Source organism: Astatotilapia calliptera, chromosome 3 (genome assembly GCF_900246225.1).
Source record: "Astatotilapia calliptera chromosome 3, fAstCal1.2, whole genome shotgun sequence".
Taxonomy (NCBI): Eukaryota; Metazoa; Chordata; class Actinopteri; order Cichliformes; family Cichlidae; genus Astatotilapia; species Astatotilapia calliptera.
The window spans coordinates 32,564,019-32,636,107 of NC_039304.1; the positions used below are offsets into that span (position 1 = coordinate 32,564,019).

At 39.5% G+C, this 72,089-nt stretch overlaps 3 protein-coding genes and 1 long non-coding RNA gene across 6 annotated transcripts in view; all 4 read left to right on the forward strand.

The window, feature by feature from the left end:
- Positions 1–5,412: 5,412 nt before the first annotated feature.
- Positions 5,413–18,270, forward strand: LOC113019262 (integrin alpha-M-like). Its single transcript, XM_026162844.1, has 27 exons — positions 5,413–5,463; positions 5,889–6,003; positions 7,477–7,604; positions 7,733–7,878; positions 8,179–8,329; positions 9,451–9,601; positions 9,818–9,891; positions 10,030–10,150; positions 10,289–10,428; positions 10,555–10,701; positions 10,794–11,006; positions 11,101–11,234; positions 12,580–12,722; positions 12,831–12,982; positions 13,106–13,231; positions 14,350–14,423; positions 16,041–16,182; positions 16,262–16,360; positions 16,449–16,528; positions 16,613–16,699; positions 16,786–16,855; positions 16,950–17,045; positions 17,154–17,234; positions 17,358–17,468; positions 17,617–17,730; positions 17,810–17,920; positions 18,106–18,270. The coding sequence occupies exons 1-27, from the start codon at positions 5,413–5,415 to the stop codon at positions 18,133–18,135; spliced, it is 3,087 nt and encodes a 1,028-aa protein (XP_026018629.1). The 3' UTR covers positions 18,136–18,270.
- Positions 18,271–25,778: 7,508 nt separating this feature from the next.
- Positions 25,779–55,888, forward strand: LOC113019261 (integrin alpha-M-like). Of its 2 annotated transcripts, XM_026162843.1 has the most exons (30): positions 25,779–25,937; positions 27,593–27,695; positions 27,882–27,985; positions 28,452–28,522; positions 29,653–29,767; positions 31,729–31,856; positions 31,983–32,128; positions 32,378–32,528; positions 33,551–33,701; positions 33,933–34,006; positions 34,145–34,265; positions 34,404–34,543; positions 34,670–34,816; positions 34,909–35,121; positions 35,216–35,349; positions 45,743–45,885; positions 45,994–46,145; positions 46,269–46,394; positions 47,554–47,627; positions 53,656–53,797; positions 53,877–53,975; positions 54,063–54,142; positions 54,227–54,313; positions 54,400–54,469; positions 54,563–54,658; positions 54,768–54,848; positions 54,972–55,082; positions 55,231–55,344; positions 55,424–55,534; positions 55,720–55,888. In XM_026162843.1, exons 1-30 carry the CDS (start codon positions 25,901–25,903, stop codon positions 55,816–55,818), a joined length of 3,420 nt encoding a protein of 1,139 aa, XP_026018628.1. In that variant the 5' UTR covers positions 25,779–25,900; the 3' UTR covers positions 55,819–55,888. The 2 variants fall into 2 exon arrangements, with proteins under 2 accessions (XP_026018628.1, XP_026018627.1); XM_026162842.1 differs by lacking the exons at positions 25,779–25,937; positions 28,452–28,522 and having other exon boundaries at positions 27,633–27,695.
- LOC113019302 (uncharacterized) lies at positions 37,485–38,636 on the forward strand. 2 transcript variants are annotated; one of them, XR_003271998.1, is made up of 3 exons: positions 37,485–38,214; positions 38,289–38,433; positions 38,516–38,636. It is a non-coding gene; the product is annotated as an uncharacterized LOC113019302 (long non-coding RNA). The 2 variants fall into 2 exon arrangements; XR_003271997.1 differs by having other exon boundaries at positions 37,495–38,433.
- Positions 55,889–69,606: 13,718 nt separating the features above from the next.
- Positions 69,607–72,089, forward strand: part of LOC113019263 (integrin alpha-M-like) — a 20,069-nt gene continuing 17,586 nt past the window's right edge. Inside the window, exon 1 of the mRNA XM_026162845.1 lies at positions 69,607–69,689. Within this exon, the coding sequence (XP_026018630.1) occupies positions 69,653–69,689 (37 nt within the window). The 5' untranslated portion in view covers positions 69,607–69,652. The remainder of the gene's footprint in view (positions 69,690–72,089) is intronic.

Here is a 72,089-nt window from a genome sequence, read left to right on the forward strand (position 1 = left end):
TCCATGGATCTGTCAGTGTTTTGATCTGTTCACCATCAACATTGCATGCAGCAGCAACCACAGCCTCCCAGACACTGTTCAGAGAGGTGTACTGTTTTCCCTCCTTGTAAATCTCACATTTGATGGACCACAGTTTCTCAATGGGGTTCAGATCAGGTGAACAAGGAGGCCATGTCATTAGTTTTTCTTCTTTTATACCCTTTCTTGCCAGCCACGCTGTGGAGTACTTGGATGCGTGTGATGGAGCATTGTCCTGCATGAAAATCATGTTTTTCTTGAAGGATGCAGACTTCTTCCTGTACCACTGCTTGAAGAAGGTGTCTTCCAGAAACTGGCAGTAGGACTGGGAGTTGAGCTTGACTCCATCCTCAACCCAAAAAGGCCCCACAAGCTCATCTTTGATGATACCAGCCCAAACCAGTACTCCACCTCCACCTTGCTGGCGTCTGAGTTGGACTGGAGCTCTCTGCCCTTTACCAATCCAGCCACGGGCCCATCCATCTGGCCCATCAAGACTCACTCTCATTTCATCAGTCCATAAAACCTTAGAAAAATCAGTCTTGAGATATTTCTTGGCCCAGTCTTGACGTTTCAGCTTGTGTGTCTTGTTCAGTGGTGGTCGTCTTTCAGCCTTTCTTACCTTGGCCATGTCTCTGAGTATTGCACACCTTGTGCTTTTGGGCACTCCAGTGATGTTGCAGCTCTGAAATATGGCCAAACTGGTGGCAAGTGGCATCTTGGCAGCTGCACGCTTGACTTTTCTCAGTTCATGGGCAGTTATTTTGCGCCTTGGTTTTTCCACACGATTCTTGCGACCCTGTTGACTATTTTGAATGAAACGCTTGATTGTTCGATGATCACGCTTCAGAAGCTTTGCAATTTTGAGATTGCTGCATCCCTCTGCAAGATATCTCACTATTTTTGACTTTTCTGAGCCTGTCAAGTCCTTCTTTTGACCCATTTTGCCAAAGGAAAGGAAGTTGCCTAGTAATTATGCACACCTGATATAGGGTGTTGATGTCATTAGACCACACCCCTTCTCATTACAGAGGTGCACATCACCTAATATGCTTAACTGGTAGTAGGCTTTTGAGCCTATACAGTTTGGAGTAAGACAACATGCATGAAGAGGATGATGTGGACAAAATACTCATTTGCCTAATAATTCTGCACTCCCTGTATTAGACTTATTAGTTACTATATACAGTAATGGATTTCTATACATTTAATCAGATGACCACTTTTGTTGTAAGATTCAGACAATTATTTATTCAAAGTTTTTAAATGACAAAACACAAACAAAAATATTTCTTTGTGTCCCCCTTTCCCTGTTAATGCCCAACCTGGCCCCTGACAAAACTTTGCTAGACCCGCCCCTGCACAGTTACCAGCCGTCAGCTATGTAGAAAAGGATCCTGGTGTTATTTGTCTCTCAGAAACAGTTCTTAACTTCCCTTTAACTCATTTATATCACCTAAAAGGTGAACCTGTTTCTACATCACCTGTTCAGCACCGATGATTCAGTAAGGACATCTCCTGGTTTCATCTTCATGTTTCCCTCTCACCAGATAACCAAACCGACATAATGACCAGCAGCTTTTACAGCTGTGGCTCCAGCAAACACCAGCTGATACTAGAAAGTATTATTAAATAAACTCTTAAGGACAGCTGATCACACTTAAACGTGCTGCTGTTGTTTAGCCGCTGGTTTCCTCTTTCTGGGGCAAAGTGAACGATAAACAAACAAGAAAGACGGGACTTTCGGCAGAAAAGCCGATCAGCTGATCATTAATCAGTTTCACGTTTGAAATAATAAAATAATAACAGGAGAGGGCGGGGGAGTGAATGAGAGAAGTAGATGCAACTGCGCAGCAAAGACAGAATAACTCCAGCTTTGTGTCTATTTTTTAATTCTAGCTGAGGTACGGGACAAATCGCTTCCTTTTCAGCTCAATATGGAACTCCGATGGCCAGTCCAGCTGTGGCTCAATATATCAGTTGTTAAGCTTAACGTGGAAATACTAGGAAAACATTCAGGGATGAACTTACACACTTGCTTTACTTCTCTGGGATAGTTTTCGCCAAGATGAAATGGACAGGTCTGGCAGACTTCAGCTGCTCTATCACGTGACACATACCGCTCCAATGCGCCGAGCTGGGTTACGCCAAGTAGCGCGTTTTGTGAGGTGATTTTGTGATACTTCGGATCGGATTACATTTTGTATTTCTCTCTGATATCCGATCCAGTAATTTAGGTCAGTATCGGACCGATACCGATACGTAATATCGGATCGGTCCATCTGTAGTAATAATAAATGTGTGCAAATATGGGACGGCTATGTGCCGTGCAGATGCAGAGAGGTCTATTAACACATAGTGAGTGAGAAAGGTGACTGGAAAGGAAAAACTGAGTGCATCATGGGAATCCCCAGCAGCCTACGTCTATCGCAGCATAACTAAGGGAGGATACAGGGTCACCTGGTCCAGCCCTAATATGCTTTAGCAAAGAGGAAACTTTTAAGCCTAATCTTAAAAGTAGAGATAGTATCTGTCTCCTGAATCCAAACTGGAAGCTGGTTCCACAGAAGAGGGGCCTGAAAACTGAAGGCTCTCCCTCCCATTCTATTTTTAAATACTCTAGGAACAACAAGTAGGCCTGCAGAGCGAGAGCGAAGTGCTCTAATAGGGTGATATGGTACTACAAGGTCATTAAGATAAGATGGGGCCTGATTATTTAAGACCTTGTATGTGAGGAGCAGGATTTTGAATCCAATTTTGGATTTAACAGGAAGCCAATGAAGGGAAGCCAAAACAGGAGAAATATGCTCTCTCTTTCTAGTCCCTGTCAGGACTCTTGCTGCAGCATTTTGGATTAACTGAAGGCTTTTTAGGGACTTCCTGATAATAATGAATTACAGTAGTCCAGCCTAGAAGTAATAAATGCATGAACTAGTTTTGAGAGATGAGTCCACTGTCAGAGGCTATAAGAAGATCATCTGTAACCTTCACTAAAGCTGTTTCTGTGCTGTGATGAGCTCTGAAACCTGACTGAAACTCTTCAAATAAGCCATTCCTCTGCAGATGATCTGTTAGCTGTTTGACAACTACTCTTTCAAGGATGTTTGATATGAAAGGAAGGTTAGAAAGGAAATACATACAACACAGCAACATTCTTAATAAGAAAAACTGTAGTATCCAAAACTAACATGGACTATAAATCATTTAGTGAAATAATATCCAGAAATACTTTAGTGATGGTCATTACTGTATTTACATTTTAGCCTCTGCTAACACAAATTAAATGTGTGATTAGCTCAGTTAGCTTCTAGCTGTAAATAGCATTGTTTTTTTTGTTGTTGAAATTCACTGATTGAAAAAGTCTTTCATAAATAGTTTTACTGAAACAAACTAAACGCTTGATTATAAACCATTAGAAAATGGTAAAACTGGATTTAAGATACAGAGATAATAAATTTATCATATCTGCCTTACTACCTTGTGCAGGGCTACAAAAAACAGGACATTTTACACCACTGTGACGTCATACTTCATCCATCCAACGTATTTATGACCCTGCACTCACCTTTGCTACAGGTGGTTATTTTTTAAATTCTTTATTTTTATTTTTTAATGCTTGTTTTAGTTTATTTTATTTTTTAATTGAACACTAGTATATATTCAGATAAAAATACACCTGAAATATATAAATGCACATATGAAAAAAAGCAAACAAGTGGAGAAGTACATTTTTTCTTTAACTGATGTTGAAAATATCAAAACATGTGACAATAAGGAAAAGCAGAACTTGAGGGCGTACCACTGTTACGAAATGTATTTCAAAATAGGTTTCGCAAAACTTTGAAATCATGACACTGTCATTGTTGAATGCTGTGACATGAAGCAGGAAACAAAAAAGTGTTAGCACTATGTGACGTTTTGACTACTCTTAGCATGTCCATAAAAGGAAGGCTTTATTTGTGTGGCAAAAATAAACAACCGGACAGCTGTAGGATCGCAACAATACACGATTTTTACTGGACAGTAATCAGCATGGATCATAGAATGGGTGTGGCATGTATTGATGAATCTGACAGACAGTTTAAGAGGAAAGAGGAATATGCACACCAGTAAAATTTACTACACAATTCAATTTTTAGTACTGCAAAATAAGCAAATGTGTACAGTATATTAATAGTTTTTCATACTGTAGCATAGCAACAGCATCTTTTCTTGAAAGTTTTAAGTGTCAGTATTTTGCTTTTGACAGATGGAGTAAGATATAAGAATCAAAGACACAAAACTAATTCCATAGTAAAATCTTAAGTATGTTTTTCAAGTGAATGATTACCTGCCAGTATGTTCAAATCTAGTATCTGACTTTGATGCTCTCTAGTGGTAACTGTGGAAAGCTGTGACTGGATTCAAGAGGTGGAATCAAACTAACACATACACTGTATGGAGTTCCTCATATGTGATTAGAATTAGAGATAATATAACCAGGTTATCATCCTTTACAGTGGCTTTAAATAAAACTACAGATGTTCTTCCTTCTTCTTTATTCTCAGTGTTAAATGCTGCACTTTGTTTCACTATTGATCCCGTGGCATGGAAGGCCCTGAATAACTCTGCTGCTGGTTTTGGGTACCAGGTGGTTCAAAGACAATCAAAGTAAGTCACATCATACATTGTTATGTCGATCTATAACTGCAGGTTTAACAATCATTTCTGTTAAGGCCCACAGTAATAAACAGACAAGGATATAATACTTCTTAACAGGAAACATATGGGGTTTATTTAACCACAGTTTGCACTCTAGACTTCATCATTGTCTGAATTTATTTCCTCAGTTTGCTCGTCAGTGCTCCCCTTGAACAGTATTCACAAAATGGAAGAGGAAAAGTATATAGCTGCACCACATCTTCCCCAAACTGCCAAAATATCCAAATTGATGGTAGGTAACCAAATGTGATGAAACTCTGACAGAAACCATGTTGACATCAAAGAAATTCCCCACAGACGCTAGCACAGAAACTTGTTTAACTCAAATCACAATAAGTAAATATCTTAGTAAGTAACACTGAAACTTGATGAAGTAAAATAAGCAAAGAAGTCAATGTTATTAATAATGTTATTGTTACAATGTTTCTTTTGTAATTATTTAAAACTTTAAAATGAAGCAATAGTGAAACTGAATCCTATTTGCATTGATATTAAAGCTGCCTGTTATACATCCTGGTTCACAGTGGAGAGAAGTTTCGATGTCTAACACTTGTCATATCAAATGGGGAAATGTTTCAGTCATGGTTCTTTGCAGTCATCGATTTAAGTCTTGTTTTTTTCCTTTCAATTGCCTTTTATTAGTATTTAAATTTTCAATACACTTTCAATACAGCACCAGATTTTGCAGTCAACATGTCTCTTGGTCTGACAATGAAAAGTGATCCCGCAACACAAAACACTGTGGTGAGTTACTGAACTGCAGACACTATGAGAACTTTGTTAAAAGCACTGAGGATCAACATCCTCTATCCTTATATGTCTTGTTATTGTTGCATGAAGGTCATCCCATGAAAAACCAGTGTGCCTCCCACCTGTCCTTCACAGAATCAGGGTTTACAATAACTTCAGCATATTCAATGAAGTAGAAGTCAATGCAAAATTGTTATTTAAAAACATGTATGCGCTAAAAGTTTTTACACACCCCAGATACTTTGGTGGCCTCTAACATGGATTTTTTTAATAGCATTAAGGGACACATTTGAATGGCTTTAAATAGACTGAAGTTATTTTTTAAAATCTACATTTTTTTTTTCAGTTTTGGTTGATTTTATAAGGATTGAACCGATGTTTATGGGACTTTATGGGAACTTGACTTTGTCTCCTCTCAGGTGTGTGGTCCAACAATTCCAAGGGACTGCAAAAGTATCACCATGTACAACGGTGTGTGTTTTCACATGGACCGATCTAATACATTTGGACCACCTGTACCTTCTTCTCCAGACGGTAACAATAAATGGAGTTTGTGAAAATGTGTCCTTAATAATTAGAGTCCCGGTGCCTCCTTAATAAAAATCTCTTGCATTTTTACTTGAACATAGTCTTACAATCATTTATATTTGTGCTTGTATAATCTCAAATCAACTGAAACTGTCTCAAGACTTCTCTTATATATTCCAGCAATTAAGGGTTAATCAGAAACAGTAAATAGAAAATTATGTTTGTGTGAGATGTGATTACTCATAGATGAATATAAGTATAAGTTGTATGATTTGTTGATTATTTTTTTGTTTGTTTACAGTTTTCCCGTCTAAGCCTTATTTCAGATTGTCTGTTTGGATTCATTGTATTATAGTTTTATCCAAAGAGCTTTTCTAGACTAATTTGACCTGAATCCATCAACACTGAAACAAATGATGGTAAAATTTGAGCTAGCCAAGATTAAATCTACAGCATAAAAATGTATTTAATTCTAATGATCAGAATTTTTTTGAGATGGTCTCTTCAATTATTCAGAATGAAATAACCATATCTGCATGTAAAATGAAAGTGTTATTTGAAAAACAAATACAAAAACACCCCATTTGATTTCAAATTCATTACAAAAACGAAACTAAGCCTGGTTTTTTGGGTTATGCAATGCATGACAAAATGCAAGAAGACTAGTACAGACACACAAGACCTTTGGGGGAAAAAATTAAAAGGAGACCGAGAAGTTTACTTCCCTCTAAAGCTACTTACGACTTCTTTAAAGCTCTGTATGCAAATAAGTAATGTATTATGGTTTTCCTGGAGAAAATAATTTGTGTTGCTGTGTGTTACATCACGATGTATTCCTGTTACATAAGAACAACGTAAACATGAGGCTACTGTCGCTCACCGTAACACAATTTCCAACCGTAACAAGAACATACAGTACAGAGGGTCTTTCTTTTAGTGTTGTAAGTTTGAACACAATGCTCTATACACTCAGCTTTAACATCATTCTGGGTTGATTCAAAGCGTTGTGTTAGCATGCTGTCTGTACAGATGTTTGCAAACATCTGATGTTGTGTTAGCAGTTTAATGCAGCTGTTTATGTCCTGGATGGGGTTTGCATGTTACCATCATGCTCGTGTCCCTTCATGGTCAAAAAAATAAAATAAAATAAAATAAAAGTATTGTCCAAATCTCCACCATTTTCCTCTTCCCTGCACAAACCATTGTTTCTATGACTGTAATACAGGAAGAAAATTAAAGTAATTAGAACTGAATGCAAAAATCAAGGCTACAAATAACTAAATTAGCTTAATAACAAAATTAGGCTTCTGTAAGCAGTTTTAAGACTTCTTTAAACTAATTTAATCTCTTAATCTTAATTTCTTTTTTTCTTTCTTCTTTTAAAGGACTAATTGTCTAAATATGTGGGTATTCATAGTCGATTTGCTAAAATGTTAAAATTCACCTAAAATAATCAATTTCAATTCATCTCTTTGATAGTGTGCCCGACACAAGTAGACATTGCTTTTCTGTTGGATGGTTCAGGCAGCGTATCTGTCCCTGATTTTCAAACAATGATGAAGTTTGTGGAAGATCTAATCCAGGCATTTCTGTCAGTTGATGCACAGGTAAGACACTGTACTACCTGTCAGTTATATCGTATTACAGACACAAATAGTTTCACCTGCTTTTCATTTATCTCCATGAAAAAAAAGGCTATTTTATATTTTTTTATATTGTTTCTCCCTTTCTTCAGTTTTCTGTTTCCCAGTTTTCCTCGTTACCTCGGGTTCATTTTTATTTCAAGAAATTTTCCTCATCTGGATCACTAAAGACTGAAATCGATGGAATCACACAGCTGGAGGGATCAACTTACACAGCTAAGGCCATCAGACATGTTGTGTAAGGGTTGCAATGATATTACTGAAGCATTAAAGTTAAATGATCTTGACAGACTTCCTGATAATTTTCTTTTTGAGACTGACCACACTAAAAACTGTATTGACTGATGCAAGAGTTTTAAAAGAAGAACTTGCATTAACTAGATTTGCAAAATACTAAAATGTCCATGAGCGATAATACAAAACAAATGGATGCATGCAAAATAATAATCATTCATGCAATTTACTCTATGATCAAAATGTGCACTGTAAAAACATGTTTTATGTTGAAATTAGATTTGTTTATTTTTTAATTTGACAGAAACAATGTTTTCACACCACAAAGAGGTTCCAGACCAGATGTGAAGAAAGTCTTGATAGTAATTACTGATGGAGAATCTAATGACCGGTATGACCTGGAAAATGCAACACAGCTAGCAGGGAATCAAAACATTGTTCGATTTGTGATTGGGGTAAGTACCTCCATTATTTAAACCTGCATAATGTTGAAATTTATACTAATAATGTGTTTTGGTTATTTATTAGACTACAGTCACATGATCCTACAGTATATGGAGCAAAGTAATGAGCCACCTTCACAGAAACCATGGAAACCCGGGCCATATCATCACACTGTTTTCACACTATTGTTAATGTTAATTTCTCCTCTATTGGAGAAATTAACATTAATAATAGTTAATGTTAACAATAGCCAGGATTAAACTCAAAATCCTGCTCCTCACAAACAAGGTCTTAAATAATCAGGCTCCATCTTATCTTAATGACCTTATAGTACCATATCACCCCATTGGAGAACTTTGCTCTTGCACTGCAGGCTTACTTGTTGTTCCTATATTATTTAAAAGTAGAATAGGAGGGAGAGCCTTCAGTTTTCAGGCCCCTCTTCTGTGGAATCAGCTTCCAGTTTGGATTCGAGAGACAGACACTATCCCTACTTTCAAGATTAGACTTAAAACTTTCCTTTTTGCTAAAGCATATAGTTAGGGCTGAATCAGGTGACCCCGAATCCTCCCTTAGTTATGCTGCAATAGACGTAGGCTGCTGGGGATTCCCATGATGCATTGATTATTTCTTTTTCAGTCACCTTTCTCACTCACTATGTGTTAATAGACCTCTCTGCATCTGCTGGCAGATAGCCGTCCCTCTTTGAACCTGGTTCTGCTAGAGGTTTCTTCCTGTTAAAAGGGAGTTTTTCCTTCCCAAAGTGCTTGCTCATCGGGGGCCATATGTGTGTTGGTTTTTTCTCTGTATGTATTATTGTAGGGTCTTCCTTACAATATAAAGCGCCTTGAGGCGATGGCTGTTATGATTTGGCGCTGTATAAATAAAATTAAACTGAATTGAACTGGACGAGGAGCTGCATTTACACTCCCAGCATTTACAGCTGATCATTGAATATGCAGGAGTGGTATCTAATTACAGTACCATGCTCAAATTTCAATAAATAAAAAAGCTAAATTAATAATGGAAACATAGACTGTATTAATCTTTGTATTAAACTGCATTAAAGTTTTAATAAAATCAGATAAATAATTTTGCATTAAATGTAAACACATGTTTTAAACAACCCTAGGTGGGGAATGCATTTATTCTGACTGAAGCAAAAAAAGAACTACGCACCATTGCATCGTCTCCCTCAGGCAATCACGTGTTTCAAGTGCAGAACTTCAACGCACTTGAAATAATCCGGCAGAGTTTGCAGGACAAAATCTTTTCCATTGAAGGTAAATTATATATTTAACATTTAGCAAGCTTTGATAAAATTTCTGTAAATGTTACATTGCATTATTGTATCATTGCTTGAGGCTAAAGGTCGAAGCATTAGTGAAATGAAAAATAACTATTGAGGCACCTTTATAATAAACAGATATCATTACACTAAATTACTAGTGTAATGCGCTGTGTTGTGTCTATCAATAAACCTTTTTATATTTTTACAGGATCTCAAACCGGTGGAGTCTCACTGAAAATGGAAATGTCTCAGGAGGGATTCAGTGCAGTTATTGCGCCCGAGGTAATTAAAACTACCTGAAACTCACCAGACAGTCTAGTCATAGAAAGAGAGATTCAAACACTTTTTATAAAAACAAGAGTCCAGATTTTAAAGGTAAAATAAATTGTATATAAAATGTATTTCCTGTCTGCACTGTAGGGAATTCAGATGTCTATTGTTGGTGCAAACCAGTGGAAGGGAGGCTACGTGCAATACACAACAGGAGGCCAGAAGGTGAAAACATATGAGGATGTGTCTTTTGAGCCTGACAGCTATCTTGGTAAGAATATTACAGCTTTAACAATCTAACTCATACACATGTAATCATGTATATACACAGCTCTGCTGTAATTCTTTCACACAAATACGTATATCAGATTTTATATCTATCTTCTCTTTTTGCCTACCTAAATTCTAGGTTACTCCATGGCAACTGCTAAAACCCAAAGTGGTTCCCTGACAATTGTTGGTGCTCCAAGATATAAACACAGAGGAGCTGTGGTCGCTGTTAACAGAGAAAGCTTTGAAAACCAAAAGATTGAGCCGTTGGCATCACAGGTATGTATTTACAGCAAGACCAAACTGAATGGGATTATTAACTGGTAGTAAATACTTTCTTAAATACAAATTGTTGTCATTTGGCTTTATGCGACTATTTTCATCAATAATGTGTTTCTTACACAGTATCAGACTGGTGAATATTTCGGGGCAGAGGTGTGTACCATGGACATAAATAATGATGATATCACTGATCTAATCTTCATATCAGCCCCAATGTACACGGAGCCTGATAGAGAGGGAAGAGTTTATGTTTGCAGACTAACTGGTTTGGTAAATCAAAGTTTTATCCACTTCAATTAAATGAATTAGTTTATTTGTCAACTTCCCTAATGATCATATAATATTCACTCTCCTGCTTTTAGTTTGTAGAGTGTAATTTTGATGATCCATTAGTACTAAGAGGACATGCAGCTGTCAAAGGAAGGTTCGGCTCTTCTCTTGCTGTGCTGCCTGATCTAAACTCAGATGGATTCAGGGATTTGGCAGTTGGAGCACCATTGGAGAATAATGGTGAAGGCAGCATCTACATATTCCACAGTGAAGGAGGAGGAAGAATCAGTCCTACTTACTCACAGGTACACAACATCGAGGAATTCAAAAAGATGACCAAACTTATTTATCAATATACAATCTGCAGCTTAATTAATTAAAATGTTTTCATGTACACAGAGAATAACTGGCTCTGAGGTCCAGTCAGGACTGAAGTTCTTTGGCCTGTCAATCAGTCAGTCATCTTTTGACCAGAGTGGTGATGAACTGCCTGACTTAGCGGTGGGTTCAAAGGGTAGAGTTGTTTTACTGAGGTAAGTCACAGTCCAGATAGTCCAGTCAAGCATTATAGTTATCTGTGGTAATTCCACCATTGTTGTTAGTTTGCAATCTTAACAAATGCACTACCTGTCAAATCTTATGTAAATTTGAAAGGTCACCATAATAAGAACTGCATATAGGTTACATATCAATAAATTCATCATAAATGATTGAGTCATTCATTATAAGGGATTTATGATTTTTCAAGAAATACAGATTGAGGGTAAAACCGTTGTCTAGAAGCATTAGAAACAAACAAAAGATAAATTGGAAGCTAGGACTAAGAAACTTGGAATTAACGACTAGGAGTGAACATGGAACAAAAGAAAAGAAAAGAGCAGACACAGCAGACGGAGATGACATGACAAAGATCGAAGGGAGACTGAGGACTTAAATACATGCGATTATGAGAGGATGCGCAACAGATGGAAGAACAGCTGAAACTACTTACACACTACCAGCACATGAGATGTATACAGGACAAGAGACTGTCAAAATAAAAGAGGAAGTAACAACACTGAGAAACAAACTAAGATGCATGAACTTGACATTAGGATTGGGAGTAACCTGACAAGAGGACACAACAGACCAGGGTAACAGGAGGGAACATAAAATACAGGGACAAGAGATAAACTAACATGGTAAGAGGTACCTAAAGGCTAGACGACAAAACAAAGACCACAAAATACAAATATTACACAAAGCAGAAACAAAACTAAAAGAGCCAAAACCAGGAACGTAAAACTGAACTGTAGAATGCTAAATAAGATAGAATCAAAATGTCCAAATACATAAACACAGGATCATGGCAAAAAGTTTATGGAGTCAAAGGGATTAGACATTTTTTTCAAATTATTTTACCACATGATGAAAAATGCTCTGCTGATTTAAAAAAAGCAGTAAATGTGTGAAACGGTAACTTTGTTCATACAGAAATGGAAATGCATGCAATATAAAAAATGTTTTCATACAATACCATGTGTTTCAGCACTGCTGACATTATCAAATAGGTATCATTTAATCCACCCATTAATACTGTGAAGTTACACCACTGGCACACAAGAGTGATGGTGATGGGAAATAGGTCTATGTTGATGTACATCTACATACATATTCCATTAAAAAGCATTCCTGATTTATAATTCATTATTCCATAAATCATCATCTATCATTTAAAAGGTTTCAGGACTATTAGGTGTTAAATGTCTCAAAATGTTTGAGCTGTAGTTGTTCAAATGAAATGTTAGGGCAAAGGAAAGATTAGATTGAAGTCTTGTTACTAATTCAGGTCAGAACAAAAAGTCAAATCTTGTTCACATGTGTTTTCCTACTTTCTAGATCAAGACCCATAGTAATGGTTGAAGCTGAGGTGTCATTCAGCCCAATCCAAATCCCTACTCAGAATGTAGACTGCTCAAAACCACTGCAGAACACAGCTGAAATTTGCTTTACCATGAGCACAGTGTCTACAGTCAACACAGGTTCATCATTCTTGGTTTTTCTGAACTACAAAGCCACTGCCCAGCAATTTAATGTTTTCTAAATGTATGTAAATTGCAGCATTGAAATCAAACACTGATTTATTCCAGCTCAAGCAAGGATTAATTACACTTTAACACTGGATGCCACTCGCAAACCTCCAAGCAACCGGGCATATGTTGGTGGGAAACGAGAGCAGTCAGGATTACTTACTGTGGACTTAATAAGAAAAAAATGCTCAACTGTGAAGTTCCTTGTTGAGGTAAAACCAAATAACAACATCAGAGAAAGTTCACCTTGGTGTAACAATATATTTTGATTTCCATTTTGTTTTTAAGAGTCATCCAACACTGAATCTAAACTCAGCACTCATCTCTTCTTGCAGGCCTGTCCAGAAGATGCTCTCAATTCACTTTCCAATGAGCTCAAATTCAAGTTTGATGGTTTGCCCTCAAACACAAATCTCAGACCAAGCCTTGCCCAGCAGGCTCAAACAGCAACCATTCATCCTGTAAGTAACCTTTATAGGTACTTTATTAATCAGATATCTGAGGGCAGTCTTGCGCTGAGGCCATACATTCTGGAGAGATTTCTAGTTGAAATTAGTACTAGAATATTATTAGGAACTTTATTCCCAGTACCAACAGCAGGCACAGCTACATATTTGGGGTCATTACTCTAAAAACGTTGTGTATTAGAAATTAATCGTTAGTAATCCAATATGCTACAAAATTACTAAAGGAGTTTATTACACTGATCATTACATTATTTTCTTGTTACTCCATGAAATGACCCAAAATGCATTGTCTCATAATTATAAGTTAATAATATAAATCTTAGGCTACAGTCTGACATGCCAATGCAATCCCTATCCCAATGAGAAAACACATATGATCTTTCCTTTAGTGTTTACATATAAACACAAGAGATTTTGAAATGGTTGTAACAGTGATTCTCCTTCAGAAACATTAATGAATAGAAATGGAGGCTTCAAGCTCGACTGCTAATCACTGCCTTTCTTACCTGACTGGGCTCTGGCAGCTGGGCTGGGGTCTGCATATGCTCAGCTTTAACGTTCCTCTGTTGGCTAATTTTTTTGCTAGCATGCTGTCTGCAAAGATGCTTCCAATTATCCAATTAGTGTTAGCTGTGCAAACAGCTGCTGTTTCTGTCCTGGATGCAGTTTGCGTTTTACCATTGCAGTCTTCTCCTCTTGTGCAATAAAAAATAAAAGTAATGTCCATATTTCTACTGTAGATCACTCAACTATTTCCCTCCTCCTGCACACAACCTGGAATGGGCTAATTTTAGCCCAAGTGCACACAAGAAAACACTATTTTATTAGATATTTTTTCCATTTTTATCCAACCAACCAGCAGATAACTAAAGGAAACTTTGCAACACTAGTAACAATATAATTGTAACTGAAGTGTAATTACTGAATTCAGTACCGTAACACATTACATTACTGCATTGCTGAAAAATAGAAGGCTACTTTTTACTTTATCTTACACCCGGCATTGGGTAGAACACACAAATTGTTTGCTGGATTCATCTGTAAAACGTTTACATTTATTCTGTGAATAATGTGTAATATAAATGTTTTTGACATCACACTCTCTTCCACAGTTAGGGTTTGAGATCAACTGTGGAACTGACAACAAATGTGTTGATAACCTGAAAGTGGATTTCAACTTCACCAGGTGAGGCAGAATTACAAAACTTTGTTTAGCTTTGCTTGTGTTTTTAGTCACTTGTTAGGTTTCATAACATGTACACTTAAACTTATCATGAAGTTTGAAGCACATAGATATTTTGGGACAGTTTGATATTTAGTCTCCATCATTTTATCCTAATAAAAGAGACAAACAATGACAACACACACACACACACTGGTGGTAGTATGTGATTGAGAGATCACCACCACATATTAAGATTAAAGAAACAAACCCAACAATGGCAGAGAATATTTATTTCAAAATTATACCAATCCCCAAGAAGGCATTGAGGTTCTCTAAACCTTAGACAGGGTCATGAATACTGGACCCAGAAGCAGACTCAACACAAATTTAGCACTGAACTATATAAATTTTATTTCTTTTGTGAGAAAACAATAGTAAACTCTGAAAGTGAAAGTTAAACTCAGGCCTGAGGAAACAGGAGCAAAAATGGAGGTGAGTGTGGAGAAAATGCATTATTGAGACCGTGGGAAAACTGAAACAGAAGAGGAAACAATTACTTAACTGTGGGGAAGCAGAGGAGAGAGAGCAAAGCAGGATAATGGTGCTGCGTGTTCACTGTCCGAGCCAGACCGCGGAGCTTGAAGGGTAAACGTTTGTGAGAGAATCTAGAGGGATGAAGTTACAAAGACTGTTATCCAGTGTGCAGGGCAGGCAGGTAGGACCACTGAGAATGGCTGAACGGAGCAGCAGACCATGCTGCCTGAAGTAGTCCTCTTATGACTGCCTGTTGATGAAATTCAGGTGCGACGCTGGTGGCCCTGCCAGAGGGCGTAACCGAAGAGCCATCCAGAAACATCCAGCACAATGCTCCCACAAACCATGACAGACAGAAACATAGCTCAAATCATTGAGATGTTGGTTTATTGACAGTAATTAAAGAAACATGAAATCAGTGAAAGGCAACGAGCAAGGCTGGGTATACTTGTATGACCGTGGTTTTGTTTTCCCAGCTAGATTAGAGGGTTGCTTTCCTACACCATTGGGTTTGAAAACATGTCTTGATTGTCAGTGTACCCAGCTTCCATGAAGTCCCTGTATGAGGTAGTTGAAGATGCCTCTCCTAGGGACTAACCAACTAATGCTGAAGGGTATGCTCCAACTATGCTGGATGCTGTACTGGTCTGTTGTAGCAAAAAAACCTATTTCCCACCCATCACCAGGAAACAGTTGAGGTGGGTCAGCATCTGACTAGGACACCTAGAGACATCCATTCTGATTACTAGATTACTCAAGATCTCTTATTGGCCTGGGAATGCTTTGATTTCCCACTGGATGAGCTAAAGGAGCTGGCTGAGAGAAAGAACCCAGGGCATTTCTAGACAGAGGCCTCCATGATCCAAACCTGGATAAGTGTCCGAAAATCAATGGATGGTAACAGCTTTTTTCATAATGCATCATCAGTTATTTTTTGTGTTTTATGATCACCAGGAAATGACAGCAAATTAAAATGATATAGCGAGCTTCCACACAGCCACTATTAATATGTTAGAATTCAACACAAAGCTATACTATATTTAGCCTCCTACAAGTTCAGCATCACAGTGCAGTCTTGTTTTCTTCTTCCTTTATTCTTGTTAGATCCTCAGAGGTTAAAGTGGGCATCGATGAGCTTTTGAATGTCACAGTCACAGTGGAGAACAGAGGAGAAAACTCCTACAACAGTCGTGTTATTCTCACGTACCCAGCTGGACTCTCCTACAGGAAGTTCACCATTCAGCAGGTAATGTGTCAGGATCAAGTTCATCATTGATTTGCTGCTCACCCAGTGCATCTGGCAGTCATTTTATTTTCTAATAAAGGGAAGAATTGAGTGCAACTCTTTGGACAGTGAAGATGGTTTATCCCGAGGAAAGACAGACTGTACTATTGACAAGCCAATTTTCAAGAGCAAAACTAAGGTTTGTTATTGTGGTATGATTTTGTCTGTTAACTTCTACACAGTTTAACAAAATGAGCAATCACTCTCTCTTCTTCAATTCAATCAAGGCTTTCTTCATTGTCTCATATGGTATCGAAACAAACACTCAACTAGAGAGGAAGATCTTTATCACTGCTAATGCCACCAGGTACTGTTCATTTAGTAGAGGTCCTTCTCATTTAAGCAATAACCCCACAGACACAGTACAAATCATTTCACTTCTGTCTTTCAGTGGAAATCAGGAGAACGCTACAACGAGTGAAATCTACAAAAATAAATGGATTGATGTGAAATACAGCATTTTCATGACATTTGAAAAGTATGTGTTGTTCTGTTTGTTATAAGATGAATTACACATTTTGTTTTACACAGTATGTATTTAATGTTTAACATGTATCTGTTTAGCTCCTTCAGTTACAGCAATTTCACTTTTGGGATGAATAATTTGCAGATACCAGTCCAACAATTAATCAAGGTAAAATGTAATAAAATATAATAAATATGACTGTGTGAATTAGACTTAACCATAATAGTGTTTGACTGCTTTTTCTTTACTCCCCATGTTTTAGGTTACAAATGATATCAGAGCGTTTAATTTCACTGTGGTGATCAAGGTTCCAGTGAAGCTTGGTGAAAAAGAGATTTGGGTATTGAGCAGCCTACAGGTAATATATGTGTGAGAAGATCTAAAAATGGGTCAGATTTAGCTGTGTGATGGGTGAATGAGGTAAAATAGGACCAATCACCCTGACATTATTTTAAATGTATTTCAGATTGTAGACTGTCAGACAGAAAATGATGAAGACCCAAGTGTCAAAGATTTTGTTCCAAAGATACAAAAGGATAAAGTGGTGGTAAGTATCCGTCTGTACTTTTGCTACCTACCTGTTAAAACTGAACCATGGTACTGATTCAAAACACAACATTGTACTGAATACAAGATTTGTTTCATTCAGTCTTCTTTAAATCACCCACAGGACTGCTCTGTAGCCATGTGCAGAGTGTTCAAGTGCAACACCTTCATGGGAAGACTGCAGAGTAGGACATACGAAATCTCTGCCAATCTCAGTTCAGGATGGATAGAGCAGGTAATTAAAGAATAGTTTTTTAAAATTGTTTCATTAATACTTTTCCTGAGTATGTATGAGTACTTTGGTTAAATCTTCAGATATAACCATTTTACAGTTAAATCAAATAATACCTAATTTAGGCTTAACTCATTTCATTTTTTCTAAGATTGGACTTCAATCTGCTAAATTCCTCTTGACCAGTACAGCCACTGTGGATTATGACCAAAGCCAGTACATCTACTTTTCAACAGTGTCTAACAACAATCCTCCTGTTCGCAAGGTGATTTAGCATTACTTTCTCTTGTTTGAGTTACACAAGAGCTTGAATATCATCCACATTCTGTTACCTTATCTCTCAGATTATAGTCGAGGTAGAAGTGTATCCTCAGACAAATTTCACCAAAGAGATTATAGGAGGATCCCTGGGAGGGTTGGCTTTTCTGGCTTTACTCACTGCTGGCCTGTATAAGGTGAAAGACTCTTCTTACACTTTTTCAACTCATCACACAGCTGTGAAAGGGTTTTAGAGAGTATGTCTAATTTTTTAAACAAAGTTCAAGAGTTTATATTTACTCATGTAGTTATTTGCTTTAATTTTGAATGTAAGTCTAATGAATAATCTCTGTACTTTCATTTTTTCCCCTTGCACTCCTAGGCTGGTTTTTTCAAGAGGAAATATCCATAGATGATGAATGAAAATGCAGAGACCGATCTGGAACCGGGAACTGATGGAAATGAATCCCAAACAGAATAACAAAGCTCATATTTGTTGTTGTACATTTACTGTAAAGTTAAAACAAACATTAAACAAGTAAGGAAATTTGTGTTTGGTTGATTATCCCTTTGTTGTAACAGTTCTTCTTGGTAAAAAATCTTATAGTGGGGGAAAGCATTTTTATAGCTGGAACGGTCTGCTGGTGTCTGCTCCAAGCAGGCCACATTTGAGTGATCTGGATAGAGCTTTGGTGCTTTAGTGCAACCTCAAAGTTTTCCACATAACTAAACTACAGCAATATTTTGAGTGAGCCCCAGTACCATCTTCAAATTGAAGGCCAAGTTCCATACACTCTAAAAAGTAATTCAGAGGCTTAGTAAATATCACTATACAGTAAATATAAGTTAGATGAGCCTGATAAAATCTATGAATATCAAAAAATAACACTATGGCTTGTGTCACTCAAGAATGCGAGTTTGATTGACCTCGACCTTTTGACCTTACCGGAAGTACTCCGGAAGTGTCTAATCGATTCCAGATGTGTGACTAATCGCATCCAGCGGGGAAAAAAATTGATGTTTTGTCCAGAGAGGGAGGGGTCGGTGGAGGGAGGATGGTTGAGGGATAATTCTGATCAGAGGAGGGTCATTCCAGGGGCATGGAAAGTTCAGGGGGGGGGTAACACAGGAGATTTCTGATGAGTCAGTGGAGATCATGTTCTATAGGGAGACAGAATGATCGCAGCAGTTAGTTTTTCACAGAAAAGAGCTGAACTCATAGTTTGAACTCTATTTAAATGTTTCACTAATAGCATCAATATTATGACAAAGATCTTGATAACCATTTTCTTGGTAAAGACTGAGAGCTATTTCTTTTTACAATAGCGGCTTTAGATGTATTTTTACTTTCTTATTACAGACGCAATAAAATAAAAACCTTTAAGATTATCTGACCTGTAATGGATTGCATTTATATAGCGCCTGGTGGAGGCAAGCTACACCAGTGCTGGTAATGAAAAGAAGGACTTTCTATTGCTTGTAACCTAGCAAAGAATTTCATAAAGGCCGCAACTCCTTGTACGTGGAAAAAAACCCTTAGTGGAAAAAAAGCACTGCGCACATATTCAGAACTCGGTCCTACTTAAACAATTAAAACACCCTGATGAGGTATTTTGGTTTTGTGCAGCCACTCCTCAGACCAAAGCAAAGAGTTTTTTTTCTTTTGAGCTACTTTTACAACAGGTTTTCTCGTAGCAGAAAAAGCTCAATAGACAGAAAAACACAGAAACCCTAAAAGAAAACGGCCTTTTTTGCACACATCAAGGAGTCAACAACCCCTCTAATTAATATTAGTATTTCTGAACCTGCCCTTGTGTGGGCGTGGTGTTTTTCTCCGCCTCCTCCTCTCTTGCTCCACCCTCTGTCTCTCTCTTGCTCTCTCTCTCCCCAGGACACAGCTGCTGCTCATTGGCCTCATTTACCGCCTGGGCCCAGTCAGCAATCACCTCTCTGAGGTTATATAAGCTGGGGATGGGCTGGATGTGGGAGAGTGGCGTTCTCTGGTGTCTCCGCTTTGAGTGTTAGGTGTGTGATTGTCCTACCTATGGTGTATAGTTGTAGGAGCAGTGGGGAGAGTAGCTGCTTCACGTGAGTAGTGTGGGCTTGTCGGCCTCGTAAGCAGTAAAGCTAGCTGCTGCTAGCGGCAGGGTGAGCTTGTGGGCCCCTGGAAGTGCCTCCTCTTGGTGTGGAGTTGTTTGTTTGGTTGTTGTGTTCTGTGTTGCTGCAACCTTTTTCCTTTTTCCAAGTGTTATTGATAAAACGGCGTTGCTGGCTCTTTATGTTAAGTTTATTATCTATAATAAAGACTTTTTTATTTACTAAAAAAATCCTGTCTGTTCTCCTTTCTTTCTCTTCTGGACCCATTCGTTGCTGGTCCCCTCACTCGCATGCCTAGACCCCTTCGGGGGGGGACATAACATCGATATTCTCTCTCTCTCTCTCTCTCTCTCTCTCTCTCTCTCTCTCTCTCTCTCTCTCTCTCTCTCTTTTAAAAAATAATAAGTTCTCTGGGGTTTTGCTTATACGCTTATGGTACCCGACGGAGGAAGTTCAAGCATCCTGAGCTCTCGGAGGTAATTGACCGGGATGAACCGATCTTATTGACCCGCGGTGTGGGTAAAACAAGGCCATTTTCTGTCTATTGAGCATTGTCTGCTAATGAGAACCTGTTGTAAAATTACTTCTAAAAGTAAGGGTGGCTGTGGCCTCAATGTAGCTTGCCATCGCCAGTGTGTGAATGGGTGGATGACTGGTTGTGTAAAGCGCTTTGGGGTCCTTAGGGACTAGTAAAGCGCTATACAAATACAGGCCATTTACCATTTTAAAAAAAAATGAAGAAAAACTCTACCTCACAAAACCAAAATACCTCATCCGAGAGTGAAATAGGTTTAATTGTTTAAGTAGGACCGAGTTCTGAATATGGGCACGGGGCTTTTTTTCACTAAGAGTTATTTATTACACATACAAGGAGATGAGTGGGCGGCCTGTAGGTTACAAGCAATAGAAAGTCCTTCTTTTCATTACCAGCACTGGTGTAGCTTGCCTCCACCAGGCGCTATAGAAATGCAATCCGTTACTAGTCAGATAATCAGATAAAAGGTTTTTATTTTATTGTGCCTGTAATAAGGTTAACAGAAGAAAGCAAAATAAATCCGCTATTGAAAAAAGAAATAGCTCTTTACCAAGAAAATGGTCATCAAGATCGTTGTCATATTATTGATACTGAAACATTTAAACAGAATTCAAACCATGAATTCAACTCTTGTCTGCGATCATTCTGTCTCTCTATACGGCAGTGACTCATCAGAAAACTTCCCTCGTTAGCGAGTGAAAAACCGGTTGAAGATGTTATGTCTTGAGCTCTTCATGAGGAATATGTGTCTAAACTAGCGGGGCTTGTGGAAACACAGACCCAACAACTAGTCTCCCTTGTATCCTAATATTGCAATATAAAGGCTCGAATGCCTTTATAGGCATTCTGTTCCAAGCCAGTTCCTACTTTTGACTAAATAGAAAACAATCTAGGTGCTACAAATTTGCCACCTTTATCTTCCAATAGTAATAGAAACAAAACAACATGAACACCAAGCAGTAACCAACATCAACAAGGTATTTTTCATTATTTCATATCAGACCATTCCCTGTAAACCCTGGAGATGATTATGTGGGAACATCCCAGTATCATCATTGTCTGAAATACTCATACCAGCCCGTCTGACATCACCAACCATGCCACATTCAGTCGTCTTTCTTCCTTGTTGTGATGCACGGTTTGAACTTCTGCTGGCTGTCTTGACCATGTCTACATGCCTAAATGCTTTGAGTTGCTAGTGATGTCAAAGGCTGATTGGATATTTGGATTACTGTAATGAACAGTGGAACAGGCGTACCTAATGAAGTGGTTGTTAAATGCATGTAGTGTGACTTTACTGCACTATACAATAGCTGATTATAGGTTTTCAGATTGTATATATTTTCTAATATATATAGTTTCATGCAGTAGCGGTTTTTGATACGGGCGACATGGGCAGTTGCCCGGGGCGGCATCATGGTGGGAGGCGGCATCACGGGCATCGGCAAAAAAAAAAAAAAAAAAAAAAAAAAAATTGCTCATACTCATGCTGCCCCGACATCAGCCAGCACATATTGGGGATGGCATAAGCACCGTTCGGTTTTCTATCGCCCATTTGCTGGGAGTAAGGGCGCCCTCCATTTGCAAGGTACGCCTCCTGCTTGTGGCACAGGGAGGAGAGGGCGGGGCTGCGGCGGGATTCTCTGGCTGGCTGGAGCGGCATCTAATATCCAACTCGCAAAATAAAAACAAAACAACGATTGTTTTTCTTTGAAATTCTATACACGAAAAGTGAGCGCGAGAGCCCTCGGTGCGCCTGCTTGCTGCTGTGCTGAAGTCAAAGTAAACTTTATTGTCATCTCTGCTATATACAGTCCAGTATATAGAGAGACGAGATGACAAAGCTGCAGTTACAGCAGTGCAAGTAAACAAACAATAAATATAAGAAGAGCAAGAAAATAAATATACGCTTTAGGACTCAGGGTAAAGGGATCAATAACAATTTAAAATGTATAATTTACAGTTTGATGATTTAAAGTCTCACACACAACCCGTCGAAAGGGAGGGGGGGGCGCTGCTTCCAAATAGAGCACATTTCATTCATAATGATGTAAATCCAAGACCATTATGTATTCATGATTTGAATCCCGGGTTGTGCGAAATCCCAGAAATACACCTTAGACAAAGTAAATATGTGAACTAAGGTGTAGGTCTATTAGGTTAAGTAGTGGCGATCCTCGATATGGGGGATTTGTCTTCATACTGGAGTGCAAAATTAAAACCAATGGAAGATGGACAAGAAAAGTTCAAAGTCATCAGGTGCTAAGTTTAGAAAAAATAGAAAAGAAGAGGAGAAACGAGCAAAAGATACAGGTAAGCAGATGTGTCATTGGATAATGGCAGGTCATCCTGAAACATTCAGAATCAGAATACTTTATTAATCCCTAAGGAAATAATGTGGATTACAGTTGCTCCAAAAAGAAATGGTAAAAATACTAACAGTAAAAGACTAAACTCCAAACAATATATTATGTTACAGATTTTAATATCAATTAGTTCCGACAACAGTTTTATGTTAATGTACAATCCTTAATATGTTTTATGTATGTATATGTGTGTGTGGGGGGTAGGGGAGCGCCAGAAGAGGGGCCCGGGAGGGGCCAAACAGGCTAGGACCGCCACTGGTTTCACGATGAAACTATATGATGAATGATGAATTTTGCTTTTCTCCATTTCATCAGTTTTGTAAAGTTTAAAAAAACTTCAAAGTAAAAATTTGTACTATACGTTAGGCCTAGATGTCAGGTCAGAAGTGAAACGTTTTTATTCATTCATCACAGAGCTTAAAGGATTTACTGAGTATTCATGTTCTGAGAAATGTCAATGATTGTTGTAGTGTGACTCTTTGTTATGAAAAATGCCTTAACTGTTTTGAGAACTGCATGAAGAGTGGTTAGAACTGACTCCAATCGATTGAGAAAAACTGCAAACACAAGGAGTGAAGCCAAGGAATGCAAGAATTCATGAAACATTAGAAATGTAAAAGGAAAGAAGAAGTAGACAGCACAGGGGAAATATAAGAAAATTAGATACATTAAATTTTGTATGCTATAGGGTAGATGTACTAAACGGGCAAATTATTGTGATGCTTCAATCATAGTTAGAGGGAGTTAGAGGGCTCTAACTACCCTATGATTTATATAATAAAACAGAACCAGTTCACTTCAGTAAAAACCAAAGTTCTGCCAAGACAGGTTTAAGATGTCGATGAAGAAATGAAATAACAAATCTGTTTACTAAGTGTTAATATTGATTTGCACATTACCACCACAGTACTGTTTTATAAAAACAGATAGATAATATGTGGCAGGAAACAGGCCGGCAACCTCATTGATTAAAAGTTTTGCTCTTAAATTTACAGTTTCGTAAAAGTAAATTTGCCAATATTTTCAGTTGAATAACAAACTTATTATTGTTCAAATGCCCTCTAAAGTCTGGAGTGGGTTTTCAGATGGAGATATTATATAGCAGCTGGGTTTAAGGAAAAATGAGCACAGCTTTAAATATCCACACCATCTGTGTCAGTAACAAAATAAATGTCAAAAATGAGATTGTGCTGCTTTTTACTTAAATGTAACATTTCAACCTAAAATCAAAACATTTTATGCACATGTATTTTAAAAAAAATGTTTGCTAGAATATCAAACTAGCTGTACTCAAAGAAAGGTGTGGTTCAGCAATTGCAATCTTACATTGAGAAACAATATGCTAAAAATATTTGACCTGGCCATCACATGTCTTAGCACCCAGGTTAGACTGATGCATCTTACAAGACTAGAAAAAAGAAGGAAGAAAGGTCTAGATGTGTAAGAGGGTAGTGGCCTCTTCAACCTCTGTGCTCTTTCTCAACTTGTATTACAAAACACAGATCAAGTCTTGTATTATATATCTTTATTCTTAAAGCATCAGAGCCTGGAATATCATCCTAAAGAATGAAATTACAATTTTCCAAATTCTTGAGTATTAAGAAAATTTTGAAATCTAGGCAGTATTAAATTAATCACCTTTTAAAACATGCAGCATATTATCTACTACTAGAGGTGGGAAATAATGAAGTACAGACAATTCATTTCTGTACTTGAGTATTTATTTTTCTGACAACTTTTTGACTTTCACTCCCAGTGTTTTTCTACTCCTTACGTCAAAAGGGGCTCGTTACTTTAGGTTTGATGCATTTGAGGAGAGTTATTATTTCATGTCACTGTGGACCTTGACACATCAAACCAATTTGACCCTAAACAGAAAAAAATGAAAAGTCAGCTGGGCATACACTGTTCGGTTTTTTCAGTCGCGTTGGTCAGCTCCTGCTCAAACTGTACGATTGAATTGCAGGGATTAGAAGTTTGTTGGTCATGATGCAGGGTCTCACACTATACAGCCCAATGCTCTGATGCGACCTGAGTGCTCACACTGCGTCTATAACATGAAGTGATAATATGAAGCTTATAACACAAAATCTGTCTCTCGCTCTCCTTCTCTGTCTTTCACTCACACAGACACACACACCACCATCAACTTTGAAAAACATTGACCAGGCAGCTGCAATTGAGCAGCAATGTCCATCTCTTTTCACGGTTGGTGCAGCCGTGATAATTTTGTGAGGCCACATCGAAAAGGCTCGGATGAGCTTGCTAATGTTCTACAAGTTGTGCCTCCATCACTTGTGTCCAGATCACACGCTGCACTGCCGTGCTACTCCATCTGTTTCACTTCTATTCTGTGTTTGTGCGTGCGCAGTCTGAGAGGTTGCATTGATACCCTCATGAGGGGCAACAGGACTTCAAACAGGCTTGATTTTCTTGTGACCATACGGTTGATGATCGGGAGCTGGTCGTGAGGTGTTAATCGCTTCTCGTTACCCCATGCTACAAGATGCACAACACATGATTAAGGCAAGACTCGGGCCGATAGTGTAGAATATAAAGACAGCATAAACGGTTTTAGTGTAGAGGATGAAAATCAACCAGGACATCTTGTTGAATTCTTGTTGAATTCAGGTCACAGCCTGATCACAGCTTGGACACTGAGAAAATCTACTGACCCTCTCAACTGAAATTATTGTGAAATATAATTCCTTTATTAGAATTAAAGTTTAGACTTAAATAAAATTTATGTTCTATCACATAAATGCAGTATAAGGTTCGGTTAGCAATATTTCAATAAAAAGTGGTGGTAGAAATGTTCTTCAAGGAGCTACTTTTACTTTTCTACTTTGTGTGCATTTCAGAGCCAGTACTTTTTCACTTTTATTTAAGTCTGGACTATTTTTAACACTAGTATCTGTACTTTTATTTAAGCAAGAAACGTCGGTATTTTGCCACCTTTGTCTACTACTGACAGTGCTGTCATCATTGTGACTCCTCCTGCCAAAGAATTGCTTTAAATGGTTGCCTTACATTTGTTATCACACCCTATGATTTCTGCATTTTGGTTTCAACAACTGTTGTGATACTTTCAGCAGAACACTCAACTGCTCAGTGTGTTCTCAACAAAAAACAAACCCCCCCAAACAAACGCTTGAATTATTTTTCATGGGACTAACACAATGGACTGGATAATTCATGCTACACTGTTCTCATCAGGTAAGACAAGTTTTGTGCCTCCTGATTTTTCATTCTGTAATAATAAATGGGTGAAAATATTGAAAACATTACAGGCCTTTGAACAAACGAAAAGTAAATTAAAGCTATAAGTGTTCCAACTAAATACACACAAGACAGCAACATTTTTAATGAAAAAACTGTAGTATTAAAAACCAGCAAGGACTATAAACCATGTAGTGAAATAATATCATCCAGAAATACTTTAGTGATGGTCGTTACTGTATTTGCGTTTTAGCCTCTGCTAATACAAATTAAATGTGCGATTAGCTCAGTTAGCTTCTAGCTGTAAATAGCATATTTTTTTTGTTGTTGAAATTCACTGATTGAAAAAGTCTTTCATAAATAGTTTTACTGAAACAAACTAAACGCTTGATTATAAACCATTAGAAAATGGTAAAACTGGATTTAAGATACATAGATAATAAATTTATCATATCTGCCTTACTACCTTGTGCAGGGCTACAAAAAACAGAACATTTTACACCACTGTGACGTCATACTTCATCCATCCAACGTATTCATGACCCTGCACTCACCTTTGCTACAGGTGGTTATTTTTTAAATTCTTTATTTTTATTTTTTAATGTTTGTTTTATTTTATTTTTTAATTGAACACTAGTATATATTCAGATTTAAATACACCTGAAAAATATAAATGCACATATGAAAAAAAGCAAACAAGTGAAGAAGTACATTTTTTCTTTAACTGATGTTAAAAATATCAAAACTTGTGACAATAAGGAAAAGCAGAAATTAAGGGCGTACCACTGTTACGAAATGTATTTCAAAATAGGTTTCGCAAAACTTTGAAATCATGACACTGTCATTGTTGAATACTGTGACATGAAGCAGGAAACAAAAAAGCGTTAGCACTATGTGACGTTTTGACTACTCTTAGCATGTCCATAAAAGGAAGGCTTTATTTGTGTGGCAAAAATAAACAACCGGAGGGCTGTAGGATCGCAACAATACACGATTTTTACTGGACAGTAGTCATAGAAGAAATCATTTTAGGTTCTCTGTAGTATTTTTAGTATCCAAAGCAATCACATGCTAATGATTTTAATTTCTTTCTTTGGGCATTTACATTCGCAGTATCAACTTCCACAGAGACTTTTTTGTTACTTGTGAATGGGTGTGGCACGTATTGATGAATCTGACAAACAGTTCAGGAGGAAAGAGGAATATGCACACCAGTGACATTCTCTACACAGTTCATTTTTTAGTACTGTAAAATAAGCAAATGTATACAGTATATTAATAGTTTTTCATACTATAGTATAGCAACGACATCTTTAACGTCTTTAAGTTAAGTGTCAGTATTTTGCTTTTGACAGATGGAGTAAGATATAAGAATCAAAGACACAAAACTAATTCCATAATAAAATCTTAAGTATGTTTTTCAAGTGAATAATTACCTGCCAGTGTTCAAATCTAGTATCTGACTTTGATGCTCTCTAGTGGTAACTGTGGAAAGCTGTGACTGGATTCAAGAGGTGGAATCAAACTAACACATACACTGTATGGAGTTCCTCATATGTGATTCGAATTAGAGATAATATAACCATGTTATCATGCTTTACAGTGGCTTTAAATAAAATTACAGATGTTCTTCCTTCTTCTTGAATTCTCAGTGTTAAATGCTGCACTTTGTTTCAATATTGATCCCGTGGCATGGAAGGCCCTGAATAACTCTGCTGCTGGTTTTGGATACCAGGTGGTTCAAAGACAATCAGAGTAAGTCACAACATACATTGTTATGTTGGATGTCGATCTATAACTGCAGTTTTAACAATCATTTCTGTTAAGGCCCACAGTAATAAACAGACAAGGATATAATACTTCTTAACAGGAAACATATGGGGTTTATTTAACCACAGTTTGCACTCTAGACTTCATCATTGTCTGAATTTATTTCCTCAGTTTGCTCGTCAGTGCTCCCCTTGAACAGTATTCACAAAATGGAAGAGGAAAAGTATATAGCTGCACCACATCTTCCCCAAACTGCCAAAATATCCAAATTGAAGGTAGGTAACCAAATGTGATGAAACTCTGACAGTAACCATGTTGACATCAAAGAAATTTCCCACAGACGCTAGCACAGAAACTTGTTTAACTCAAATCACAATAAGTAAATATCTTTGTTTATAACATCGAGACTTTAAAACTAATATTATCTTGCCAAATTATGAAGTAAAATAAGCAAAGAAGTCAATGTTATTAATAATGTTATTGTTAAAATGTTTCTTTTGTAATTATTTAAAACTTTAAAATGAAGCAATAGTGAAACTGAATCCTATTTGCATTGATATTAAAGCTGCCTGTTATACATCCTGGTTTACAGTGAAGAGAAGTTTCGATGTCTAACACTTGTCATATCAAATGGGGAAGTGTTTCAGTCATGGTTCTTTGCAGTCATCGATTTAAGTCTTGTTTTTTTCCTTTCAATTGCCTTTTATTAGTATTTAAATTTTCAATACACTTTCAATACAGCACCAGATTTTGCAGTCAACATGTCTCTTGGTCTGACAATGAAAAGCGATCCCGCGACACAAAACACTGTGGTGAGTTACTGAACTGCAGACACTATGAGAACTTTGTTAAAAACACTGAGGAGCAACATCCTCTATCCTTATATGTCTTGTTATTTTTGCATGAAGGTCATCCCATGAAAAACCAGTGTGCCTCCCACCTGTCCTTCACAGAATCAGGGTTTACAATAACTTCAGCATATTCAATGAAGTAGAAGTCAATGCAAAACTTTGTCTCCTTAATTTGAATATGTGTTTCTTTTTATTTCAAGTTTTACATATTTAAGCTGCATTAAAAACTAAATGTGTTTATAGGCCTGAAAACTTAAAAAGGTTTGAGGAAAAATGTTATTTAAAAACATATATGCACAAAATTTTTTTTACAAACCCCAGATACTGTCATGATCCTGGGTCCTTTTGACCGAGCGTTTTGTGTTTTTCTCTTTACGATTTTGGTTCTGCTCTTCCTCTGATTAGTGTTTACCCTGTTCCCCCCGTGTGTTCCTGTATCTAGTCCGCGTTTCTTAGTTTGTGTCCTTTCATGTGTAAGTTCCTGTTTTATTGTGATGGTCTGCATCTTATGTGAGTGTTTTCAGTTGCCTCCCTAGTCTCGTCATGTTAATCACTCCCAGCTGTGTTTCCCACCTGTGTGTAATCTCCCTGTGTTCTCTGAGTGTATTTAAGTTGTATTTTCTGTCTTAGTAATTGCTGGTTCGTCTGTGTTGCTTCCCCTCGGTCTCCCTGCGTCTCTCCGTATGTATTTCCCCGGACCTCCCTGCATCTTCGTTTCTGGTTTGTTTTGTTAGTTTTACCCAGTTTAGGTTTTCCTGTTTCACCTTCACCCACGCCTTTGCTGTTTGTATTTTCTTTTGTTAAATAAATACTCATCTGCACCAGAGCTGCCGCATTTTGGGTCCTTTCTCCAATTCCACACGTCTGCCAGCGCGGTCGTGACAGTTACTTTGGTGGCCTCTAACATGGATTTTTTAATAGCATTAAGGGACACATTTGAATGGCTTTAAATAGACTGAAGTTATTTTTTAAAATCTACATATTCTGCTGGATCGTGCAAGATGTTTTTTTTTTTCAGTTTTGGTTGATTTTATAAGGATTGAACCGATGTTTATGGGACTTTATGGGAACTTGACTTTGTCTCCTCTCAGGTGTGTGGTCCAACAATTCCAAGGGACTGCAAAAGTATCACCATGTACAACGGTGTGTGTTTTCACATGGACCGATCTAATACATTTGGACCACCTGTACCTTCTTCTCCAGACGGTAACAATAAATGGAGTTTGTGAAAATGTGCCCTTAATAATTAGAGTCCCGGTGCCTCCTTAATAAAAATCTCTTGCATTTTTACTTGAACATAGTCTTACAATCATTTATATTTGTGCTTGTATAATCTCAAATCAACTGAAACTGTCTCAAGACTTCTCTTATATATTCCAGCAATTAAGGGTTAATCAGAAACAGTAAATAGAAAATTATGTTTGTGTGAGATGTGATTACTCATAGATGAATATAAGTATAAGTTGTATGATTTGTTGATTATTTTTTTGTTTGTTTACAGTTTTCCCCTCTAAGCCTTATTTCAGATTGTCTGTTTGGATTCATTGTATTATAGTTTTATCCAAAGAGCTTTTCTGGACTAATTTGACCTGAATCCATCAACACTGAAACAAATGCTGGTAAAAATTTGAGCTAGCCAAGATTAAATCTACAGCATAAAATGTATTTAATTCTAAACTTATATGCTTTTCATACAAGTTTCACACAAGACAGATACAAACTTTATAAGGTTTATATATATCTTTTCCATATGGGTTATTCAGAATGAAATAACCATATCTGCATGTAAAATGAAAGTGTTATTTGAAAAACAAATACAAAAACACCCTTTGATTTCAAATTCATTACAAAAATGAAACTAAGCCTGGTTGTTTGGGTTATGCAATGCATGACAAAATGCAAGAAGACTAGTACAGACACACAAGATCTTTGGGGGAAAAAATTAAAAGGAGACAGAGAAGTTTACTTCCCTCTAAAGCTACTTACGACTTCTTTAAAGCTCTGTATACAAATAAGTAATGTATTATGGTTTTCCTGGAGAAAATCATTTGTGTTGCTGTGTGTTACATCACGATGTATTCCTGTTACATAAGAACAACGTAAACATGAGGCTACTGTCGCTCACAGTAACACAAATTCCAACCGTAACAAGAACATACAGTACAGAGGGTCTTTCTTTTAGTGTTATAAGTTTGAACACAATGCTTTTTCTATGACTGTATGTCACGGGGTCCCCTTCCAGACCTCTCCCGGACAAACACAGGCGTAGTCGGTAAGGTATTAGTGTGGATACTTTATTTGAAACGGCCTCCCCAGTGCATAAAAAGATGGTTGCAAAGACATAAAACTGAGATCTGCGCTACACAGCCTGTATGTTACAACACACTCCCCTTCATATCCGGCTCGCCGTCTCTTATATCCCGTAACCCCTCCCCCTTGGCGTCACCACCAATTCTTTATTCTAACTTTAATCCCCGTCTCCCTCCCCCAGAATTTCTTTTTCATTATACACTCACAAAACATATACATTGATACAGGCTCTCAACTATTTCCCGGAAGTCTACCCGACTTCATATACACATTAACGGCCCACGTAATGAGGCCATTCTCATGACGGTCCAGACACACGTGAACTCATTATTTAAACCCCACACCCCCATACCATCGGCTTGCGTCACCCTGCACGATTGGCGATCCCCCCGCACGTCTCCCCGACCGACGCCCTTAACAAGTAAGTGGGAACCAAAATCTAGCCACCCCCGATGTGGCTCACAACTTGCTCCTCACCCCTTTTATTCCTCTACTCGGTCGTCAGAAAGATACGCCGCCCCGGGTGCCAAATCGAACTAATGGTGGCGATCTAATGGTGGCGGTGCCATACTCAGCGGACTCTGCCTTGAGACGGGTCACTCCGTCACACTGTAATACAGGAAGAAAATACAAGTAATTAGAACTGAATGCAAAAATCAAGGCTACAAATAACTAAATTAGGCTTCTGTAAGCAGTTTTAAGACTCATTTAAACTAATTTAATATCTTAATCTTAATTTCTTCTTTTCTTTCTTCTTATAAAAGACTAATTGTCTAAATATGTGGGTATTCATAGTCGATTTGCTAAAATGTTAAAATTCACCTAAAATAATCAATTTCAATTCATTTATTTGATAGTGTGCCCGACACAAGTAGACATTGCTTTTCTGTTGGATGGTTCAGGCAGCGTATCTGTCTCTGATTTTCAAACAATGACGACGTTTGTGGAAGATCTAATCCAGGCATTTCTGTCAATTGATGCACAGGTAAGACACTGTACTACCTTTCAGTTATATCGTATTACAGACACAAATAGTTTCACCCGCTTTTCATTTATCTCCATAAAAAAAGGCTATTCTATATTTTTTAATATTGTTTCTCCCTTTCTTCAGTTTTCTGTTTCCCAGTTTTCCTCGTCACCTCGGGTTCATTTTTATTTCAAGAAATTTTCCTCATCTGGATCACTAAAGACTGAAATCGATGGAATCACACAGCTGGGGGGATCTACTCATACAGCTCGAGCCATCAGACATGTGGTGTAAGGGTTGCAATGATATTACTGAAGCACTACAGTTAAATCATCTGGACAGACTTCCTGTGCAGATAATTTCTGTATTGACTGATGCAAGAATTGCGAAAATACTAAAATGTCCATGAGCGATAATACAAAACAGATGGATGCATGCCAAAATAACAACCATTCATGCAATTTACTCTATGATCAAAATGTGCACTGTAAAAACATGTTTTATGTTGAAATTAGATTTGTTTATTTTTAATTTGACAGAAACAATGTTTTCACACCACAAAGAGGTTCCAGACCAGATGTGAAGAAAGTCTTGATAGTAATTACTGATGGACAATCTAATGACCGGTATGACCTGGGAAATGCAGCACAGCAAGCAGGGAATCAAAACATTGTTCGATTTGCTATTGGGGTAAGTACCTCCATTATTTAAACCTGCATAATGTTTAAAATTTATACTAATAATGTGTTTTGGTTATTTATTAGACTACAGTCACATGTTCCTACAGTATATGGAGCAAAGTAATGAGCCACCTACACAGAAACCATGGAAATCTGGGCCGTATCATCACACTGTTTTTACACTATTGTTAATGTTAATTTCTCCTCTATTGGGTTTCTTCACTGGCTTCCTGTTGAATTCAAAATCCTGCTCCTCACAAACAAGGTCTTAAATAATCAGGCTCCATCTTATCTTAATGACCTTATAGTACCATATCACCCCATTGGAGAACTTTGCTCTCGCACTGCAGGCCTACTTGTTGTTCCTATATTATTTAAAAGTAGAATAGGAGGGAGAGCCTTCAGTTTTTAGGCCCTTCTTTTGTGGAACCAGCTTCCAGTTTGGATTCGAGAGACAGACACTATCCCTACTTTCAAGATTAGGCTTAAAACTTTCCTTTTTGCTAAAGCATAAAGTTAGGGCTGGATCAGGTGACCCTGAATCCTCCCTTAGTTATGCTGCAATAGACGTAGGCTGCTGGGGATTCCCATGATGCATTGATTATTTCTTTTTCAGTCACCTTTCTCACTCACTATGTGTTAATAGACCTCTCTGCATCTGCATGGCAGATAACCGTCCCTCTTTGAACCTGGTTCTGCTGGAGGTTTCTTCCTGTTAAAAGGGAGTTTTTCCTTCCCAAAGTGCTTGCTCATCAGGGGTCATATGATTGTTGGTTTTTTTCTCTGTATGTATTATTGTAGGGTCTTCCTTACTATATAAAGCGCCTTGAGGCAATGGCTGTTATGAGTTATGAGTGGTATCTAATTTCAATAAATTTCAATAAATAAAAAAGCTAAATTAATAATGGATATTGTATTAATGTCTGTATTAAACAGACCGTATTAATCTTTGTATTAAACTGTATTAAAGTTTTAATAAAATCAGTAAATAATTTTGCATTAAATGTAAACACATGTTTTAAACAACCCTAGGTGGGGAATGCATTTATTCAGCCTGAAGCAAAAAAAGAACTACGCACCATTGCATCATCTCCCTCAGGCAATCACGTGTTTCAAGTGCAGAACTTCAATGCACTTGAAATAATCCGGCAGAGTTTGCAGGACAAAATTTTTTCCATTGAAGGTAAATTATATATTTAACATTTAGCAAGCTTTGATAAAATTTCTGTAAATGTTACATTGCATTATTGTATCATTGCTTGAGGCTAAAGGTCGCTTTCACGAAGTATTGGTGAAATGAAAAATAACTACTGAGGCACCTTTATAATAAACAGATATCATTACACTAAATTACTAGTGTAATGCGTTGCGTTGTGTCTATAAATAAACCTTTTTATATTTTATATTATTACAGGATCTCAAACCGGTGGAGTCTCTCTGAAAATGGAAATGTCTCAAGAGGGATTCAGTGCAGTTATTGTGCCCGAGGTAAATAAAACTACCTGAAACTCACCAGACAGTCTAGTCATAGAAAGAGAGATTCAAACACTTTTTATAAAAACAAGAGTCCAGATTTTAAAGGTAAAATAAATTGTATATAAAATTTATTTCCTGTCTGCACTGTAGGGAATTCAGATGTCTATTGTTGGTGCAAACCAGTGGAAGGGAGGCTACGTGCAATACACAACTGGAGGGGAGAAGCTGAAAACATATGAGGATGTGTCTTTGGAGCCTAACAGTTATCTTGGTAAGAATATTACAGCTTTAACAATCTAACTCATACACATGTAATCATGTATATACACAGTTCTGCTGTAATTCTTTCACACAAATACGTATATCAGATTTTATATCTATCTTCTCTTTTTGCCTACCTAAATTCTAGGTTACTCCATGGCAACTGCTAAAACCCAAAGTGGTTCCCTGACAATTGTTGGTGCTCCAAGATATAAACACAGAGGAGCTGTGGTCGCTGTTAACAGAGAAAGCTTTCAAAACCAAACAATTGAGCCGTTGGCATCACAGGTATGTACTTACAGCAAGACAAAACTGACTGGGATTATTAACTGGTAGTAAATACTTTCTTAAATACAAATTGTTGTCATTTGGCTTTATGCGATTATTTTCATCAATAATGTGTTTCTTACACAGTATCAGACTGGTGAATATTTCGGGGCAGAGGTGTGTGTCATGGACATAAATGACGATGATATCACTGATCTAATCTTCATATCAGCCCCAATGTACACGGAGCCTGATAGAGAGGGAAGAGTTTATGTTTGCAGACTAACTGGTTTGGTAAATCAAAGTTTTATCCACTTCAATTAAATGAATTAGTTTATTTGTCAACTTCCCTAATGATCATATAATATTCACTCTCCTGCTTTTAGTTTGTGGAGTGTAATTTTGATGATCCATTAGTACTAAGAGGACGTGCAGCTGTCAAAGGAAGGTTCGGCTCTTCTCTTGCTGTGCTGCCTGATCTAAACTCAGATGGATTCAGGGATTTGGCAGTTGGAGCACCTTTGGAATATAATGGTGAAGGCAGCATCTACATATTCCACAGTGAAGGAGGAGGAAGAATCAGTCCTACTTACTCACAGGTACACAACATCGAGGAATTCAAAAAGATGACTAAACGTATTTATCAATATACAATCTGCAGCTTAATTAATTAAAATGTTTTCATATACACAGAAAATAACTGGCTCTGAGGTCCAGTCAGGACTGAAGTTCTTTGGCCTGTCAATCAGTCAGTCGTCTTTTGACCAGAGTGGTGATGAACTGCCTGACTTAGCGGTGGGTTCAAAGGGTAGAGTTGTTTTACTGAGGTAAGTCACAGTCCAGATAGTCCAGTCATGCATTATAGTTATCTGTGGTAATTCCACCATTGTTGTTAATTTGCAATCTTAACAAATGCACTACCTGTCAAAAAGAACTGCATATAGGTTACATATCAATAAATTCATCATAAATGATTGAGTCATTCATTATAAGGGATTTATGATTTTTTAAGAAATACAGATTGAGGGTAAAACTGTTGTCTAGAAGCATTAGAAACAAACAAAAGATAAACTGGAAGCTAGGACTAAGAAACTTGGAATTAACGACTAGGAGTGAACATGGAACAAAAGAAAAGAAAAGAGCAGACACAGCAGACGGAGATGACATGACAAAGATCGAAGGGAGACTGAGGACTTAAATACATGCGATTATGAGAGGATGCGCAACAGATGGAAGAACAGCTGAAACTACTTACACACTACCAGCACATGAGATGTATACAGGACAAGAGACTGTCAAAATAAAAGAGGAAGTAACAACACTGAGAAACAGACTAAGATGCATGAACTTGACATTAGGATTGGGAGTAACCTGACAAGGGGACACAACAGACCAGGGTAACAGGAGGGAACATAAAACACAGGGACAAGAGATAAACAAACATGGTAAGAGGTACCTAAAGGCTAGACGACAAAACAAAGACCACAAAATACAAATATTACACAAAGCAGAAACAAAACTAAAAGAGCCAAAACCAGGAACGTAAACTGAACTGTATGTAGCACCCCTGACTGTGTACTCCACTATAGCCGGGTACGCCCTGAGTTCTAGTTATCTTAAACTTACTTAGTTGCCCTCAGTGAAAGTTCCCCTGATTTACACACGTATAACACACAGATACACTTTTACCTTACTTTGAACTATAGATAAGAAACAGTACTAGACACAAAATCTTATGTTTAAACCAAGCAGGTTTACTGAATGACTTGGTAAACACCCAATAAATCAATAAAGTAAGAAGTCTCTTGCAATGACAAAATATAACAATAATAACAGTTACACAGTTCTTTACTGTAATGGGCCCCACACACACACACACTCTCACACCACCCAATTTCCCAAGTCCCCTCGGTGCAGGCCTGGATCGATGCTAGGGTGCGTAGGAACCAACGGTCCTAAAAGAAAACAAAATGGTGCTCCTACCTGGAAACCTTAGTCTTTTGTCCACAATACACTCACGGCACGCCAAGAGGTCCGTCCCTTAGGTCGCCGAGCTGCACGCTTACTCCTTTTAAGCAGCAAACCTGACCGGCCCGCCTCGGCAGTCAGTAGCCTCCCACTTCGTGCAGGTCAGGTGACGTCCAACAAAGTCCGCCTTTATGGCTGACTACGATTAGCCAAGTTAGCACTCCGCTAACTACGGATATTTCGAGGCAACAGTGCAAACCAGTCCGGGCTGCACCACCTCACAGTCACGCTCTGTTACTCAGCCATGGGCGTAGGATGATTTATCCTCACTGTTCATTGGAAAAAAGTCTCTGTAGACGCTAGCCGCATCTCGCGCACGCTTTTCTCGTGGCTGCCTCCGCTCTCTCGTCTCTCCTTCCGCCCACTCCCTTTCAAAGTAAAAGCACCTAAACACACTTCCTTATTACTATTACAACACAGTAGAACGAACAACAGAACTATTCAGATATATCCAACTGGAAATAAAACTTAGCCCCATAAAATATACCCGGGCCACATCCTCCCCCTTCTAATCATCTGGAGTTCCTCATCAGACATCTCCCAAGGCGACTGAAAACAAATAAAACTCCACACATCTTGAATGTATAACAGACACTCTTAGAACTTCACTTTTTTTTTTCATTTACACATTCCCCAACTTTATCACAACCCCTCTGTGAACAATAGTAATAGGTTGGTGACTAGCCTTCCCTGGTTCATCGTAGGACAGTCTCAAAACTGGCTTTATTCTTCTCTTCCCAGTCGTCCCTGACCTAAGGCATTTGCTGACCTCTTTTCCAATACTCCGTCTTCCCCTAGACCTCTTTGAGAGAGGTCTTTGCTTCTCCTCTTCTGACTCTGTATCGGTGTTCTTTACATCACCAATGTCATCTGCTTCCTCCTGAGACTCTTTGGCATTGCCATCAGATAGAAACATAGCTTGAGCGTCATCCTCCGATGCCAATGGAGAATTGTCACTAAATGACTCCTCCCTCAACACTTTCTCCACACAGTCTCTGTACCAGGCATGTGGCCTCTCGTATTCTACATCTGACGGTCCAGTCGACTCCCCAGTGTCTTGACTCATGTCTCTGCTTTCTACCCTCTCTTTTCCTTTTCCCATCCTGCGAGTCTGTGGTCTCGCTGGCACTTCATCTCTGGCCATGCCTTCTGGCAGTCTTACTTCTGTCCCAATCGGTAACAAATGATCTCTGTGTAGGGTTCTCACACTACCTTGACCCGTTTGTGGCTTCACCCTATACACCGGTAGGTTGGGCAGTTTTCCCACAATCACATGTGGTACAGCGTTCCATTTGCTTTCCAACTTATGTTTCCCCTTCAACCCCAGATTCTTAAGGAGTACCCTGTCTCCCACTTCCAAGGCTTGGAAACTGACTCGTCGATCAAAAGCTCTTTTGTTTCTCTTGTGTACCTTATCAGCAGCCTCATTGGCTAATGGATAAGCTCTCTGCAAATCCTGTTTCAAGTCCGTCACATACTGTGAATGAGTCTTCTCCTCAGCTCCATCATGTCATGGTCTGTGGAATGCGTGATGCTCGGGTAGCCACACCCCCGGGCTGGGCCATCACTAGCACACCTGCTCTCCATCCCGGTGATTACACGGAGATCCACTTAATCCGGCGCTGACGGATGCTCCACGCCAGTCCGTAGTCATCCCCACAGTGGTAACCAGACTTCCACGAAAAGTGTGCATTCTCTTCTGCTTGGAACTTTGTTTAACCTGCCTACTTCTGTCCAGATTTCTACTCGGCGTCTGCTACCTGCCTGTCCTCCGGCTCAACTGGATCTCGCGGCGCTCACCTGGCCCACTCGCCATTCCACGGACTTCCTGCCCCCACGGACTGCCACACTTCCCTCCCGAGCTCCCACGGTTCCGTTCTATCGTAAGCCCCTACTCTAACTCAGTCCTGATATGTTCTCCCCGCTTCCTGGCTCCCTAGTAATCATCTCCCCTTTCTATTGCAGCCCCCCGCCGTCCCGATCCCGGCTTCCTCGTGTCATTGTTTCCCCGGATTTTTAGTTTCTGTTTTGCTCTCTACTTTCCCCGGGTCGCCTTTCGTTGTTTTAATAAAGTGTCTTTTTGTTAGCTCGGAGTCTGCGCCTGGATCCTTTCGTGCCCACGCACCACGGTGCATGACACATCAGGAGATGCTCCAAAACAAACATCCACGGGAAACCTAGCCTCCATCCCAAACATCAAAAAATAGGGAGAATACCCTGTGGCATCGCTCTTTGTGCTATTATAGGCATGAACTAGTGACCCTACATGCTGACTCCAAGTTCGCTTCTTCTCATCCCCTAGTGTCGCTAACATTGACAACAAGGTTTGATTGAATCTCTCGGGTTGCGGATCCCCCTGGGGGTGATAGGGAGTTGTCCGAGACTTCCGTATACCCAATGACTGCAAGAGCTCACGGATTAACCGGCTCTCGAAGTCTCGTCCTTGGTCAGAATGTATTCTGGCAGGCAATTCATAGTGCACAAAATATTTGTCCACCAACACTTTGGCAACCGTGGTGGCTTTTTGGTTTTTGGTGGGGAAAGCCTGTGCGTACCGGGTAAAATGGTCAGTTACCACCAAGACATTACCTATCCCCTTGGAGTCTGGCTCCATAGACAGAAAATCCATGCAAACCAAGTCCATGGGACCCTTGCTGCTCATCTGGTGCAGCCATCGGTGCCCTGTTGCATTTAGCTTTGCAGTGGTAAGGACATACGTCAGCGGATTGTTATCAGTGCTCACAGTAAACTTTGCGCCATACAAATAGTCATGGAATTTGTCCACGATGGCCCATTTCAAAGCCAGGAACTCTAACTGGTGCACTGGGTACCGCTGTTCGGGGCAGCTCAATTTCCGGCTGGCAAAAGCCACGGGCCGCAGCCCCTGGGGGTGCTCTTGGTACAACACGGCCCCAAGACCTTTCAGACTGGCATCCACATGAAGGGTGTATGGCTTGGCAAAGGCTAGCACAGGGGCAGTGGTCAGACACTGAATGATGTGGTGAAAAGCATAAACACACGACTGATCCCATCTACTCCCAAAGGGCTCTGATTCCTTCAAGTAGGTTTTTCCTTGTCCTGCCCGGCCTTTCTTACTGCGCTGCGTAGGGGCATAGCCTTTAGTGAGTTCTGTGAGTGGCCTTACAATGGAAGCATAGTTAGCTATGAAGCGGCGATAGTAGCCGCAGAACCCCAGGAAAGATCGCAGGGATTTCAAATCTGTGGGCGCCGGCCATTTAGTAACCGCTTCTACTTTACTCGGATCGGGGGCAACACCCTCTGCAGGCACAATGTGTCCCACATACTTCACTTTCGGCTGACAGAATTGGCACTTATCCAATGAGAGTTTTAATCCCACTTCTTCCAGTCTGTCTAGCACCTTCAAAAGTCGCTCCTCATGTTCCTCCAGGGACCTGCCAAAGACTATTAAGTCATCGAGGTACACTAGTACCTGCAGGAGGTTGATGTCCCCTACTGCCTTCTCCATCAATCTCTGGAAAGTGGAGGGTGTCCCTGTGATACCTTGGGGCATTCTCTCAAACTGATAGAAACCCAACGGACAAATGAACGCGGTCTTTTCTTTGTCCTCCTCCGCCATGGGTATCTGGTAATAGCCACTGCGAAGGTCCAGGACAGAGAACCACTTACTCCCTGACAAACAATCAAGTGCATCATCGATGCGGGGAGTGGTGTACTGATCAGGAATGGTTCGACGGTTTAGTGTTCGATAGTCAATGCACATTCCTGATACTGCCATTTTTCTTTCTGGCAATGACAATGGGAGAGGCATAAGGACTGCGAGATTCCTTGATAATGCCAGCTTGTAATAGGTCTTGTATGTGTCTGCGCACATCGTCAATGTCAGCTGGTGCAAGACGCCGTGACCGTTCGCGGAATGGTCTGGAGTCTGACATCCGAATGTGATGCTCTACTCCCGTTGCCAGACCGACATCCCACTCACTGAGGGTAAACACATTAGCCCTCTTGGACAACTTCTGTCGGAGCCGCTCTTTCCATTCATTTGGCAAAGGTGAGTCGCCAAAATTTATGAGAAGGGGATCTAGCTCTCTCTGATCTTTCCCCTTTTTTGAACAGACTTCAACTGCTGCAGTTACAGTATCAACCGTACACAACTGACCCATAACGGTCCTTTCTGGGAGAACGATATCCCGGGAAGACTGATTCTGCACTGCCACAACAAAATGGTCTACCTCCAGCGCAGAGCTAGACAACACCATGGGCTGCAGCAGCATGCCAGCTGGCAACGGAATGGTTGGGGATGCTTCCACCATTAATATGCCTTTGCTGAGTGGTTGTTCTAGCTCCACCCGGCATATAGCATGACAGCTTTGACCGGCTGGGAGTGACAGGGAGCTGGGCCCAACCCACTTCACCCAGCCTACTCCACCCTCATCCTCTACAGGGATCTCCACAGGAGCTGGTGGGGTTAAAACTCCAGCTGTTTGGCTTACAGTCTGCACGCTACTCACGCCTACGGTGTCCTGGCACAAGGTGGCCAATCTCTGGAAAAGGGAGGCATTGGTGCCTATGATCATGGGGTCCCAACTCCAGAGGTCCGGACCTCTGGAGTTGGGACAGATCAAAGCTAAGACCGAAATGGTCTCGTGACCTCCTTTGACTTGCTCGGGAAATTCCACATCCACAACGACATAGCCGAGATAAGGGTAACTAGAATCACTCAAACCCCAGATGGCCAGACCTGAAACTGGGTAAACTGGGACACCTGACAAGTGCTCCTTATACCAGTTCTCAAAAATAATGGTTACTCTTGACCCACTGTCTAACAAAGCATTGCACGGTTCACCATTCACTCTGACTTGCTTTACATTAGATGGACCTATCAAACCTTTAGGGATCCCTCTGTCCTCTAGCATGACTACTTCACTCCTCTTAACTGAACACACGGTATCACCTGCATCAGGGGGTTTGGGATATGATTCCCGTCGTTTGGGCTTTTTCCATGACTGAATGAACCTCTGGATAACCTTGGCCTGGTTTGCGGCATTTCCACACTTACTAGCAAAATGCCCATTTTTTCCGCAGCGGTAACAAAAGTTGCTTTCTTTATCACTGGTGCTACCTGTCCGTGCAGAGTTCAGACCAGACCTGTACGGCTCCACTCTCAAAACTGGAGAGGACACAACAGACCTTTGCTCTCTGGCGTCCAGCTTCTGCTGCAACCTTTTAACCAGTTTTCTCAGCGCAACCACTTTGCCATCTTCTGAACTCTCTACACCGTCAGTCTTGCTTGTTGGAACAGGCTCTGCAACTTCTCTTGGTGCGGGGCATGACTGGTTTACCACGGATGAGACCATAGACTTCAGTTCTCGAATCTCAGTTTTCAGATTCTGAATTTCAATCTGTCTGTTGTCCTGTTCTGATTGTGTTTGGACTTTGTGTGCTACCAGATGCAATTTAGCCCGGGAGGCTTCATACTCCTCCTCACTTCTGATCTCACTTAAGAGCTCTACAAAACTGGGTGGGGTTTCTTTCCTGTCTCTCAGCTTGAGTTGCACTAACATCATGTCGGAGTACACGGCACCCCTAAGGAGCTGTTCTACTCCTGTCCTATCAACACGGTGGGCTTCAATTCCACCACAACTCACTACCCTGCTCAGCGACTGCTCTAATCGCCTCAGAAAGTCGGATAGTTTTCCTGCAGTTGCTGTTGTAGTAACCGAGAAGCAAAGTACAAATCCTCACCCGTCTCAGCACTGCCAAAAGCTTTTGTAACAGCTTCTAGAAATTGTTCTGGGCTAATATCAGGATCAGCTGTCCTTACAGCTTTCACCACCGCTAGTGCTGGACCTTTAAGACTCAATGATTCTGCGCCTCTTTTCTTTAGCAGAACTGTCACTCTCCTCCACCATTAGGTGTGCTTGTTCAACCCACTGTTTGAATGTCTCTTCTCCAACTGGTGTTGGTATTGTGCCCGAGAACATTCTGAGTCTACGATAATGTAACCCTGGAGTGTTACTAAGGGTTTTAGTGTGTTATGAGTGATGTTAGTATTTTGAGTTCACTGTTAAGTTTTATTAAGTTAAATTATTTTGTTGAGAATTAATAAAATAGAAGATGTCTATAATGTCCTGATGGTCCTTGAAGTATACAGGGGAAGTACCGCCTCCTGCCGTTCACTGCATAGCAGCTATGGATATCAGGAGAGAGGGAGAGGAAGAAAAGTCCATTTTTTCCAAGTGGAAAGCGTGGTTGTTTTTATCCAGTCGGACTGTACAGTGGAAATAAGCTATCTAGAAATTGTTGTTAACCAGAAAAGAGTTTGTTACTGCTCGGATTCTTCTGCGTCAGGTTTTTTTTACTTGGGAGTACAGTTCAGTGATGATCCAGTCCAAAGATGGCGAGCCACCCCTCCAGGATCCTTGAGATGATTGCTTTAAGAAGAGAACTAAATTCTTTGGACGAACTGTGAACTGTACAAACTCTACTAAAGTGGTAGGACAGATTTGCACGTCATTCCTCCTTTGCACATCCTGCAAAGAGAATCCTCATTGCTGGACTCACACTTAAGGGTGTCGGCTGACACGAGAGAGAGACTGAGTCAAATCCCCCGGGGTTGTGTGTGTTTTGTTTATTATTTTCCATGACTTGGGCCCAATTTTTCCTTTCATGCACTGTTATTGTTTTCATTGTATGTATGTAAGATTCTTTAATTGTGAATACAAATTGATCAAACCAAGTTCTCAGAGCGTTTCATTAGTCATCCTCAGCTATTGGCCCAACACACAGGTAACCATTTAAATCTGTATCCCAAGTGTTGAAAGGGGTGTTACAATAACTATTGCCTTCACTGGAGGGTCTCTCCATCTTTGCCAACAAATCGCCCACAGCACGGATTATCGACTCTGTTACCATTACCATTCTCCTGTGCCTCTGCCCCGCGTTTCGATTTACTCTGGGAAAAATCCTCACGAGGCGAAGCTTCAGCTGTCACTATGATGGACCACGGCTCACCAGCCCCCGTAGGGTACACTTCAGGTGGGATTCTTGTGGCATCTACTTTCTCTTTGGTTTCACACAGGACAGTTAGCCTATCAAGCGCTTTGTTGTATCTCCGGCCTCTGACCCACACTCGACCCAAAGCTTTAACACTCTCCAGAGTGTGCTCTATTTGGTCTAGCTCCACTCCTTTGGGAGTAAGCACCATCAGTGTGTGAGCCTCATCTAAGGTCTCTCCACGACTCCATTCCTGAAGCTCCTCGAACAACTCAGAGTGCATAGCTTGAACATCCATGACCAAACAATATCAAAGTTACTGCTTTTATCTCAAAATACACGTGTTTGGGAACTTCAGACTTAAACAACAAAATATCCCAGCGGTGCCTCCATTTTATGTAGCGCCCCTGACTGTGTACTCCACTATAGCCGGGTACGCCCTGAGTTCTAGTTATCTTAAACTTACTTAGTTGCCCTCAGTGAAAGTTCCCCTGATTTACACACGTATAACACACAGATACACTTTTACCTTACTTTGAACTATAGATAAGAAACAGTACTAGACACAAAATCTTATGTTTAAACCAAGCAGGTTTACTGAATGACTTGGTAAACACCCAATAAATCAATAAAGTAAGAAGTCTCTTGCAATGACAAAATATAACAATAATAACAGTTACACAGTTCTTTACTGTAATGGGCCCCACACACTCTCACACCACCCAATTTCCCAAGTCCCCTCGGTGCAGGCCTGGATCGATGCTAGGGTGCGTAGGAACCAACGGTCCTAAAAGAAAACAAAATGGTGCTCCTACCTGGAAACCTTAGTCTTTTGTCCACAATACACTCACGGCACGCCGAGAGGTCCGTCCCTTAGGTCGCCGAGCTGCACGCTTACTCCTTTTAAGCAGCAAACCTGACCGGCCCGCCTTGGCAGTCAGTAGTCTCCCACTCCATGCAGGTCAGGTGACGTCCAGCGAAGTCCGCCTTTATGGCTAACTACGATTAGCCAAGTTAGCACGCCGCTTACTAGGGATATTTCGAGGCAACAGTGCAAACCAGTCCGGGCTGCACCACCTCACAGTCACGCTCTGTTACTCAGCCATGGGCGTGGGATGATTTATCCTCACTGTCCATTGGAAAAAAGTCTCTGTAGACGCTAGCAGCATCTCGCGCACGCTTTTCTCTCTCCTCTCTTTTCTCGTGGCTGCCTCCGCTCTCTCGTCTCTCCTTCCGCCCGCTCCCTTTCAAAGTAAAAGCACCTAAACACACTTCCTTATTACTACTACAACACAGTAGAACGAACAACAGAACTATTCAGATATATCCAAATAAGATAGAATCAAAATGTCCAAATACATAAACACAGGATCATGGCAAAAAGTTTATGGAGTCAAAAGGATTAGACATTTTTTTCAAATTATTTTACCACATGATGAAAAATGCTCTGCTGATTTAAAAAAAAAGAAGCAGTAAATGTGTGAAACTGTAACTTTGTTCATACAGAAATGGAAATGCATGCAATAACAAAAATATTTTCATACAATACCATGTGTTTCAGCACTGCTGACATTATCAAATAGGTATCATTTACTCCACCCATTAATACTGTGAAGTTACACCACTGGCACACAAGAGTGATGGTGATGGGAAATAGGTCTATGTTGATGTACATCTACATAGATATTCCATTAAAAAGCATTCCTGATTTATAATTCATTATTCCATAAATCATCATTTATGGAATGACTGTGGCTCAGGGGGTTGGGAAGCGTATCTGTAACCGGAAGGTCGCCAGTTCGATCCCTGGGATCTCTGTCCTGGCCGTTGTGTCCTTGGGCAAGACACTTTACCGTACCACCTACTGGTGTTGGCCAGAGGGGCCGATGGCGCGATATGGCAGCCTCGCTTCTGTCCGTCTGCCCCAGGGCAGCTGTGGCTACAACTGTAGCTTGCCTCCACCAGTGTGTGAATGAATAGTGGCATTGTAAAGCGCTTTGGGTGCCTTGAAAAGCGCTATATAAATCCAATTCATTATTATCATCTATCATTTAAAAGATTTCAGGACTATTAGGTGTTAAATGTCTCAAAATGTTTGAGCTGTAGTTGTTCAAATGAAATGTTAGGGCAAAGGAAAGATTAGATTGAAGTCTTGTTACTAATTCAGGTCAGAACAAAAAGTCAAATCTTGTTCACATGTGTTTTCCTACTTTCTAGATCAAGACCCATAGTAATGGTTGAAGCTGAGGTGTCATTCAGCCCAATCCAAATCCCTACTCAGAATGTAGACTGCTCAAAACCACTGCAGAACACAGCTGAAATTTGCTTTACCATGAGCAGAGTGTCTACAGTCAACACAGGTTCATCATTCTTGGTTTTTCTGAACTACAAAGCCACTGCCCAGCAATTTAATGTTTTCTAAATGTATGTAAATTGCAGCATTGAAATCAAACACTGATTTATTCCAGCTCAAGCAAGGATTAATTACACTTTAACACTGGATGCCACTCGCAAACCTCCAAGCAACCGGGCATATGTTGGTGGGAAACGAGAGCAGTCAGGATCACTTACTGTGGACTTAATAAGAAAAAAATGCTCAACTGTGAAGTTCCTTGTTGAGGTAAAACCAAATAACAACATCAGAGAAAGTTCACCTTGGTGTAACAATATATTTTGATTTCCATTTTGTTTTTAAGAGTCATCCAACACTGAATCTAAACTCAGCACTCATCTCTTCTTGCAGGCTTGTCCAGAAGATGCTCTCAATTCACTTTCCAATGAGCTCAAATTCAAGTTTGATGGTTTGCCCTCAAACACAAATCTCAGACCAAGCCTTGCCCAGCAGGCTCAAACAGCAACCATTCATCCTGTAAGTAATCTTTATAGGTACTTTATTAACCAGATATCTGAGGGCAGTCTTTATAAAATTATTTTCCTCAATTGTGTTTTTTATTGGCATACACTTGAAGAATACCTTCTGGAGAGATTCAATTGAAGTACTGGAAGTACATGCATCAACATCCCTGCAGTGGAATCCCACTGCAATAAATGCAAGCTGCTTTCCAGAATATTATTAGGAACTTTATTCCCAGTACCAACAGCAGGCACAGCTACATATTTGGGGTCATTACTCAAAAAAAGTTGCATATTAGAAATTAATCGTTAGTAATCCAATATGCTACAAAATTACTAAAGTAGTTTATTACACTGATCATTACATTATTTTCTTGTTACTCCATGAAATGACCCAAAATGCATTGTCTCATAATTATAAGTAAATAATATAAATCTTAGGCTACAGTCTGACATGCCAATGCAATCCCTATCCCAATGAGAAAACACATATGATCTTTCCTTTAGTGTTTACATATAAACACAAGAGATTTTGAAATGGTTGCAACATTGATTCTCCTTTATAAACATTAATGGATAGAAATGGAGGCTTCAAGCTCGACTGCTAATCACTTCCTTTCTTACCTGACTGGGCTATGCTCAGCTTTAACGTTCCTCTGTTGGCTAGTTTTTTTTGCTAGCATGCTGTCTGCGAAGATGCTTCCAATAATCCAATTAGTGTTAGCTGTGCAAACAGCTGCTGTTTCTGTCCTGGATGCAGTTTGCATTTTACCATTGCAGTCTTCTCTCCTCTCCTCTCTTTCTACTGTAGATCACTCAACTATTTCGCTCCTCCCGCACACAAAGTGAAATGAGCTAATTTTAGCACAAGTGCGCAGGAAGAAAACCAATTTTCTTTGATATTTTCTGTCCAACCAACCAGCAGAAAACTAAAGAAAACTTTGCAACACTAGTAACAATATAATTGTAATTGAAGTTTAATTACTGAATTCAGTACCGTAACACATTACATTACTGCATTACTGAAAAATAGAAGGCTACTTTTTACTTTATCTTACACCCGGCATTGGGTAGAACACACAAATTGTTTGTTGGATTCATCTGTAAAACGTTTACATTTATTCTGTGAATAATGTGTAATATAAATGTTTTTGACATCACACTCTCTTCCACAGTTAGGGTTTGAGATCAACTGTGGAACTGACAACAAATGTGTTGATAACCTGAAAGTGGATTTCAACTTCACCAGGTGAGGCAGAATTACAAAACTTTGTTTAGCTTTGCTTGTGTTTTTAGTCACTTGCTAGGTTTCATAACATGTAACATGTATTTCATAAGTTGTACACTCGAAAGACACTTAAAACTTCAATTTTGAAGCACATAGATATTTTGGGACAGTTTGGTATTTAGTCTCCATCATTTTATCCTAATAAAAGAGACAACAATGATAACACACACACACACAATGGTGGTAGTATGTGATTGAGAGATTACCACGACATATTAAGATTAAAGAAACAAACCCAACAATGGCAGGGAATATTTATTTCAAAATTATACCAATCCCCAAGAAGGCATTGAGGTTCACTAAACCTTAGACACTGTCATGAATACTGGACCCAGAAGCAGACTCAACACAAATTTAGCAGCGAACTATATACATTTTATTTCTTTTGTGAGAAAACAATAGTAAACTCTGAAAGTGAAAGTTAAACTCAGGCCTGAGGAAACAGGAGCAAATATGGAGGTGAGTGGGGAGAGAAGCTGTGATTGGGACCGTGGGAAAACTGAAACAGAAGAGGAAACAATTACTTAGCTGCAGGGAAGCAGAGGAGAGACAGCAAAGCAGGATAATGATGCTGCGTGCTTACTGTCAGAGCCAGACCGCGGCGCTCGAAGGGGGAAAACGTTTGTGAGAGAATCTAGAGGGATGAAGTTACAGAGACTGTTATCCAGTGTGCAGGGCAGGCAAGTAGGACCACTGAGAGTAGCTGAACGGAGCAGCAGGCCGTACTGGTTGATGTAGTCCTCCTGTGATTGCCTGTGGATGGAATTCAAGTGCGATGCTGGTGGCCCCGCCCAAGGGTGTAACCGAAGAGCCATCCAGAAACATCCAGCACAATGCTCCCACAAACCATGACAGACAGAAACATAGCTCAAATCATTGAGATGTTGGTTTATTGACAGTTATGAAAGAAACAAGAAATCAGTGAAAGGCAACGAGCAAGGCTGGGTATACTTGTATGACCGTGGTTTGGTTTTCCCAGCTAGATTAGAGGGTTGCTTTCCTACGCCATTGGGTTTGAAAACACATCTGACTGTCAGTGTACCCAGCTTTCTTGAAGTCCCTGTATGGGGTGGTTCAAGATGCCTCTCCTGGGGACTAACCAACTAATGCTGAAGGGTATGCTCCAAGGGACCACACTCTTCATCCCTCCTCCACGAAGGTGGAAAGTAGAGCTCATCTATTAGTTGAACTGTGGATCCAGGAAAAAAAATGCAGTTGTTCTCATAATCATGGAACACCGGACCAGCTCTTGACCCAAGTGAGGTTGTGTGAAAGTGTAATGGGACCAATGGGTCCAACCTGTCTACATATGGTTTGGAGAACTATTGGAGAAGGCACTGATGCGTATCCCTTGGGGAATCTTATGGGGGTTTGGTTTGGCTGCTACTGTTACGGGCCATTCAGTCCCTGCACAACCATAAGAGTAGTATGCCAGACCGTTTCCTGGTGAGCATTGAGCTCTTCTAGGACTGTCCTTTGCTACCAATTCTGTTCACAACTTTTATGACCTCATCAGGTGATGACCTCCAGTGTACACTATGGTGGTTTGCAGTTGAGTGTGAAGTAGATGAAATGAGAATCAACATCAGAAGTCTGAGACCATAGGCCTCAGCTGAAACAGTGGGGGTGTGCTCACTTTGTGTTAGGGGCAAGTAATAGGAGAGTGGAGAGGGATATTGACAGGCGGATTGACATGGCAACTGCAGTGATGTGGATGCTGTACTGGTCTGTTGTAGCAAAAAAAATCTATTTCCCACCCATCACCTATGGCTGTGAGGTCTGGGAATTGCCCAAAAGAATACGGCAGAAATGAGCTTTCTCCAAAAGAGAATGACTTCTGCAGAGTCATTTGAGAGGATATCAGAGTAGAGCTGCTACTCCTCTCTACTGAAATGAACCAGTTGAGGTGGGTCAGCATCTGACTAAGACACCTAGAGACATCCATTCTGATTACTAGAGATTACTAGAGAGCGCTTATTTGACCTGGGAATGCTTTGATGACTGGATGAGCTGAAGGAGCTGGCTGCGAGAAAGAACTCAGGGCATTTCTGCCTAGACAGAGGCCTCCATGATCCACACCTGGATAAGAGTCCGAAAATCAATGGATGGTAATTAGGGGTTTTGATAATCGATTTATCGATTTAAAATCGATTCTGGCTTTGATAATGTGATATCGATTCATTAAAATCCTGAATCGATTTTTTAATATAAATTTATTTTGCCCAAAACGCCAGAATCTCAGGTTAAACCTCACAAAATTTCGACAACCACCAAACAGCTAAACAGTAAATGAGAGCAGGTACATGGATTCTGCACAAAGACGTAAACACAAAGCGCGGACCCGCCGACAGATCAAAAGCAGCGAGATGTCGCTTTTCTCACCCAACGGCATGGGCAGGGTCGGGGCTGAAAGCCGACAGCTCACCAATTCTGATCCGTCGGCAGGTCCGCGCTTTTTGTTTACGCCCTTTTTGCGCTGATTCTGAAGCTGCAGGTTTAATCACTCACCAAACAATATTGACTGAACCAGCAGAGAAAGAAGATCCAAACTACACTTCACATAAACATCGTCATGAATTCACTCTTACTTTTGCTGTTTTGCTTCCACCACGATAAAATCACACTTCATGCACAGCTCCCCCCCCCCCCCCCCCCCCCCTCTCTGTACTCCAAGAACAGTTTCCCATCTAAATCTCTGTTTTCTGCATTATTCGCTTGCTTGTTACGCACAAGTCTACCGTTGTTTACAGCGCTGTCGGCCACTGTTTTTGTTCCTTTTAGTTACTTCCGAAAAGAAAACCTAATTTCTGCCGTTCAACAGGCTACTGAACAAATTTAAACTTTTACAATTATGCAAAATGGAAAACGCTCAGCAGTGTCTCTAATAAAACCGCTGTAACTTCAGAGGTAATGTTCATATGTTGATTCATGGTTTTCTTTCGTTTTTGATGTACTGCAGAATATTTGTATAAAATCCCAGGCCAGGAAAATCACCTTCATGTTTTTCTGTGTTTTATCTTCAGCTACTTTGACACAAAGGCATCTGCTGTGATGCTCACACCTTTGATAAAGTCTTGCGAGTGTCAGCTTTCTTATTATAGATACAAAAATATGTAAATGTTCTGATCTGAATTATAATATTTCTGACTGTCTGAGGCAAAATTTCCCATATTCAAATTTAATTGAATCGAATCATGGATCAAATCGATTCGGGACCTTGTGAATCGGAATCGAATCGATTCTAGTAATCAGTGACGATACCCAGCCCTAACGGTAATACCTTTTTTCATAATGCATCATCAGTTATTTTTTGTGTTTTATGATCACCAGCAAATGACAGCAAATTAAAATAATATAGGGAGCTTCCTGACTGCCAATATTGATGCATGATGGCGCCGGTGTGTGTGGCTTGCCATCTGTCTCTGTCAATTTTGTTTTGTACAATTTGTGCCACCCAAATCAACTCGCAACTGGTATATGAACGCCAAAAACTTTTTGATCTTCAATGTTTTCTGACTAATCAGCAAGGACAAACAACAGGGTATCCACCATCCCTGGCTGATGTTCCTGCTTACCTGCTACGTGGAGCACTTCCTCCTGCTCCGACGCATCGTAAATGTGCCGGTCGGCTAGTGAAGCTTAAAGCCTGCCTTGCTTTTTCTTTAGCGGCTGCTCCAGTGGATTATAGTCTGTTCCATCACATCTCAAGGCGTCTCCTGGAGCATGTTGCCCCTTGTCTGGTTCCTGTCGTAAGCTTGGGTGCACGTGAGCCTGCTCGCCAATGTTTTATACGTCTTGGGCGTCGTGGAATAAACTTTGTGAATTTGCGGTCATTAACTTGGGCTTCACAGACAACTTCTTCCCAGACTCCAGTTCCAACGAGGATGGCTTTAATAAATGCCCGGTCCATAGCAAGTAAAACGTTTGTCATAAACGATTTCTTTTCTTCAAATGATTTGAATCTCCTTTTTGTGACTGAGACAGGGATGAAAATTGGTGAGTCTAGCTTCATTTCTGAACTATTGCCCTCCGACTGCTCATTTTTAAATGCTCCAAGGATATCGGGCAGAGGAGGAGGAATATTGACAGTTTTTAAAAATAACTTTAATTGCAAGCAACTCCATGTACCGGTTCCCCCCTCCAGTTTTGAACTGTTGATGTTTGAACTGGGACGTCTTCAACCGGTTGTGTGTGTGGTAATCTACCGACCACCGAAGTTTAACAAAGACTTTTTAAATGACTTTTCATGTTTCTTGGCTGACATTGTGCCTAAATATGATCGGATTTTAATAGTTGGTGATTTTAATATTCATGTCTGTTGCTCTGATGGTCTGCTTGCTCAGGAGTTTTTAAATCCTATTCAGTCTTTTAACTTTGTACAGTCCGTACAAGGCCCTACACACCAGCAGGGGCACACTCTTGACCTGGTGTTATCGTGTGGTTTATCTGTTTTTAATTTGGAAATTGGGGATTCTGTGTTTTCTGATCACAAACCTGTTTTATTTGACATTTCTCTTGTGCATGAGTTTAAAGCTCGCGCTCCACCCAGGCGCTGCCGAATCTTTAATTCTTCCACTGCTGCGCTCTTCTCCTCAACTTTTATAGAAAAAAATGCTTTTATTGACCCTGAAATTAGTTTAGGACTTAGTCTGGATGAGCTGCTATTGCAGTTCCAAGAAACCTGTACTGAAACCCTAAACATTATGGCCCCACTAAAAGTTGAAAAGTGTTAAAATTGAAAATTTTGAGTCCACCTCAGCCCCCCTTTCTTGTGGGGTGCCCCAGGGCTCAATCCTTGGCCCTCTTCTTTTTTCATCATACCTGCTCCCTTTGGGGTCTATTTATAGAAAACATGAAATATCCTTTCACTGTTACGCAGACGACTGCCAAATTTATTTGCCTTTAGCACCAAATCGCCCAGGCTCCATCCAAATCCTTTTAAACTGCCTTGAAGATGTCAAAGCTTGGATGGCTCTGAACTTTTTGAGTTTCAATGAGAGTAAAACGGAGGTGATTGTATTTAGACCTAATAATATTTCATGCAACCCGCTTGTAAATTATGGTTGGCTAGGGTCTTATATCAAGCAGCATGTGACAAACTTGGGAGTCATTATGGACTCAGATTTTAAATTGAACAAACATATTAATTCAGTGTTGCAAAAAAGCTTTTTCCAGCTGAGGCAAATAGCAAAGCTGAAGCCAGTTTTGTCAAGACGTGACACGGAGAAGGTAATACATGCCTTTATTTCAACACAGCTTGACTATTGCAATGCACTTTATGTTGGAGTCAGCCAAGGGTCTCTTGCTCGTCTTCAGCTCGTTCAAAATGCTGCTGCCCACCTCTTAACTGGTACCCACAGGCATGATCATGTAACACCTATCCTGTCTTCTCTTCACTGGCTTCCTGTTCATCACAGAATTAATTTCAAAGTCCTAACACTGGTTTATAAATGCCTTAATGGTCTTGCTCCCCCATACCTTTCAGAGTTACTTCAGCCGTATATTCTTTCACGGACCCTCAGATCAGCTGACCAGCTGCTGTTGGTTGTCCCAAAATCAAGGCTCAAATGCAGAGGAAAGCGAGCCTTTTCAATTATGGCCCCAAAACTTTGGAATACGCTGCCTTTAAATATTAGACAGGCATTTTTGTTTCCTGTTTTTAAAGCGCTTTTGAAAACACACCTTTTTTCGATAGCGTTCAGACTGGCGTGAGTTGATATTTGTATGCGTTGTGTTGACATTGATAGTTTGTGTTTTATTATGTTTTATGTAAGTGTCAGTGGTTTATCTTGTGTTTTACACTGTGTTTTTGTACAGCACTTTGGGCAAACCTTTCGTTTTTAAATGTGCTATATAAATAAATTGGATTTGGATTTGAATATTAATATGTTAGTATTCAACACAAAGCTATACTATATTTAGCCTCCTACAACTTCAGCATCACAGTGCAGTCTTGCTTTATTCTTCCTTTATTCTTGTCCTCTGTCAGATCCTTAGAGGTTAAAGTGGGCATTGATGAGCTTTTGAATGTCACAGTCTCAGTGGAGAACAGAGGGGAAAACTCCTACAACAGCCGTGTTATTCTCACGTATCCAGCTGGACTCTCTTACAGGAAGTTCACCATTCAGCAGGTAATGTGTCAGGATCAAGTTCATCATTGATTTGCTGCTCTCCCAGTGCATCCAGCAGTCATTTTATTTTCTAATAAAGGGAAGAATTGAGTGCAATTCCTTGGACAGTGAAGATGGTTTATCCCGTGGAAGGACAGACTGTACTATTGACAAGCCAATTTTCAAGAGCAGAACTAAGGTTTGTTATTGTGGTATGATTTGTCTGTTAACTTCTACACAGTTTAACAAAATGAGCAATCACTCTCTCTTCTTCAATTCAATCAAGGCTTTCTTCATTGTCTCATATGGTATCGAAACAAACGCTCAACTAGAGAGGAAGATCTTTATCACTGCTAATGCCACCAGGTACTGTTCATTTAGTAGAGGTCCTTCTCATTTAAGCAATAACCCCACAGACACAGTACAAATCATTTCACTTCTTTCTTTCAGTGGAAATCAGGAGAACGCTACAACCAGTGAAATCTACAAAAATAAATGGATTGATGTGAAATACAGCATTTTCATGACATTTGAAAAGTATGTGTTGTTCTGTTCGTTATAAGATGAATTACACATTTTGTTTTACACAGTATGTATTTAATGTTTAAAATATATCTGTTTAGCTCCTTCAGTTACAGCAATTTCACTTTTGGGATGAATAATTTGCAGATACCAGTCCAACAATTAATCAAGGTAAAATGTAATAAAATATAATAAATATGACTGTGTGAATTAGACTTAACATAATAGTGTTTGACTGCTTTTTCTTTACTCCCCATGTTTTAGGTAACAAATGATATCAGAGCGTTTAATTTCACTGTGGTGATCAAGGTTCCAGTGAAGCTTGGTGAAAAAGAGATTTGGGTATTGAGCAGCCTACAGGTAATATATGTGTGAGAAGATCTAAAAATGGGTCAGATTTAGCTGTGTGATGGGTGAATGAGGTAAAAACAGGACCAATCACCCTGACATTATTTTAAATGTATTTCAGATTGTAGACTGTCAGACAGAAAATGATGAAGAACCAAGTGTCAAAGATTTTGTTCCACAGATACAAAAGGATAAAGTGGTGGTAAGTATCCGTCTGTACTTTTGCTACCTACCTGTTAAAACTGAACCATGGTACTGATTCAAAACACAACATTGTACTGAATACAAGATTTGTTTCATTCAGTCTTCTTTAAATCACCCACAGGACTGCTCTGTAGCCATGTGCAGAGTGTTCAAGTGCAACACCTTCATGGGAAGACTGCAGAGTAGGACATACGAAATCTCTGCCAATCTCAGTTCAGGATGGATAGAGCAGGTAATTAAAGAATAGTTTTTTAAAATTGTTTCATTAATACTTTTCCTGAGTATGTATGAGTACTTTGGTTAAATCTTCAGATATAACCATTTTACAGTTAAATCAAATAATACCTAATTTAGGCTTAACTCATTTCATTTTTTCTAAGATTGGACTTCAATCTGCCAAATTCCTCTTGACCAGTACAGCCACTGTGGATTATGACCAAAGCCAGTACATCTACTTTTCAACAGTGTCTAACAACAATCCTCCTGTTCGCAAGGTGATTTAGCATTACTTTCTCTTGTTTGAGTTACACAAGAGCTTGAATATCATCCACATTCTGTTACCTTATCTCTCAGATTATAGTCGAGGTAGAAGTGTATCCTCAGACAAATTTCACCAAAGAGATTATAGGAGGATCCCTGGGAGGGTTGGCTTTTCTGGCTTTACTCACTGCTGGCCTGTATAAGGTGAAAGACTCTTCTTACACTTTTTCAACTCATCACACAGCTGTGAAAGGTTTTTAGAGAGTATGTCTAATTTTTTAAACAAAGTTCAAGAGTTTATATTTACTCATGTAGTTATTTGCTTTAATTTTGAATGTAAGTCTAATGAATAATCTCTGCACTTTCATTTTTTCCCCTTGCACTCCTAGGCTGGGTTTTTCAAGAGTAAATATTCACAGATGATGAATGAAAATGCAGAGACCGATCTGGGACCGGGAACTGATGGAAATGAATCCCAAACAGAATAACAAAGCTCATATTTGTTGTTGTAGATTTACTGTAAAGTTAAAACAAACATTAAACAAGTAAGGAAATTTGTGTTTGGTTGATTATCCCTTTGTTGTAACAGTTCTTGTTAAAAAAAATCTTATAGTGTGGGAAAGCATTTTTATAGCTGGAACGGTCTGCTGGTGTCTGCTCCAAGCAGGCCACATTTGACTGATCTGGATAGAGCTTTAGTGCTTTAGGGCAACCTCAAACTAGTTTTCCGCATAACTAAGCTACATCAATATTTTGAGTGAGCCCCAGTACCATCTCCAATTCTAAGGCCAAGTTCCGTATAGTGGGGGATGTCAGAGACTGGCTGCAAAGAAGAAAACATCACAAGAAGACAGTTTTCTCGCCTTGCCAGCACTTAGGAACTGTAGACAGTCATCTACACCTCTGCACTCAAGGTTTGCAGGACAGCATGGTCAATGGCTCCCGACACAGACAATCTGGAAGGGATTGCACACAGCTAGTCTCATGGGGCTACCAGGAAGCCTACCATGCCTGCACTTAACTATCAGCCCTGTTTGCACTGGTATCTGCAACATGCACTAGAATCAAAACGTGGAGGGACGTAGTTTTCAGCAATGAGTCCAAATTCTGCCTACACCAGTTGGATCTTAGGATCAAAGTATGGAAAAGATTTTGACAACGCTATGAGAACTCTGTGCTGATTGCTGGTGGAGGCAGTGTGATAGCGTGGTGAAGCATCTCCCTCACTGGAAAAAGCAGTGCTTGTCATCACTGGAAGCCATTTCAGTGCAGAGAAATATCAAGATGAGATTCTGCAACCAGTGGCAGTCCCATATCTCCAAAGACTGGACCAAACTCTAGCCTCAAGAAGACAATCCTCGCCTCTACAGAGTGGGTACTTTCAACATTTGGGAGCGGAAAGGATGTAGTAGCCTACCTTGAGACTCCAAGGTAAACTTTACACAGACAGAACACACAGCAAAATAAGGGTAGATCACAACACCGACAAACTGAAACACAGGGCTTAAATACACTCAACAAAAATATAAACGCAACACCTTTGTTACTGCTCCCATTCCCCATGGGATGGACATAGAGACCTAAAATTCATTCCAGATACACAATATAACCATCCCTCCCAAACAGTGGTCACAAATCAGTCCAAATGTGTGGTAGTGGGCACATCTGCTATATTGAGATAATCCATCCCACCTCACAGGTGTGCCACATCAGGATGCTGATCTGACATCATGAGTAGTGCACAGGTGTACCTCAGACTGCCCACAACAAAAGGCCACCCTGGAATGTGCAGTTTTTTGCGCTATTGGGGGTCTGGGGACCCAGAACCGGTCAGTATCTGGTGTGACCACCATTTGCCTCATGCAGTGCAACACATCGTCGCATGGAGTCTATCAGATTGTCAATTGTGGCCTGTGGAATGTTGGTCCACTCCACTTCAATGGCTGTGCGAGGTTGTTGGATATTCGTGGGAACTGGTACACGCTGTCGTATACGCCGGTCAAGCACATCCCGAACATGCTCAATGGGTGACATGTCCGGTGAGTATGCTGGCCATGCAAGAACTGGGACATTCTCAGCTGCCATCTGCCCTGAACAATGTGAACCATGATTCATCCGTGAAGTGCACACCTCTCCAACGTGCCAGACGCCATCGAATGTGAGCATTTGCCCACACAAGTCTGTTACGGCGACGAGCTGGAGTCAGGTCAAGACCCCGATGAGGACGACGGGCATGCAGTTGAGCGTCCCTGAGACGGTTTCTGACAGTTTGTGCAGAAATTGTTTGGTTGTGCAAACCAATTGTTCCAGCAGCTGTCTGGGTGGCTGGTCTCAGACGATCTTGGAGGTGAACCTGCTGGATGTGGAGGTCCTGGGCTGGTGTGGTTACACGAGGTCTGCGGTTGTGAGGCCGGTTGGATGTGCTGCCATATTCTCTGAAACGCCTGTGGAGATGGCTTATGGTTGAGAAATGAACATTCAATGCACGGGCGACAGATCTGGTTGACATTCCTGCTGTCAGCATGCCAATTGCACGCTCCCTCATTGCTTGTGGCATCTGTGGCATTTTGCTGTGAGACAAAACTGCACATTCCAGGGTGGCCTTTTGTTGTGGGCAGTCTGAGGTACACCTGTGCACTACTCATGATGTCAGATCAGCATCCTGATGTGGCACACCTGTGAGGTGGGATGGATTATCTCAATATAGCAGATGTGCCCACTACCACACATTTGGACTGATTTGTGACCACTGTTTGGGAGGGATGGTTATATTGTGTATCTGGAATGAATTTTAGGTCTCTACGTCCATCCCATGGGGAATGGGAGCAAAAACAAAAGTGTTGCGTTTATATTTTTGTTCAGTGTACATAGAGGGAGCAATCAGGGAATAGGAGTAACAGGAGGGAAACACAGCTGGGGCAAATCAGGCCTAACGAAACAGGGGAAGCAAAACCAGATACATTAACATAAGACATGGACCTTCAAAATAAAACAGGAAACATAACACAGACTGAACTTACAGACGCAGACTGACAGGCAGGCACTACAACAGAGGGAACAGAGACATGGGACCAGGGCAGACACAGACACTGACTGGACACGGGGATATAGCAGACAGGGGAGACAGCAGCTAAGGATTACACAGAGACATAAACCATAAAAAAGAACTCTAACAAAGAAACCAAAGACTAGAAATGATAAATAATATAGTAAACTCAAAACCCTGGGTCAACGACCCAGGCATCCTAACACTGATATGCACTTACGAGGACATTATACTGCTACTGTTCTATCGAAATTTTATATGAATATCCTCATATATGGCTCTCATTTTTCTTAGAAACAAAGATTAGGTAAAAAAAAAAAAATCTGTCAATTCTTTGTTTTTACTTTCATCAGGCCCCAATCAGCCCAAATATCAAAGAGAAATTAAAAATGCATGCTGTGGAAGAGTTTGGGTCTTAGGAGGATAAAACACAAATTTCCATACTTTTTTGTATTAAGTATATATGAAAGACCTGCCTGATATTTTAAGGAATGAATATGGTGTGCAGCAGTGTCCATGCTACCACATTTGATTCTTTAAGCCAGGGGTGTCGAACTCCAGGCCTCGAGGGCCGGTGTCCTGCAGGTTTTAGATATCACCCTGTTTCAACACACCTGAATCAAATGATTAGTTCATTACCAGGGTTGTGGAGAACTTTAAGACATGTTGAAGAGGTAATTTAGCCATTTAAATCAGCTGTGTTGGACCAAGGACACATCAAAAACATGCAGGACACCGGCCCCTAAGGCCTGGAGTTCAACACCTGTGCTTTAAGCAAACAAAAGATCACTCATTCCCTATAACCTATAACTTCTTCAAGACCGAATAATTGGTTGAAATTAAACCATCTGAGCAGACAAAAAGTTTGGATACTCAAATAAAATGGACAATAATTAAATGTAGTGACCTACCTGAGCAGATGGAGTGAATTTTTGGCAAAGTCCTGCCATGCATTATGGTAGGAAGTGTCTTTTCCAAGTGACCCTATGTTTTTTGAAGAATCTTACGGCTCAGTGAAAGTTTCCATGTTTGAATGTATGCAAACACTATATGTTAATCATGTAAACTGTATTTAATGGTTCCATTCAATTCAATTTTATTTATGTAGCACCAAGTCACAACAACAGTCGATTTAGATCAGGGTGCTCTATATTGTAAAGTTAATAAAAAACCTTCCATGCCATCATGTAGACTACTGCAAAATGTATGAAAATCAACATATATGCTGAAAAGTACTAAAAAAAAAGCTATTTTTGTTAAACTGAAGAAGGTGACTTGATTCATTCATGCTGCTTTAGGTCATGCTACCTGGGTTGTTTGCCCATTGTCTTTGTGTTTTTTGACTCTTGGACCTTGCTTTTTATTGTGGTGATTTATTTTTCTTAGTCTTTATTTCATATTATTTAGTTTCCTTGTGCTTTCTAGTTTGTGAATTTCTAGTTCTTAGTTACTTGTTTATTTAGTCTGTTCCCTTTTTGTGTCTGTCACTGTGTGTCCTCCCCAGCATCTCCTGTGTTAGTTATTTATGCCTGTCTTGTCTCTATGTTTAGCTGTCCGTTTCCTCAGTCATATCTCCGTGTGTCTGTCAGGTTTCTCTCGCCCTCTCTGTCCCTCGCTCTCTGTCTGTTTCCTGTTTTATCGTGATAATCTCTTGTCTTGGTTGTGTTAGCTTTTCTTGTTGTTTTGAGTTTGTTCTCCAGCTTCAGCAGTGAAGTTGTTTGAGTTCAGTTAATCTGTGTCTGCATTTTGGAGCCTCTCTCTGCCTGCCACACACCTTCACATGACAGACTGGTGAAAAGATGTGCAATTTTTCAGCTTTCTGTTGTGAATTTGTAACAAAAGAAGATTTCTTTTTTCTTCAGTGTTTATTATTTGCCGTACTGTATGTGAGCAGAATTATATGCCATTTTTTTGCATATGATATTATTTCACTTTTAAAAAGAATAAAAACACAATGATAAGATGACAGCAGTATAATGTATTGAACATACACATTCTTGTATAATTAGCTTTTTAGAATAAGGATTATATATATTATATATAGGAAAAATAATGCAGCTTTATTATTATAAATGTAAAGTGCTTCGAAATTGCTAATATAGTTTCTTCAGTTTTAACGGATTATAAACAGCTCTGTTAATACATCAATGTGGAGGCTTATTAAGAGTGTTAATATCTCAGTCACTTTCACATTTCAGTGCAATGATGAATTACATCAAATGCCCACAATAACAATTACTGACTAAGAAGAGCATGATGTGAGCAAGAATTATGAAATAAAAATAGTTTGTGGAGGTAGATAAGTATGTGTTATCTACAATAATAGCACACATGTTTAAACACACACATGCATGCATACACACACGTACACATGCATGTGTGTAAGGAATTCAGCGCAGTATTGAAACGATGTTGAAATAAAGCATTAATTAAGCATAAACTCTTAAAATATTGTAGAGCAGCGGTCCCCAACCTTTTTTGCACCATGGACCGGTTTATTTCTGACAATATTTTCATGGACCGGCCTTTAAAGTGTCGCGAATAAATACAACAAAATAAAACCAGTACCAATTTATTAATAACACACGGGAAAAGACCCAGGGAAACCAAGTTAACAATAAAAAAGATGACAAAAGATGACAAAAGCAGATCAAAAACCCTAAAAAACCCCCATAAATTTCACACTCGAGACTCAACTCTCGCAGCCCGGTTCTTCACTTTGTGATCTAATTAAAGTTAATGTGTGAGAGAAGATAACTTAAAGGTGGCTATGCATCCGATACAAGTTAGGGACTGAGTTGTAAATAGCAGAAAAATAAATTATCCATAAATGATGAATGGAGTTGATGAATGTCTGTAAAACAGAAGACGCACAGCAAATTTGTTACATATGAGTAAATGTGAATAAGGAGTAACTGTCACCTCCAAAGCATTGTAGTGGTAAGGTGAGATTTGATTTAAGTTTTTCAGTCTGGGTTAAGATTGGAGAAGGTTGGCTACTGCTTGCGAATATCTAAGCAAGGTCCCGAGTTGTGGTGGGTATGACCCATGGCACCACGACAGCAAGGGAACCCTTTTAGCTGTTATAACATAAAGGAACTTAAATAAAATTATGGTGTTTTGTGAATCACAAAGTGGTTATAATTCCAGGGACATGTTTACTGTCTACTTTTGGCATACCACACACACTGAAGCTCTGGTGGCTTGTTGAGTTTTGTGGGGTTTGTTGTAGTGGTGTATAACTTCTAAATGTGGTCAGTTTCTTTTTCTGTTTTGATGATCTTTAGACCGATTGTTTACTTCAGTATGTAAGTTCCTGTCAGGCTTTTTGTAGGTTGCTATTTGAGTTTAGCTCTTAAGTGTTTCTTGAATAATAGTTTATTTATTCAGTCCTTGTCTCCGTGTTCAGTGTTTTCCTGTTGTTACTTCCTGTTTTATTTTCTGAGTACCCTGTCTCACAAAATAAAACAGGAAGTTTTGTTATACTTAGTAGAGTTTTACTTCCTCCCAGTTCTTGTCTTGTTTCCACTGTTCCTCCTCACCTCTTGTGTGTACTCAAAGCCTCAGTTTGCGTGTGTTTTTTTATTGGGTCATACTGTATTCCTGCATTCCTCCTAGTTTGCTTTTCCTCCAGTGCCTTTCCTATTTTATTTATTTGCATTCAAGATCTTTTTACCTGCCATAATAAAGACCCACTTTTTTGTCTCCTCTTTTCCTGAATATTATGATAGAAACTTACAAATATGTTTAAACACATGAATTCTCTTCAGTCACTTTTCACTTAACATCCTCAGCACAAACTAAGCAGAGAAGCCCCTGCAGCTGACTGACTGGAAACAGTCAGGTCTACCATCCTTCACTATGAGACTGTCAGGGTAGTTAGGGGAAAATCACTATGTCTACATGTGTCTGTATCTACGGAAGATGATTAAGGCCAAAAATCGAATTTTCATTCAGATGATTTCTTTTTTCAAATCTTTTTTCAAACTTTCAAATCCGGGCATTGTCTGTAATGTTAGGTTTTAGTCATCATCCTCGTACTTCAGGCTTAAAATGTTCAGGGTAATTTATATTATGCCTTGTTTTACTTTTTTTAAAAATGATGAGTCTTTGCATTGTTAAAACTCGATCAACCACAGAGCGTAGCATTTTATTACATTTCTATCTCTTAGATATCACATTAAGAACACAAACACACACACACACACACACACACACACACACACACACAGAGTGAAAGAGGAATACTTAAAAAAAAACTGACATGAAACCTTCACCTCGGATGTGGGTTGACAAAAGTGCTACATTTTTATCAGTGGTGGACACTTGCAAAAGGAGTGACTTCCTGAAAACCAGTTGTAGTTTGCAAAGATGTGATGAAGCTTCAAATAAACTAGAGTTAGCTGGTTAGTCATGTGGCAGCCAGGCAGGGTTCAGAAATTATTTTAAGGTGCACAAAGAATTACTGAATAACTTGTTTTGTAATCCTAAACTGGATAATACATTGAGTGAGCTATGGCAACATTTGTAAAGTACATGATTTTCCTTTTGGCTGCGTTTGCACATTATGTACCACAACAGAACATCTACTTTGAGTTCTCTTTTTAAACCACAGACATGAAGAAGCCATATAAGGCCTGTTATATTGAACCCATCCTGCTGAAGACGTTTTTCTTAACCCTTACGAGACCCGTTTGGGTCGCTTTTTTCACGAGGGTCTCGTAAGGGTTAATAAAGGAACAAATTTGCAGTCACCTATATAGAGTATAGAATAAAATAGAATAACCCTTTATTGTCACTGTACATGTACGACAAATTGTTGTACTCTGTGGTCTTTCAAGCTCCTTGGTGTTGCTGAGTATTGATATGCACACTGATACTTGTGTTTAAAAACTCTCGTAAAAGTTTTTTTATTCAATCAAAAGTAAAACAAGCAAGTAACTATGAAATGTACTCAAAGCACAAATTATAAAGTAACTCTATGGATATTGCTTGGACATTTTGCAATTTTTGTGCAATTCTAATGGAATCTCTTATTACAATAATAAAATTACAGACTCTTCTTCATGATAAATTCTAATAAGTGTACACAAGCAGAGAAAAATAACAATAATTTAAAAATAAATCTATTTGCTGTTGGCTACATTACAGATGGGTTACTGTTGGAGCTAAATTTGATGTGTGTCATCTGGTAAGGTGTGAAAAAGGTGCATGCAGCAGTGTCACTTGTGAACCAGGGTCAGAAATGCATGGAATTAGAGCGAGTAGAAAGCCAAACATTTTTTTTTTGTAGTTTTTGTTACCAGAGGTCACTTTGTGGATGAATTGTGTTTTTATCATTCAGTTGTTTACTCATCTTTCGCAGTTTTGAAAATCTAGATGACAACGTGTTCAAAGTATTGGAGAATCACAGTTTTTTTTACCAAAACAAGTTTTAAATGACTTCACTTCCCTCCTGTGAACTGTTTGGTGGTTCGTTATCCACTGCAGTAGTAGTCTGCACACCAACACAGAAAAATGAGTTGAGGTCAGCAGGGGTGTGAACACTAAGACTGGTCGTTGTGGTGCAGTGTGGGGAAAAGAATAGTCTTAGAAACAAGTCAAGATACTTTCTCTTGTGAACTCCAGTAGATTTATTTATTTATTACTCTGTTTATTAATTTTCTTTGCTTGTATTTACAGGCTATGATTAGCTGATTGTGCTGCTGCTCTTTGTAGATTTAGCCAAATGAATTCAAAAAGATAAAAGCAGATGTTATATTTCAACTCCTACACGGTATAAAGCTTGCATGAAGGTGGAAGTGAGTGAATCATCAGCTAAATTTAAATGTGTGTCTGTTACTTGTTACACTGACCTTCTTCACCTCAGCTGCTCTTTAACAGCCTGAATTCTATAGAAGTGTAGGTTACATGAACTTAGTCATTTTGGTAATGAAAAAGGTAAGTAAACATATCACAGAGAAGATTTTGCCGACTTTGAGAAGTACTGTACCCCTCATCTCTCTTTGAAACTAATAAGGGTTCATTCATCAGTTTGCACAGTTTATTTTAAAGCATGACCCTTCTCGAACATTGTAAAACAAATAGAAATATGTTGAGGTCTTCGCGTGTGGTGAGTTCACCGATCGACATCTCCGGCTACAGAAAATATCTCTCCTATACATTTCATGCTTTGTTTCTGCAGTTTAATACAGATATTATATTTTTGTATATTTATAAATGTGGCTACATTTATCTGAGAGTCTACTATGTGTGTATGTGTCACGGCTGTGGTGAAGAACGTGTGGGGTGGTGAGAGATGGACCCAAGTGCAGGCACTGACTTTACTGCGAGTGAGCTTTATTTACAGTGGGTGAGATACAAAGAGAAGCAGAATATGGCAAAACTAAACTAAACAAAGACCTAAACTGGGAGGCAATTACAGAAACTAATACAAAGGAACCAAAAACCTCAGTGGAGTGTTGACCAGGGGACAGAAAAGCCTGAGACAAGGAACATGGAGAAATGACATAGATGAAACGCAGACGAACACACAGAGGAAGACAGAACTTAAATATTAAACAGAGGGATAACATGGGAATAAGACATAGGAGGAAAGCAGGGTTGGGAGACATCAAACATGACAAGACCAAGGGGAAGCAAAACTGAAAACATTAACAAAGAACAGGGGGCTATCAAAGTAAAACAGGAAACGTAAGACAGGCACAGAGACATAGACTTCACACTGAAACAAGGAGACATGGCTGACAGGGGAGAAAGAGGGAACATGGATCACCGGAAGAGCACAGAAACCAAGAGACTAGAAATTCTAAATAATAATAAAGGCAACACTGGGTGACCGACCCAGAACCAAGATACTATATTTGTAATTATGTATAGCATGTATGAACGTGTGCACTAACACACTGAGCAGAAGCACAGCAATACAAGCAATTAAAAAAATTTAATGGAAAGAATTGAACAGAACAGAATTTAATCGTCAAAGTTGGTTGCCCGCCCAAATCATATAGTCTGCTGCTGACACCTCTTATTTCTCTCCTTTCTAACATCTTTCTCCATCTCTGACTGAAGTTATCTCACATGTTTTTCTCTTCCCGTTAAATGCAGCAGCTGTAGCTTTAGCCAGCTGAGCAGTGTCACTGTTCAGGAAACCGCACAGAAAGTTTGTGTGATTACTGATGTTTATTGGGCTGTTTTCAAAGTTACATCTGCCACTTAAACAAAAGCTAAGCCCTAGATATGCCAGCTAGATATAAAAGCACCACAACCACAACTTCCTGACGCTTTTACCCTGTAGAGCTGTGTTAATAACCAATGTTGTAAATAATGCGTAAATGTTTTTGGCTTCTTTTTTCTCTATAATAATAATTAATGATGAATACATCATTAGTGTATCCATCATCAGTGCTTCATTCCTAAAAATAAGTTTGATTTTTGAAACTGAAATGATTTTCAAATCAGTTTTGAGCAACAATATCTGCCATAAAGAGTGGTAAACCAAAAGCAACAAGCTTGAAAAAGTAAGAAGTAGAAACTACATTTGTGTTAAAATATAGGGAGTAAAAGTAACCGGAACTACAGATACCTGAAAATTCTGCTTGAGTACAGTAATGAAGGATTCGCACTTTGTTACTTTGATTGATTGATGCTGTAATCTACCTGAGTCCATTTGTTTATGATGACAATGTACCTGTCTTCTGATGGCTGCTTCCAGCAGGATGACGCACCATATCACCAAGTCCATAAAATTTTTAAATTACTCCTGGAACATGAAAACGAGTTCACTGTAGTTAAACGACTGAAATCAGACACAGGACATGATCCTGAGGCATCCTCCTGATAGGAGATGCCCAGAACACATTGCCAAGGAGGCATTCAGAATGCAACCTCATTCTCAGGCCTCCTTTCAATATGGAGACCATATCTCTAAGGGAGAGTCTAGACACCCTGTAGAGGAAGCTCTTTTTCTCTGTATGTATCGGGGATCTCAAACTTTCAGTCACTACCCACTGCTTGTGGCCATAGTTGATATCAAAAATGCAGATGCTTTTGTGGTCAGCTCTCTCTTCATCTAACAAACTGGTACAGCATCCGCATTATTGCAAATGTTGTACCAACCAGTCTGTCAGTTTCTAGCAAAGATGACAAGATTCTTATAGAACAGCGTCAGGTGCAGCAATTCCTTCCTGACTTGGAGTGGGCACTCCACTTGTTTCTGACTGAGAACTACAGCCTCGCACTTTGGAGGTGCTAAAACTCACCCTGCTTCACATTGAGCTGAAAGCTATCCAGGAGGGCTCTGCCTGAAGAAACCTGATGAATCACATCGTCCATAAAAAGCAGAGAGGTGACCCTGAGGCTGCAAATCCAGTAGCACCTGGCAGAATCCCATGTACACTTTAATATCCTTGACAGGATAAAGAGCTGGCCCAGCGCACCAGGAGGATAATCACACTGTATCTCATAGACCCGAGGTTTGTCTCACAGAGGGAGTCAACATCTTCAGTCCGCTGGTGTAGAGGGTTGTTAACCAAGGCAACCCCACAACATCTACAACCTTGAGAAACTCAGGGCAAAAATCATCCACCACACAAAGACATACCTCACTTACCTCGACTTACTTCGCCCACAGTGATTGGTCATTCACCTCACTTCCTGTATCGGAGGTGTGTGAGTGGGTTTAAGGGGGTGATAATGCCCTTCACGTCACTACATGCCCACTGTATACAGTGTGAACACGAGACCATCTTGCATCAGTCAGTCTCTGTTTATCAAAATCAGGTTAACCATCAGGCTTAGCAAAGGTTGCACATTCACAGAGTCGGGCTTTAGTGCACACGGTGTTCGTTTCAGTTTCTCTCATTCAAATAGCTTATGAAAGAAAACAAACATTTGAAAAGATGTGAAATGTTGCACCTTGGATATGTTAACACTGGTGGGAAGTTGGCGCAAACGAGGATGACTTCATGTAGATTGTAGTCTGATCACCTCAGCATACAACCAGAGACAGCTGGTTATTCCTCTACCATTTAGGTGAGGTTTTAGAAATTCATTATTTTTAGATACTCAAAGTAGTGCTGAACAGTGTTGGGTGTAATGCGTTACTAAGTAACGCGTTACTGTAATTAAATTACTATTCCACTGAAAAAGTAGAGTAACTGATTACTGTTCATTTTTAGGTATTTTAATTACAGTTACTTACAATGTACTTGGGTTACACTGTAAAATAATTAAACTCGCTGAATATCATTATTTAATTTCAATAATTTGTCTTCTAAACGTAGAAGTAAACTCTGCCGCTTTAACATCGCTGTGGTGCAGCTGCACGTCATTTCGCGCCAGTTTGCTGCATAGTCGTATTCTAAAGTGGAAGATCTCGGACTCGGCTGAAGCATGTGGCTGTTTTATGAAATGGACATATTCCCGTCTCTTCACGTTTCTGAAACAAGCAGACAAGAATATTACAGTAATATGTAAAAACTATCGGCCGCTGTTAATAGCACGAGTAATTTACTGAAGCACCTGACATGAGAGCATAGACGATGACTTCTGAGTGATCCTTGTTCATCATCCATGGATAACACCGCGGCAACTCCTGCTAAGCAGGCAAAACGTGATTTTACTTCAGCAGCACAGAAAGCATCTGAAGGTGAGCTTAAAAAAATGATTGCAGGCTACATTGTGGAAGAGATGCTACCGCTGCGTACTGTAGAGCAGCGGTCTCCAACCCCCGGGCCATTTGGAACCAGGCCGCGAGAGTGAGACTCGGGTGTGAAATGTATGGTTTTCAGGGTTTTTATCGGTTTTTAGCGTTATATTGTTATCAGTTTTTTTTCGTTAACTCGGTTTTCCTGGGTCTTTTCACGTGTGTTATGAATAAATCTTCTTTTTTTCGGTACCGGTACTAGTTTTATTTTGTTGTATTTATCCGCGACACCTTAAAGGCCGGTCCGTGAAAATATTGTCGGACACAAACCGGTCCGTGGCGCAAAAAAAGGTTGGGGACCGCTGCTGTAGAGTCTCCGTCTGTAAAAAAATGTATTTATTATTTAAAGAGTTTAATTTCTATTGTTTGTCCACTCAAGGTTTATAGGGATTTTAAGAAGTATTTAGTTAAATTACTTATTGAGTAATTAAGTTACTTTTCAGACACAGTAATTAGATAAGTATTTTAAATACAATATTGATTAAGTAATTAGTAATTAAATACTTTTTTAAAGTAACTTACCTGACACTAGTGCTGAACATAAAATTGTAATTTAAAATTGCTTCACTTTTGGTTATGTGTGCACATCAGTGAGATGGGGGTAAATGGTAAATGGCCTGTATTTGTATAGCACTTTACTTAGTCCCTAAAGACCCCAAAGTGCTTTACACTACATTCAGTCATTCACACACTGGTGATGGCAGCTACATTGTAGCCACAGCTGCCCTGGGGCGCACTGACAGAGGCAAGGCTGCCGGACTCTGGCCCTCTGACCACCACCAGTAGGCAACGGGTGAAGTGTCTTGCCCAAGGACACAACGACCGAGACTGTCGGAGCCGGGACTCAAACCGGCAACCTTCGAACTACAAGACAAACTGCCAACTGCCAGAGTACATATTTAATCCAGGCCTGGAGACCAGCTCATGCTTCTTGCAAAAGTGGCACATTAGCAAATTTTCTCACAGATAGTATGAAACAGTTCAGAGGAAGTCAGATGAAAAGGAGAAATGGACTTTTTATTTTTAGATTCTTTTTTTTTCAAGAAGAAGGTTTTCTAAACCATGCTTTGGTGAGTTGGACAGACACTTCAATTTAAATGTTTTTTTACATTTTCACCACAGTACTATGAAAAGAAGTTGACACTGTAATCTCAAGAAACATTTTTTTAACCAACACTTTTAGTTTCACATCAGCAAAGAGGAACAGATATGAGAGAGTTTTTATTTTGCTATTTCTTATTTTAAATAATATTCAAAATTACACTAATTTGATCTTGTTACCCTGAAACTAATAAACTTTCTAGTCTGTTTACTGTGAGTTTTATTATTATTTATTTGAAATTAAGAGGTTAATTCACATTAAACCATTCCACCACAGTGTGGTGTAGCATCAAACAGACAGTGCTGTCAGTGTTGCTCCTCCTACTTAAGAGTTCCTCTAAATGAACCTCTTACATTGGAGCAACTGTCTCATGATTTCTGCATGTTGATTTCATCTCCTTCTCTGACACTATCAGCAGAAGTAATACTGAACTCATGTGTGATTTATGTTTTTCATGGAAGTAACACAATGAACTGGATAATTAGTGCTACACTATTCTCGTCAGGTAAGACAACTTTGTGCATTCTGAATTTGTCTTTTGTTCTCTAATTATAAGTTTATACAAAAAGTGAAAATATGACTTTAGTGTTTCTACTAAATAAAGCACAGTGACATTTTTCAGTGAAAACACTATATATTTCTTATGGTATTAAAAAGCAGGTACGACATATTAGAAGGGAAAAGATATCATTTAGAATTACATTGGCAATGGTCATGTCCTTACTTACATTTCATTACTGCTGAATCAAACTACCTGCTGAACTCTACAATCAGCTTAGTTTGACTATAAAAATACCTTCCAAACTAAAATGTTTTGTTTTTCTGTTGTTGATGTTTACTGAGTGAAAAAAGTGTTTCCTAAATAGTCATACTGAAGAAAGTAACTTCTTCATTATTTATCAAAAGCAAACAGAACTGGACATGATTTCATGTGTTCATTTGACATATCTGAATGTTTTATTCAGTGCTACACAGAATTGGAAGCTTTTCACATAAGTGTCACATCATACTTTGATTTATGTTCTTATATCTTTATATTCTGTCACTGCATCCACCTTTGTTACTTTTGGCTATTGTTTATTTTATGACAGAATATAAATTAATCTCTGTGTAAATTAAGAAGAAATGTTAATAATAAAAGAAAAAAAAGAGCAAAGGCTGAGGGAAAAACACTGAGTCAAAAGTGTGGACACACCTTCTCATTTAATGGTTTTACTTTATATTAATGACTGTTTGCATTGTAGATTCTCAATGAAGTCATCAAAACTATGAATGAACACAAATGGAATTATGTGGTTAACAAAAAAGTGTGAAATAACTCAAAACATGTTTTATAGTTTAGATTGTTCAAAACAACCACACTTTGCGTTCATTACTGCTTTGCACACTCTTGATGAGCTTCATGAGGTCGTCACCTGAAATGGTTTTCCAACAGTCTTGAAAGAGTTCCCAGATATGCTGAGCACTTGTCGGTTCTTTTGCCTTCACTCTGCGGTCCATCTCATCCCAAACCATCTCGACTGGTTTTTAGGTTACTGTGGAGGCCAGGCTATCGGGTGGAGCACTCCATCACTCTTCTTGGTCGAATAGACATTATACAGCCTGGAGGTGTGTTTGGGGTCATTGACCTGTTGGGGAAAAAAACCATGCAATAGAAACAAAATAAAACCATGCAAATAAAATGACACTCATAAATAAACACTAAAAATCAGAATAAAAACAATATACAAGATAAATATAAATTTCCACTGTGTAACATATCCTCAGCAGCAGAGGTGACTTGGGGACACCTTAAAAGTTTTAGCAATTTTCCAGATTGTCTGACCTTCAGTTCTTAAAGTAATGATGGACTGCCGCTTCTCTTTACTTAGCTCATTGGTTCTTGCAATAATATGAATTTTAACAGTTGTCAGATAGAGCTGTCAGCTCTGTGCTAACCTGACTTCTGCACAACACAACTGATGGTCCCAACCCCATTAAGCATGCAAGAAATTCAACAAGTGAACCCTGAAAAGGCACAGCTGTGAAGTGAAAACCATTTCAGGTGACTACATCATGAAGCTCATTAACCCTTGTGTGGTGTTCATATTTTTGTTACTCAGCCAGTGTTCATGGGTCTGGTGGACCCGCTAGAGTTTTGGCTTTCCAAATTAACACTATCAAACAATTTTATGTTAAATTACTCAACAGATGTTTACTTCATCCCAATTACAAACCATATGAACAGCAAACATGGTTAATTTTTTCCCTTTACCTTTGTTAGATCACATTTATGAATTAATGTGCTTCTCGTTTTTTTTATTTTTTATAAAATGTTATAAAAAAAATAAATCAGTTATAATTAAGTAGAGTGCGTGGAAAGACACAACACATTTACACGTGAAGCAATATGTTTCACAACTAAATGAGATCAGCTGCTCATCAATGGTGACATTAGGCCCAGGTTTGTAAAACAGGGGGAGGTGGCGCACACACTTATCCCACACTGTCCTGATGGCAGCTAGCTTGTCTCTCTGCCGTCGAGCTGGTCTGTCGTCTCGGTTATCAAAACGGATAATCCTGGAAATTTTGTGGAAGTTTTCCAGAGACACTGATGCACGGAAAGGTTCTTGCCGGTTTCTGCATCCCACAGGGATTCTGGGGATTCCCCTTTGGACCTGAAAACTCCTGCAAGGATAAGAACCCCAAAGTAGGCCTTTGGGGTTCTTAGATGAATTTGGTCCATCTCCTTCCACCTCTCTCCAAAAACACACCGTCCTTCTAGATTACTGCAATCCAGAATAATTTTCTGGATGGAATCTGGGATGAAAAGCTCAAATGAAGACTTGATGTCCTGCACATGAGTAACTGTCAGCCGTGTTGGCCCTGGCTTATCACAGTAACAGCTCTGCAGGGTGGCTCATTT

What these genes read in the sequence shown, in the direction of transcription:
- LOC113019262 (XM_026162844.1), top strand. Translation starts at nt 5,413, where the DNA reads ATGTCTCTTGGTCTGACAATGAAAAGTGATCCCGCAACACAAAACACT. An exon ending in CAGTCCAACAATTAATCAAG is followed by an intron (nt 16,856 to 16,949) that starts GTAAAATGTAAT and finishes CCCATGTTTTAG; the next exon opens with GTTACAAATGATATCAGAGC. An exon ending in ACAATCCTCCTGTTCGCAAG is followed by an intron (nt 17,731 to 17,809) that starts GTGATTTAGCAT and finishes CTTATCTCTCAG; the next exon opens with ATTATAGTCGAGGTAGAAGT.
- LOC113019261 (XM_026162843.1), top strand. Translation starts at nt 25,901, where the DNA reads ATGGACTGGATAATTCATGCTACACTGTTCTCATCAG. An exon ending in TGCTACACTGTTCTCATCAG is followed by an intron (nt 25,938 to 27,592) that starts GTAAGACAAGTT and finishes TTGAATTCTCAG; the next exon opens with TGTTAAATGCTGCACTTTGT. An exon ending in CAGTCCAACAATTAATCAAG is followed by an intron (nt 54,470 to 54,562) that starts GTAAAATGTAAT and finishes CCCATGTTTTAG; the next exon opens with GTAACAAATGATATCAGAGC.